Raw genomic sequence first — 72,089 nt, 5'->3', positions numbered from 1 at the left:
AAACAAATCATTAATAGAAAAAAAGGCATATGTCACCCTCGTACTCCACGTTTTATCATAATAATAATATCCACCCTTATCGCTTCATACAATAACAATATCCACCCTTATCGCTCCATACAATAAGAATATCCACCCGTATTGCTTCATACAATAGTAATATCCACACTTATCGTTCCATATAATAACAATATCAACCCTTATCGCTCCATGCCACGATATAATAACAATATCAATCACAATCGCATGGCAAAACCTCGTGCCAATGCCCAATCAATCATCCCAACATGTCCACATGTGCTATAATAATAACAATTCAAGATAACAAGTTATTATCAAGAGGCATATCCTCACAACTCATCAATAAAGTGCCCAAGGAGATGATATTAATAAAATGCGGATAAGTGTTCAACATGTAAAGCATGCCTACGACTAAATCAATTGTAGCAAACAAGTTCATGTAGTCTCAAAGTGATTAAGTATGTTTTATATTAAGCATGCCATAAAAATTAGGCATATTAGAATCCTAAGGTCTAATCCGATCATAAACCATATGTAGCACTCATGAACACGCTCATCACCTCGCGTGCACGTTGCTTTTCACCTAACACAATTATGCATAATAAGGCCAAATCCTAAGAGGTATTTCTCCACACAAGGTTAGACAAGATACCTCAATAAGCCCAAATCAATCCTCTAAAATAGCCTTTCCTTTAAACATCTCCTCCGTCCGGCTCGAATTTAGCCAAAAATAACCCAATAACATCAAACAATGTTATATGAATTAATTCCAAACAATAAAGTCCTGATCTTTACCCAATTTTTAAAAAGTCAACAAAAGCCAACCCTGGCCCCACATGATTACCCGAGTCAAGGGGTAGATCCCAGCTACCCATAACCCTACGAGTCCAAATATGTGATTGTATTCCAAAATCGAGTCCATATTGGCTCTAAAATCCCCAATTATTTTTTTCATTTTTTAAAACATAGTCAAAACCTTCCAAAACTCTTCTTCCAAATTCCATGATTTAGGTGAAAACATTCATGGAAAATCAAGATATAATATTAAAATTCAAGCGAAAATCAAGATATAATATTAAAATTCAAGTGAAAATCACTTACCCACTTTCCTTGTATATAAATCCTCTTAAAAAATCGTCCCTCTCCAAGTCTAGGGTTCAAACTATGAGAAAATGGGTATAGGTTTTGAAATGTCTCTAATAATATTAGCTGCGGATGTCGCATTTGCGATAGGGGTTCACAAATACGAACCTCATAATTGCGAAGAAGGGCTCGCAAAATCGAACAGGGCCCCTAAGCTGCTGCCTTCGCAAATGTGCCCAGGGAGCTCGCAGATGCGACCAAGCATCGCAAATGCAGTTGTCGTAATTGTGACACCGTCTTCGCAAATGCGAAACTGGCCTTCTGAGCCAAACATCACAAATGCGATTAGGAGTCCGCAAATGCGAGCAGACGATCGCAAATGCGAGGTCTTCAACACCAGAAAGTCTAAAACTTCTCCAAAATCATCTCAAACTCATCCAAAACTCACCGAGTCCCTCAGGCCCCACACCAAATACCCACACAAGTATATAAACCCCATACAAACTCGCTTGAAAGCTCAAAACATCAAAATAACTTCCAAAACCATAAATCAACCACCAAAACACATCATGCGAATCTTAAAATTCAAGAACTTCAATATTCACAACCAAGCATCTGATTCCTACCAAACCAACTCGGAATGAGACCAAACTTTTCAGACAAGTTCCAAATGACAAAACAGACATATTCCAAGTCCCAGAACAACTATCCGAATCTGATATCCTCAAAGTCAGCCCATGGTCAAACTTATAAAATTTCTAAACCTTCAAATTGCCAGAAATTAGCAAAAAGAGCCAACACCCCCCGCAAGTCACATAATAACAACTAATCACACGAGAATCATCAAATGGGGAAAATGGCTCAAATACACAAAACAACCGGCCATGTCGTTACATTCTCCCCTATTAAACAAACATTCGTCCTAAAATGAGTTAAGAACCATACCTGAAGTGCATATCATGCTCGGTGTCATAAGTCCCCTCCTCGACTGGTTGACCCCTCCACTACACATTCACCCATACAATATCTTTAAACCTGAGCTTCTAAACCTACCGATCCAAAATGGCCACCGTCTCCTCCTCATAAGCTAGATTTCCATCCAACTACATTGTGCTGAAGTCCAAAACATGGGACTTATCTTTATGATACTTCCAAAGCATAGAAATATAGAATATCGGACGAACTCCCGAAAGACTAGGAGGCAAAGCAAGTATATAAAAACCTCATCAAATCTCTCTAAATCTCAAAATGACTAATAAACCTCGTCTCAACTTTACCTTTTCTCCAAATCTCATCACACCCTTCATGGGCGACACTCTAAGAAGAACCTTCTTGCCTCCATGAAAGCCACGTCACAAACCTTCTGGTCTGCATAACTCTTATGCCTAGACTGAGTATGTGAAACCTCTCCTAAATCAACTTCACCTTCTCCAAAGCATGACAGATTAAGTCTTTTCCCAATAACCTAGCCTCGCTAGGATCGCACATACCAATCGGTGAATGACACCGTCTCCCATATAAGGCCTCATACGAATCCATCTAAATACTCTGCTTGTTGTAGGCAAACTCCGCTAAAGGTAGAAACCGGTCGTACTGGCCTCCGAAATCAATAATGCATGCCCTCAACATATCCTCCAAGATCTGAATGGTCCGCTCGGACTGCCCGTCCATCTAAGGGTGAAATGCAATACTCAACTCAACATACGTTCCCAACTCACGTTGAACCTCCCTCCAAAAGTGCGAAGTAAACTGAGTGTCACGGTCTAAGATGATAGAAATAGGTACACCATGCATGCGAACAATCTCTCTGATATAGATCCTAGCTAACTGCTCCGAAGTGTAGGAAGTCATGATCGGAGTGAAATGCGCCGACTTGGTCAACCGATCCACAATGACCCAAATGGCATCAAACTTCTTCAAGGTCTATGACAACCCTACCACAAAGTCCATGGTGATGTGCTCCCACTTCCACTCCAGTATATCAATCTTTTGAAGCAAACCACCCGAATTTTGATGCTTATTGTCATGGGCGGCTTTCCAGCCATGCCCCATGATCCCTTGGACGCGCCCCGTGGCGTCCTGGCCAGCCTCCCAACGCCCGTCGCCACGGTCGGCCCCGTGGTCTCGGCAGCTCCAAGTGACAAGCGCGCATGTGCCTCTGTCGCCCCACCGATAGCCATCGCCAGCGCCCAGCCACAGGCAAAAGCCAACAGCGCCGCGCGCGCAGACAATGCCGCGCGCGCAGACCCTGATGCTAAAGACAAAGTTGCTGCCAACGGACTTGCTGCTGCTTTGTAGAAGACTAAGTCCTTTTCATTGTAAATATAGAGTAGTTTTGCTGCATTTTCTTTAAGTGTGATTTTTCAGCTTTCATAGGTCTAGCCATGTAACTTTGGTTTATTTTTTTTAAGCATTATTAAGGGGGACCAAGCAATCAAAACTTTCAAGCAAGCAAACAATTCTCTGTACTGGTGTCTCTCCCCCCCGACACCGTCTTGTTTTCTGTAATAGCTTTCATTCAATGCAATCAAGCTTTCTTTCATTCTCAATTCTCTTTTCTGCTCTCTTTCAATTGCTCATGACATTGGTTTTCCCGTACGGCACTGACAATCTAGTCTAGCGTACGGAGGGGACCTCAGTTGGCGGACAGCAACCGTACTGACATCGGTTGCCTAGCCTTACGTCGCCCTTCCAAGGAACTTCAGGAAGGCGCCGCGTAACAGTTGGTATCAGAGCCTAGGCTCGACATCGGACGAGGGATCACATTGCAATTACCACCATTTCTGACCATGGTGAATTATGGGGATCGCATCGCGACCCTTGAGGGAACGGTTGACGCATTACGGCCCATCGTGGAAATGGTGCCCGATCTAAAAACCAGCCTAGTGCAAAGGTTGGACGACCTGGACCGCAGACTCATCCAGGCCGAAGTTGACATAGAAAACATCAGCCGCGACTCTGAAGGAGACCGGCAAACAGCAGCCACAGAGGCAGCTGAAATTTTTGGTAAATTTGAGGTCCTCCAGCAGGAGCGTGCCGAGGATTTAGCCAACAGGGAACAAGAGGCAGACAGGGTGACTGCCATGCAACAAACCATTGACAACTTGACAGGCCAGCTCAATGTTGTCAATGCTGCTTTACAAGGCCTACTTCGAGGAGGCGGAAACCAATTTGGGGGTGGTGTGAACCTCGCCCCCATGGCACAAAAGCTGAAAATTCCTGAGCCAAAGCCATACAGTGGAGCTCGGAATGCCAAAGAAGTGGAAAATTTCATTTTCGACATCGAGCAATACTTCGATGCCGTGGGAAGCCTGGAAGAAGCTAAGAAGGTAGCAACTGCTGCCATGTATCTTCAGGGTGATGCCAAACTCTGGTGGCGGGTGAAGTACGAAGCCATCAAGGCAGGTGAAGATGCCCTCGACACATGGGCGGAACTGAAGGCAGCCATACGCCTACAGTTCTTCCCCGAAAATGTTGAGTACAATGCCAGGAGAAAGTTGCGGGAGCTCCGCCAGACCAAATCAGTGCGAGATTACGTGCGGGAATTCTCCGCGCTCATGCTGAACATCCGTGACATGGGGGACAAAGACAAACTCTTCACCTTCCTGGAAGGGTTGAAACCTTATGCCCGGATGGAGTTGCAGAGACAAAGGGTAGACACGTTGCCTAAGGCAATCCAAGCAGCAGAGTGCCTTGGGGATTACCAAGTGGAAGCCCGGAAGGATAGGCCTCAACAGCCTGTCCGAGGAGGATACAAAGGGGGCCAACCAAACACTAGTGGCCCTAGCAGAAGTGGAGGAGACCGGAGTGCACCCAAATCCAAGACTCCCTCTTCCGGCAGTACTAGTGCTGCATCTAACAACAATGATCGGGGGAGGAAGCCCCCCTCAGGATGTCGCCATTGCGGCGGACCACATTGGAATAATGAATGTCCACATGCACAGATGAATGCCCATCAAGCTTTTGAGGATGGGACGGATGACGACGCCGATGATGCGGACCAGACCGAGCCAGTAGGTGCATTCAATGCAATTGTTGGCTCCATTTCTGAGCCCTTAGCGGGTACCAGTGCCGGTATCCGCAAGAAGAAGGACCCCTGTCCAATTGCCAGGAAAGGAAATAAGAAGGCGAATTTGAGGACTCCTCCTCATCAAGAGAGGACCCTAATGTTCGTTGACATGAAGGTAAATGGCAAGCCCATTCGGGCAATGATAGACACAGGTGCCACCCACAACTACTTAGCCTCGACTCAGGTGGAGCGTCTTGGACTAGTCGTAGGAAAGGGCAAAGGTCGTGTGAAGGCTATCAACTCACCACCTCAACCAGTGGGTGGAATAGCCAAAGAAGTACCAGTGAAGCTTGGCCCTTATGAAGGAAAGTTCAACCTGCGCGTAGTGATCATAGATGACTTTGAGTTAATCGTGGGGTTGGAATTCCTGAGACAGACCAATACCATGCCCGCACCGTATGCAGACATGCTGCTGATGATGGGGGCAAATGGGGCCAAGCCCTGCATTATTCCGTGCATTCCCATGAAGATGGCAGCCGAGAACATCTCGGCCTTGCAGTTGAAGAAGGGGGTAAAAAGACATGAACCCACGTTCCTGGCTACCCTCTGCATGGAAGATATAGAACGCTCCTCGGGTCCCATTCCTGCACCCGTGAAGGAGTTACTTCTGGAATTTGAAGACATCATGCCACAAGACATGCCAAAGCGTCTTCCGCCTAGGCGAACTGTGGACCATGAGATTGAGTTGGTGCCGGGTGCGAAGCCACCTGCCCGGGCGCCATACAGAATGTCACAACCCGAACTCGCCGAGCTTCGGAGACAATTGACGGAAATGCTAGACACAGGGATCATTGTGCCCTCTAAGTCCCCATACGGGTCCCCTGTGCTATTCCAAAAGAAACATGATGGTAGTTTGCGACTCTGCGTGGATTACCGGGCTCTAAACAAAATCACCGTGAAAAACAAGTACCCTATTCCGCTAATGGCAGACTTGTTTGATAGACTGGGTGGTGCGACAGTATTCACTGACCTGAAGACAGGTTATTGGCAAGTTCGGATTGCCGATGGTGATGAGCACAAGACGACCTGTGTGACAAGATATGGGTCGTACGACTTCCTGGTTATGCCCTTTGGCTTGACTAACGCGCCAGCCACATTTTGCACCTTGATGAACCAAGTCTTCCGAGAATACATTGATGAATTCGTTGTGGTTTATTTGGATGACATTGTGGTATATAGCCAGACACTAGAAGAACACCTGGAGCATTTGCGGAAGGTCCTAGCCCGATTGCGGGAGCACGAACTATATGCGAAGCTATCCAAGTGCTCCTTTGCTCAGAAACAAATTGACTTCCTCGGACATGTCATCGAGGAAGGGAGGATCAAGATGGACCAGCAGAAGATTCAGGCCATTACAGAATGGCCGCCTCCTAAGGATATACATGCCTTGAGGTCGTTCCTTGGCCTATGCAACTTCTATCGGCGGTTTGTGAAAAGTTACTCCCTCATTGCAGTGCCGCTGACAGAACTTCTCAAGAAGGCCACCCCGTGGGATTGGGGCCCCAAGCGGGCAAAGGCCTTCGACGCATTGAAGATGGCTATGTCCAGTAGCCCAGTCTTGGCCCTCCCTGACTTGGCCAAGCCATTCGAAGTGCAAACGGATGCCTCCGACTATGCACTTGGTGGAGTATTGCTACAAGAAGGGCATCCCGTAGCGTACGAGAGCCGGAAACTGAAGGATGCAGAGCGACGCTATGCCGCCCATGAGAAAGAATTATTGGCTGTCGTTCATTGCTTACGCCTTTGGAGGCATTATCTACTGGGAGCCCCATTCGTGGTCAAGACAGACAATAGAGCCGTTAGCCATTTCATGACCCAGCCAAAGCTGAATGGACGACAGGCTAGGTGGCAGGAACTCCTAGCGGAATTTCACTTCAACCTGGAGTACCGAAGTGGAAAGACCAATCATGTTGCTGATGCACTCAGTCGGAGAGTTGATCTAGCATCGATGTGTGTACTCGCCGCCCTAAAGGGAAGCGAAGTAACCACCACCATAAAAGACCAGATACAGGATCTACTCATCAAGGATCCTGCTGCACAGTATTTGGTTGATTTGGTAGGACAGGGCAAGACTCGCCAGTTCTACACCGAAGATGGGTTCCTGAAGGTGAAAGGGAACCGACTTTATGTTCCTAAAGGAGGAGATCTGCGACGGACTCTTCTTGCAGAATGCCACGATACTTTGTGGGCCGGTCATCCCGGCGAGGAACGCACCATGGCATTGCTTCGCCGTGCATATTATTGGCCTCAAATGGTCGATGACGTCGCTCAGTATGTGAAGACTTGTCTAGTATGCCAGAAAGATAAGTCAGACCGCTTGACGCAGGCAGGGCTCTTGGAACCACTAGCTGTACCAAAAAGACCTTGGGAAAGCGTTTCCCTGGACTTCATCACCGGATTGCCCAAGGTCGGAGATCTCACAACTATCTTGGTTGTGGTGGATCGGTTTTCCAAGTATGCTACCTTTATAGCAGCCCCACAATATATATCAGCAGAAGATACAGCTCGACTATTCTTCTCTCATGTCGTCAAGTATTGGGGCTTACCTAAAGACATTGTTAGTGATCGCGACTCACGCTTCACTAGCAATTTTTGGACCCAACTCTTTAAGTGCCTCGGGTCAAAATTGAGTCATAGCTCAAGTTTTCATCCGCAATCTGATGGCCAGACGGAGCGATTCAATGGCATGCTAGAGGAATATCTCCGGCACTTTGTGACCGGATCGCAGAAGAATTGGGTGAAGCTTCTGGATGCTGCTCAACTGTGTTTCAATTCACAAAAGAGCTCAAGTACCAACAAAAGCGCTTTTGAAATTGTTACCGGACAGCAACCGCTACTCCCACACACAGTGAACGCACCAAACATGTCAAAATCTCCTCGGGCTGCCAGCTTCTCAAAAGAATGGAAGCAAAATTTGGAGATAGTGCGGAGCTATCTTGTCAAAGCCCAAAAGCGGATGAAGAGGCATGCTGATCAGAATCGCCGCTTTGTGGAATACCAGGTGGGAGACAAAGTGATGGTCAAAATCCCAAAGCGGTACTTGTTTGCAGGGGTCCATGACCCTCGCCTATTGCAAAAATATATTGGACCCTTGTCCATTGAAAGGCGCATTGGGAAAGTTGCATACCGGGTGGATACCCCAGCTTGGTGGAAAATCCATCCTGTTTTCCATGTCAGTCTCCTGAAACCTTTTCGGGAAGATGTGGAGGATCCTTCACGAAGCCAACTCACAATACCAAGTATTCGAGGCCCCAATTCAACCGGAAAAAGGCGTGCTGAAGCTATTCTTGATGATCGAGTGATTCACGCCTCAAGAAAAGATCACCAGGAGTTCTTGGTGAAATGGCAGGGATGTGATGCAGAGGAGAATACTTGGGAGAGGGGAACAAACCTCAAAGCCTACAAGAGCCTGATTGATGATTACCTTGCAAGGAAGGCGCCGAGGACGTCGCCAACTCAGGTGGGGGAGAATGTCATGGGCGGCTTTCCAGCCATGCCCCATGATCCCTTGGACGCGCCCCGTGGCGTCCTGGCCAGCCTCCCAACGCCCGTCGCCACGGTCGGCCCCGTGGTCTCGGCAGCTCCAAGTGACAAGCGCGCATGTGCCTCTGTCGCCCCACCGATAGCCATCGCCAGCGCCCAGCCACAGGCAAAAGCCAACAGCGCCGCGCGCGCAGACAATGCCGCGCGCGCAGACCCTGATGCTAAAGACAAAGTTGCTGCCAACGGACTTGCTGCTGCTTTGTAGAAGACTAAGTCCTTTTCATTGTAAATATAGAGTAGTTTTGCTGCATTTTCTTTAAGTGTGATTTTCCAGCTTTCATAGGTCTAGTCATGTAACTTTGGTTTATTTTTTTAAGCATTATTAAGGGGGACCAAGCAATCAAAACTTTCAAGCAAGCAAACAATTCTCTGTACTGGTGTCTCTCCCCCCCGACACCGTCTTGTTTTCTGTAATAGCTTTCATTCAATGCAATCAAGCTTTCTTTCATTCTCAATTCTCTTTTCTGCTCTCTTTCAATTGCTCATGACATTGGTTTTCCCGTACGGCACTGACAATCTAGTCTAGCGTACGGAGGGGACCTCAGTTGGCGGACAGCAACCGTACTGACATCGGTTGCCTAGCCTTACGTCGCCCTTCCAAGGAACTTCAGGAAGGCGCCGCGTAACAGTAAGTATGAACAAATTCAGACTGTGAAACTGCGAATGGCTCATTAAATCAGTTATAGTTTGTTTGATGGTATCTACTACTCGGATAACCGTAGTAATTCTAGAGCTAATACGTGCAACAAACCCCGACTTCTGGAAGGGATGCATTTATTAGATAAAAGGTCGACGCGGGCTCTGCCCGTTGCTGCGATGATTCATGATAACTCGACGGATCGCACGGCCATCGTGCCGGCGACGCATCATTCAAATTTCTGCCCTATCAACTTTCGATGGTAGGATAGTGGCCTACCATGGACTCTTCTCGGCTCCGAAATATCCAAACTCACCAACCTATTAGCCAACGTATAAACATCCATTGCAAAAGACCTCTCCCCAGCTGGAATAAAAGTTCGGCTTCCCATACTCTCCGCCTTCCTACTCAATGCGTCTGCAGCCACATTGGCCTTTCCCAGATGATAGAGAGTAGTGATATCATATTTATACAGCTCCAACCATCTCTGCTGCCTTAAATTAAAATCTTTCTATTTAAATAGATACTGGAGACTCTGATGGTCTGTATACACCTCATAAGACATGCCGGGTAAGTAATTCTTCCAAATCATGATCGCGAGTACAATAACTGCTAACTCCAAATCATGCACTAGATAGTTATTCTCATGGGGCTTCAACTAACACGAATCATAGGCAATCACCCTACCATCCTACATCAATACACACCCGAGACCAATACGTGAATCATCACATTAAATTGTATATGATCCCAATCCCGAAGGCAAAATCAAAACTGGAGATGTGTCAAGGTAGTCTTGACCTTCTGAAAACTCTCCTCACACTCGTTCGATGACCCGAACGGAGCATCCTTCTTAGTAAAATTAGTCAATAGAGCTGCATTTGGATGAAAACCCTTCCACAAAGCAACGATAATACCCAGCCAAACCTAGAAAACTCCGATCTTCGTGGCTATAGAAGGTCTGGGCCAACGTTGAACTACCTCAATCTTCTTCGGATCCACCTTAATCCCTTCATTGGACACCACATGGCCCAAGATTGCCATCGAATCCAACTAGAACTAACACTTAGAGAAATTGGCATATAACTTCTTCTCCCTCAGAACCTGGAGTGTCGTCCTTAAATGCTGCTTGTCCTTCTCCCTACTATGAGAGTACTCTAGGATATCATCAATGAACGCAATGACAAAAGAGTCAAAAATGTTGGAACACACTGTTCATCAAATGCATGAATGCCGCTTGGGCATTTGTCAAGCCAAATAACATCACAAAAAACTCATAATGCCCATAACGAGTCCTGAAAGCCGTCTTAGGAATGTTCGAAGCCCTGATCTTTAGATGATGGTAACCCAATCTTAAGTCAATCTTGGAGAATACCGTAGCACCCTGTAGATGATCAAACAAATTATCAATACGCGATAGTGGATACTTATTCTTGATGGTAACCTTGTTCAATTGCCTGTAGTCAATGCACATCCTCATGGAACCATCTTTCTTCTTCACAAATAATACTGGTGCACCCCAAGGTGAAACACTCGGCTTGATGAAACCATTATCCAACAATTCCTGCAACTGCTCCTTTAATTCCTTCAACTCTGCTAGAATAATGCGATATTGTGGAATAGATATGGGTTGAGTGCCTGGTTCTAAGTCAATACCAAAATCTATATATATATATATATATATATATATATATATATATATATATATATATATGCATACCCGATAGGTCTACAGGAAACATATTTGGAAACTCTCTCACTACGCGGACTGAATCAACCGTAAAAGCATAAACATTGATATCTATAACAAAGGCCAGGTATGCTAAGCACGCCTTCTCAACCATCCATTGAGCCTTTATAAAAGAGACTACCCTACTAGGAATATGACCCAAGGAACCTCTCCATTCCAACCTCAGCAACCCCAAAATGGCTAACATCACGGTCTTAGCGTGACAATCAAGAATTGCATGGTATAGAGATAACCAATCCATGCCCAAAATCACATCAAAATTTACCATATTAAGTAATAGAAGATCAACCCTAGTCTCATAGACACCAATAGAAACCACACAAGAATAGTAGACACGATTCACCATAATAAAATCCCCAACGAGTGTAGACACATAAACAAGTGTAGCTAAAGAATCATGAGACATATCCAAATATGAAGCAATGTAGGATGACCCATATGAATAAGTAGAATCCAGGTCAAATAAAATTGAAGCATCTCTATGACAGACCAGAACAATACTTGTAATGGCTGCATGTGATGCGAGTGCCTCAGTCCTACCAGGAAAAGCATCACAACGAGCCCGACCTCCCCCTCTAGGATGACCTCTACCCACTTGTTCCCCACCTCTAGTTGGCTGTGTAAAGGCAGTGTAACATCTGGAGTGGGAATCATAGCCTGAGTACCCTGCTGAGGTCCACCCATCTGAAGTCTGGGACAATCTCTCACAATGTGCCTAGCATCAACACACTCAAAATGACCTCTCTGCTGACGTGGCTGCTGGAATTGAGTTTGCCCCGAATGGCTGGAATAACCGCTATAGGAAACCCATGCAGGAGGTGCATTGAAGGATGATTGTCCGATACGAGTGCTTTGAAATCCATGGCTAGCTGGAGCACTATGTGAAACCTGAAGTGTGGACTGAACCGGTCGACTAACAAAGCCTCTACCATGTTGAGCCTCAGTTACAGAGCAAAATCCACTAAATCCTCTAAAACTACGAGGCTTCTTAGCCTTCCTATCATCCCTCTCCTACCCGCGGATACGCTCTAACCTCCTAGCCATCTCCACAACCTGATGGAATACAGTCTTAGTCTCTATCTCCCATTCCATCCCAAATCTAAGGCTATAGGTGTGTCCTTCAACAAATCTAGAGACTCTCTCTCTCTCTCTCTCTCTCTCTCTCTCTCTCTCTATCTCTCTCTCTGTTGAAATCAAAGGAGCTACATGGAAGGATAACTTTGTAAAGCTTAGAGCATACTTACTCACAGTCATACTCTTCTGGCGGAAATGCTCAAACTCACTGCGCAACTCGTCCCAGCGAGTATGTAGGATAAACTCTCCCAAGAAAAGATTTGAGAACTAGGATAATGTAAGTGGTGTTACGCCAGCTAGCCTACTCACCTCGTAAGTCTTCCACCACATGTATTTTGGCACCATCAACTGAAAAGTAGTAAAGTCGACCCCGCTTGACTCCACCAAACCCAAAGTACGCAAAATGCAATGATACTGATCCAAGAAACCCTGTGCATCCTCGGAAGCCCCCACCACTGAACTAGGGAGGACGAAGTCTCTAAAACCTCTCTAACCTTTTCTACTCCTTAACAGACATGACTGGCCCTACCTCAGGCTGAACTGTAGCTACTGGATGCACTAGTAGAACACCCGGTGTCTGGTAAACATGAGCCCTCTACTCTGGTGCATGGGCTGTGGGAGTCTGGACGCCTCCCCCCAACCTGTGAAGTAGCTATTGTAACTGGAATCAACCCTTCCTGGGCCAAACTCCCAAACATACTCACGGAGTAAGCCAGAGTCTCTTGAAGCCCCGGTGTAGCAATAGGCCCTTCAGGTGTCTGAGCGGATCCCACCTGCTCAACATGATCAGGCTCCTGCTTCTCAATTGGATCTACTGATGGCTCCACAACTACTAACCTAGCAGGGGCTCTAGCTGCGACGCGTGCTCTACCATGACCCCGACATCTTGTAGCTCTAACAGGGGGCACTGATGCCTGCTCAGCTGATCCCAAATAACATGTCCTCACCATATGTGAGAGAATAGAAGAGTAAAGATTCAAACTTGGGAGTAAACAAATCCGCATGATAAAGAATGAAAGAAAGTGAAGTTTCCTAATATTTCGATAGCCTCTCGAAGATAAGTACAAGTGTCTTCGTACCGATCCATAAGACTCTAGTAAACTTGCTCATGACTCCTAGAACCTATGAACCTAGGGCTCTGATACCAACTTGTCACGACCCAAATCCCACCTAACGGGTCGTGATGGCATCTAACCTTGAAGAAACTTGTCACGACCCAAATCCCACCAAACGGGTCGTGATGGCATCTAACCTTGAATACTAGGTAAGCCAATCACGTTAACAACATTTAATTCATCAAAACATGATATGATAAGATTGAATTGACATAACAGTGTAAATGATGATAACATAAGCCAAATATAGCAATACACACTACAACTTTCCAAAATGAGGTAGTACAGAGACATGAGCTCTAAATATAATACATAGCAAGACTTAGTAAGTACAATACAATTTGAAAGAAAATACAAATGTATAAAAATAAGAGAAGGGGACTCCAAGGGTCTGCAACGTCCATGCAACACTACCTTGAATCCTCTCAATCCATCACAAGCTCATTCACGAGGTCCGCCACCTCCAGCACCCGGATCTGAAAAAAATATGTAAACGTGTAGTATGAGTACTCCACAATCGGTACCCAGTACATATTTCGACTAACCTCAGTGAAGTAGTGACGAGGTTCAAGTGATGTGATACACACTAGTCAAAGAACCGGTGCAATATATATCAAAAACTGGCAATGAGAATATGTAAGACAGAGTACAATACCAACAATCTCGTTAAAACACGTGATAACAACTCAACGTAAGAAAATCCATTTTTGACAAACAATTATCAAATAGAAATAGAGGCATATGTCACCCTCGTATACCACATTTCGTCACAATAGCAATATCCACCCTTATCGCTCCATACAATAATATCCACCCTTATCGCTCCATACAATAATAATATCCACCTGTATCACTCCATTCAATAACAATATCCATCCTTATCGCTCCATATAATAATAATATCCACCCTTATCACTCCATGCCCCGACACAATAACAATATCAATCATAATCGCATGACAAAACCTCGTGCCAACGCCCAATCAATCTGCCCAACATGTTCACATGTGCCATAATCATTTCAATTCAAGATAACAAGTTATCATCAAGAGGCATATCCACATAACACTATGAATAAAGTCAACAAGGACATGATATTAATAAAATGTGGATAAGTGTTCAACATATAAAACATGGCTACAACTAATTCAATTGTAGCAATCAAGTTAATGTAGTCTCAAAGTGATTAAGCATGTTTCATATTAAATATATCATCAAAATTAGGCATATTACAAGCCTAAGGTCTAATCCAGTCAAAAATAACACATAACACCCATATACACGCTCGTCACCTCGCGTACACGTCGCTTTTCAAATAACACAATTAGGAAAATAAGGCCATATCCTAAGAGGTATTCCCCCACACAAGGTTAGGCAATATAATTACCTCAATAAGCCCAAATCAATCTTTTAAAATAGCTTTTCTTTTAAAAATCACCTCTGTACGGCTCAAACCTAGCAATAAACAACTCAATAACATCAAACAATGCTATATGAATCAATTCCAAATAATAAAGTCCCGATCTTTATCCAATTCCCCAAATGTCAACAAAAGTCAACTCTCGGCCCACACAGTCAAAACCCAAGTCAAGGGGTAGATCCCAACTATCCATAACCCCACGAGTCCAAATATGTGATTGGATTCCAAAATCGAGTCCAAATCGACTCTCAAACCCCTAATAATTTTTATTTTTCAAAACATAGTCAAAACCCCCCAAATATTCTCTTCCAAATTCCATGATTTAGGTGCAAACATCCATAGAAAATCAAGATATAATATCAAAATCAAGTGAAAATCACTTACCCACTTGCCTTGTGTGAAAATCGTCTTCAAATACCGCCCGTCTCCAAGTCTAGGGTTCAAAATATGAGAAAATGAGTCTATGTCCCGAAATGGCTCTAATAATATCAGCTGCGGATGTCGCATTTGTGACTAGGGGTTCGGAAATATGAACCTCACAATTGCGAAGAAGGGCTCGCAAAAGCAAATAGGGCCCCTGAGCTGTTGCCTTCGCAAATACGGCCAAGGAGCTTACAGATGCGACCAAGCCTCGCAAATGCGATGTCCCCTTCGCAAATGCGGATGTTGCAATTGTGACACCAGCTTCGCGAATGCAAAACTGGTCTTCTGAGCCAAACATTGCAAATGCGGACCTTCGCATATGCGTGCAGAGCTTCACAAATGTGAGGTCTGCAGCACCAGAAAATCTGAAACTTCTCTAAAATCATCCCAAACTTATCCGAAACTCACCCCATCCCCTCGATCCCCACACCAAACATCCACACAAGTATACAAAACCCACAAGAACTTGCTCGCAAGATCAAACCATCAAGATAATATCTAAAACCATAAAATCGAATACGAAAATGCATCATGCAAATCTGAAAATTCAAGAACTTCAATATTCACAACCAAGCGTCAGATTCCTACTAAGCCAACTCGGAATGAGACCAAACTTTGCATGTAAGTTCTAAATTACAAAAAGACCTATTCCAAGTCCCGGATCAACAATGCGAACCCGATAACCTCAAAGTCAGCCCATGGTCATACTTATGAAATTTCTAAACCAGCAAATTGTCAGCTTTCATCAAAAAGAGCCAAATAATCCTAGGAACCTCCAAATCTAAATTCGGGTATAATCCGAAGTTAGAAATCATCATACAAACTTATTGGAACCATCAAACAAGAATCCAAAATTGTTAAAACAAAAGTCAAACCTTGGTCAACTCTTATAACTTAAGCTTCCAATAATAGAACTAAGTTCATTCTAAAACCTTCCCGGAACCAAACAGATCATCCCTCAAGTCACAAAACAACTAAACACACAGGAAGCATCAAATGGGGAAATAGAGCTCATAAACACGAAACGACATGCCGAGTTTGTAAAGACCCAGCCGGTCACTTTGCGTATTTTAGCCTCGCCCCCCTATGTTATGTGACTTGCGAGGATGTTTGGTTTGATTTTGAGAAGGTATTGCATTCAATTGGAACACTTAGTTTCAAGATTGGAAGCTTAAGTTATAAGAATTATTGAACGAGGTTTGACTTTTATGTATACGATCCTGGAATGGTATTTTTATGTTTTCACTAGGTTTGTATGGTGGTTTTAGACTTAGTCGTTATCCGAAATTGGATTTGGATGTTCGTAGGTTGTGTTGGCTCTATTTGCGGAAGTTGGAAATTTGAAGGTTTGAAAAGTTTATAAGTTTGATCGGGAGTTGACTTTGAGGTTATTGGATTCGAATTATTTTTTCAGAAGTTGGAATCGATTTGCTATATCATTTTGGACTTATGTGTGAAATTTGAGGTCATTCTGAATTGTTTAGACGAGGTGCGACATGAGTTTTGGAAGTTTGAAAGCTGATTAGTTCATTAGGCTTGAATTGGAATATGATTCATAGTTTGATGTTATCATGTGTGATTTAAGACCTCGAGTAGGTTCGGGTTATGTTCGGGGATTGGTTGGTATGTTTTAGACGTGGTCCCGGGGGGAGGGGAGTCTCGGGAGTGTTTCAGATGAGTTCAGACCATTTTGATCATGTTGCTTATTGCTGGTTTGGCACTGATTTGGTGTCGTCACACCTACAGATGTTTGGTTGCAGGTGGGGAGCCACATAAGCTGGATGTGATGCGCAGAAGCAGAAGTGGTTTAGGCTGGGTTAGTCTGCAGATGCGCGGATGTTGTGCATCTGCGATAGTCACGGATGCGATGTTCGTGCGTAGGTACGCGTCTACAGAAGCGGAACTTAGTTTGCATAAGCGGATGGACGTAATTTTAGTTGAGTATGCATCTGTGTGGTATTTTCTGCAGATGCAGTATTGCAAATGCAATGACTTTTTCCGCAGAAGCGGAAACAGTTGGGCAAAGGTATATTTTCGTAGGATTGTTCATTTTATCACATTTTGAGATTGGGAGCTCGGACTTTGGCAATTTTTGAGGCGATTTTCACCTTTTGGACTGGGATAAGTGTTCTTGACTTGGATTTGATTATTATTCATGATTCCATCCTTAATTTTAGCATTTGATTAGTGATTTTAAGAGAAAAATTTGGGGGTTTTGGCTTTGGTTTTGGAGAGTGAAATTTGGAGATATGGGTGTCGATTTGAGGTCAGATTTGGATGAAAATTATATGGTTGGACTCGTATTCGAATGTGTGTTTGGTATTTGTGAGTTATGTCAGGTTTCAGGGTGCATGCCCAAGTTGAATTTTTGGTTGACTTTGTGTTATTGTATAAAGATCGAAGCTTTATTGTTTGGGGTTGTTTTATATGACATTATTTAATGTTATTGCGTTATTTTTTTCTAGATTCGAGCCGTTTGGAGGTTGATTAACGTGGGAAGGGATTCTTAGAGTATTGATTTGACTTGCTTGAGGAAAGTATCTTGTCTAAACTTAGTTGAGGCACTAGTTGCCCGAGTTATTAGTGTTGGCTACATGCTATGGGTGGCGCACATACGAGGGGTTTAGACCATGTGTGTGCACTAGGATTTTATCCGTGCACTAGGAATGTTATGCCTTAAATCAATTGCTAAGCTTCATGCTATCATTCTTCTTATGTTAATATCCCTTTGTGAGCTAATTGAATCATGTTAGAGTTACATGTAGGTATGTTTATACCCCTTTGTGAGCTAATTGAATCATGTTAGAGTTACATGTAGGTTAATTTCCTGTTAAAACATGAAAATTGCTATTTTTGTGACGTAATCGCCTAATTTGAGATATGGTAGTACGCTTCGCACATGCATACACCTTAGCATGTCACTTATATAAGTCCGTGAGTATATAATTTAATATCCATTATTCATGTATTTCTGTATATGCTTTTTGTGTGACTAGTTTTTCGAAACATGCGTTGCACGTTGTATCCCGTTAATTATTGATATTAAATTTATACACCAAAAATATTTCTCTATGAATTTTACAGACATGAGATACAATCAAATTACACTATTGTGTTTTCATGTCAATCTTATACAAAAATTATGTAACATAACCATAATATCTTTTATGTTACGTTTCCAAATACTTTGGACTTGAGATTAACTAACTATAATAATCTTACTTTGACTATATTTACATTATTAAGAATGCCAACAAATTTGTTTGGCAAATAGTGAAATTGTTCCGAAGCAATTTATGAACTCAGTTGCGGATCATTTTTTCTGTTTTCATTTGTATTGTTTAGAATAGGGCAAAGATCACTTTAGCCCGTGGCCAAATCTATTTACATTCGATAGTCACAAAAGTATATACAATTTATATATTTTTGTATATAACATACTGAATATATATATACACAACAACAACAACCCAGTAAAATTCCACTAATGGGGTCTGGGGAGGGTAGTGTGTACGCAGACCTTACCCCTACCCCAAAGGAGTAGAGAGGATATTTCCAAAAGACCCTCGGCTCAAGAAAACAAAAAGACAAAAGGACAAAAGGAGACAATATTAGTATCACCACAACAATCATAGGAAAAATAGGAACACCATGAAATGCAGAAGAAAAATGCAAAGCAAAAGCGATAGCTAGTAAATATGACATGCACTGAAAAGCGAAGTAGTAAAACACAACATTGTCACTAGCTATCTTAGACAAAAACCCTACTTGGCTAGTCCCACAATGGTACGAAGTAAGTCAAGACTCAACTACATCCTAACCTACAACTCTAATACTCGACCTCCACATCTTCCTATCAAGTGTCATGTCCTCGAAAATCTGGAGCCTCGCCATATCCTGTCTGATCACCTCTCCCCAATACTTCTTAGGCCGCCCTCTACCTCTTCTCGTGCCCTCCACAACTAGCCGCTCACACCTTCGTACCGGAGTATATGGGCTTCTCCTTTGAACATGTCCTCACCATCTAAGCCTTGCTTCCCGCATCTTGTCATCAATGGGAGCCATATGCACCTTCTCCCGAATAACATCATTCCTAACCTTATCAATTCTAGTGTGCCCGCACATCCACCTCAACATCCTCATTTCTGCTACTTTCATCTTCTGGATATGTGAGTTCTTAACGGGCCAACACTCAGCCCCATACAACATGGCCGGTCTAACCACCGCTTTATAGAACTTACTTTTGAGTATTGGTGGCACTCTCTTGTCACACAGGACTCCAGATGCTAACCTCCACTTCATCCATCCTACCCTAATACGGTGTGTGACATCCTCGTCGATCTCCCATCCCCCTGGATAACCGAACCAAGGTACTTCAAGCTGCCTCTACTCGGGATTACCTGTGATTCAAGCCTTATATATATATATATATATATATATATATATATATATATATATATATATATATATTTCGGCTATTATTTTGGGAACGACTATACAATGTCATTTTCCCTTTAAAATAAGTTTATTAGTAGTGTAAAGAAAAGTAATAGAGTAAGGACTCATATCTACAAAATATCAAAGGAAAATATAATAATTTGATTTTATTCATACTAAATCATTTGAAATACAATGTCATTTTTCCTTTAAAATAAGTATATTAGTAGTGTAAAGAAAAGTAATAGAGTAAGGACTCATATCTACAAAATATCAGTAGAAAATATAATAATTTGATTTTATTCGTACTGTCGAGCAATGTCGACAACCTCATCAAAGGTAGCACCAGATACCCTCTCTCTGGTCATAAGAACCTGTAGCTGAAAAGTGAGGCCATCAATAAACCTCATGATCCTCTCCCTGTCTGTGGGAATCAACCAGATTGCATGACGGGCCAACTCGGAGAACCGCATCTCATACTGTGTCACAGATATATCACCCTGGTGAAGCCGCTCAAACTGTCTGCGCAGCTCCTTTCTGCGGGACCGAGGCACGAATGTCACGACCCAAAATCTAACCGTGGTCGTGATGGCGCCTATCGTGTTACAAGGCAAGCATATTTCCCAAGATATTACTATTAAATAGATTATAAGAATTTAATAAAATATTTCCAATATTTGAATTTTTTATAAACTAAATAAACTCTAAATATAATTATAGAAAATACGGAAACGAGCCCCAAACATCGGGGTGTGACTAAGTCATGAGCTTCTAAAATTATAAACTAAGATATATAAACTGTCCAACTGTACAAAATAAGAAATGACAAAAGGAGTAACAAGGTCCGGCAGACGCTAGCAGCTACCTTGCAATCTCCATAGATAGTCGGCCTAAACTCAACAATCGCTGCGCTCTAACTCACCTGGATATGCACATAAAGTGCAGGGTATAGTATGAGTACAACCACCTCAGCAAGTAACAGAAATAACTAATGAACTGAGGAATAGTGGCGAGCTAAGTAAAACAGTCCAATTATTTATTTTTCACAATTTAAAATATAAATAGAAATAAACAGGTAAATTCCATAACTCAAAAATTCCACAAAGAAGTTTAATAAATAACTGCAGCAACAACACAAATAAATACAAAATCACGGCAATGTCACTCCATCACTCATCACTCGCACTCAGAACTCAATTCTCAAAACACTCAACACTCTGCGCTCACTGGGGGTGTGTACAGACTCCAGAGGGGCTCCCAAAGCCCAAGCGCTAAGCACAGACAACTCACGTGCCATCATATCAATACCCGGATCCGCACAGTCAACTCACGTGCTACACGGACAACTCACGCGCTATGGTATCAGTACCTGGACCCGTACGGTTAACTCACGTGCTACGCGGATAACTCACATGCTATGGTATTAATATCCTCACAACCAGTCCCTCGGCCTCACTCAATCATATACCTCACTAGCCTCACCATCATCAACAATAAAGGAATACAACCCATATCAAGTATCACCGCATATTAGCAATTAATAGAGACTGAGGTAAACATGTACAATAATTTCTATGACTGAGTATAAATAATGTGAGCATGAATAAAGCCTAAGCATGATCTCTAGCATGAAGGCAAACAAGTTCAACAACAATTAAACACATAACCACAGATAATAGCCATTAGGCCTTACAGCCTCACGGGATGGACCAAGTCTCAATCCCTCACGGTGCACACCCACACGCTCGTCACCTAGCATGGGTATCACTTCCAAACAATCACGTGATGTCAAAAATCCGGGTTTATACCCTCAAAGCCAGAGTTAAAACTGCTACTTACCTTAACAGCGTAAAAATCCTACTCCGAGATGCCCTCATCTCTGGACTCGGTCTCCAAAATCTCCATATCTAACCATAATCAGATTAATACCATCAACATAGGCTAACAAATCGAATTCCACAATAAAAACTACAAAATATGCCAAAAATCTGAAATCGGCCAAAACTCGGCCCCCGGACCCACGTCTCAAAATTTGTAAAAATGACAGAATAACAAACCTCGTCCTCTCCCGAGTCTAACCATATAAAATTTGTCAAAATCGGACTCCGTTTGGTCCCTCAAATCCTTAAATTAAACTCTTAAAAATTCCAAGCCCTAATCCCTCATTTTTACTAATTACAATGATTAAACAACAGAGAATCACCATATATACAAGTATTAGGGCTCAAGTAACTTACCTCAACGAAACCCCCTTGGTTCCCTCTTCAAATCTCTCCCAAAAGCTCCAAAACCGAATAGAAATGGTGAAGAATGCACCAAAATTCGCGAAGTGTGCAATATGTACCCTCTGCCCAGGCTTCTCGCACCTGCGGACACCTTTCTCGCACCTGCGGTTGCCCCTTCGCACCTGCGAGCTCGCAGGTGCGATCCTTTCTTTCGCACCTACGCTCAATGCCAGGCCTCCATTTCCCGCATCTGTGACATGCCATCCGCATCTGCGATCATCACACCTGCGGCTCACCATCCGCAGGTGCGGCCACACCAGTAGCCTTACACCAACAGCTTCCAGCTGCATTTCTTAACTTCGACAAATCCGTTAACCACCCGGAATCACCCCGAGGCCCTCGGTACCTCAACCAAAAATTCCAACAAGTCATATATCAACATACCAACTTAGTCAAATCTTCGAATCACTCAAAACAATATCAAATCATCAAATTACCCTCAGATTTAAGCCTAAGAACTTCTAAATTTCCAAATTCGGCAACCAATGCCGAAACCAACCAAACCACGTCCGAATGACCTTAAATTTTGCACACACATCACAAATGACACTACGAACCTAATCCAACTTCCGAAATTGCATTCTGACCCCGATATCAGATTTTTCCATTGCCGACCGAAATTGCCAAATTTTTAATTTCGCCAATTCAAGCCTAATTCTACCACGGACCTCCAAATCACATTCCGGATGCACTCCTAAGTCCAAAATCACCTAACGGAGCTAACAGAACCATCAGAATTCAAATCCGAGATCTTTTATACATAGTTCAACATCCGGTTTACTTTTCCAACTTAAGTTTCTACTTAAGAGACTAAGTATCTCAATTCACCATGAAACCACTCCGGTCCCGAACCAACTAACCCGATATAACATAATATAGCTGAATAACACAAAAATAAGTAGAAATGGGGAAAATGGGGCTATAACTCTTGAAACGACCGGCCGGGTCATTACATCCTCCTCCTCTTAAACATACGTTCGTCCTCGAATAAGTCTAACAGAAGAACATACCTGAAATCACAGCATCTGAAGCAATAACATCTGGCCTGGCTGGGAGGGCATAAAAACGGGCCTGACCACCCCCTGATCTGCCTCCCTCTCTCGGGCAACCCATAGCTGACTGGGCTCTGCCCCTAGCTGGCTGAACTCCACCCCTAGCTGGCTGGGCGAGTGGTGGAGGAACTGGTGTTGGTACCGTTGGCCGAGTACTCTGCTACAGGGTCCCACCCAACATCCTAGGGTAATATCTCACAATGTGACCAAAATCCCCGCACTCGAAACAACCCCTCCTCTGATGAAACTGCTGCTCCTGATGCCTAAAAGAATTATCCGATGATACTTGAGCGGGCGGGGCATAATGAGAACCCTGTGCTGGAAATGCACTGAATGATAACTGACTCTGCTGAAACTAGTCCTGCTGAAACTGACCTCCCTGATAAGCACCACTGAAACCACCCTGACCACAAGGCCTCTTAGCCTCCCTCTTAGTCCTCTCCTGACCTCGAACCATCTCAATCTGTCGAGCAATGTTGACAACCTCATCAAAGGTAACCCCAGATACTCTCTCCCTGGTCATAAGGAATCGAAGCTAAAAATCGAGGCCATCTATAAACTTCCTGATCCTCTCTCGGTCTGTGGGAACCAATCAGACCGCATGACGAGCTAACTCAGAGAATTGCATCTCATACTGTGTAACAAATTTCTCACCCTGACGAAGCTGCTCAAACTGCCTACGCAGCTCCTCTCTGCGGGACTCAGGTACAAACTTCTCTAGAAAAAGAACGGAGAACTGCTGCCAAGTAAGAGATACTGCGCCAACAGGCCTACACCTCTCATAAGTCTCCAACCATCTGAGTGCAGCCCCAGAAAACAGAAAGGTAGTGAATGAGACCCCACAAGTCTCCAGAATACCAGCAGTACGGAGTATCCTCTGACACCTGTCCAAAAAGTAGTGAGCATCCTCTCTCTCTATGCCACTAAAAGGTGGTGGCTGTAGTCTTCCAAACCTCTCCAACCTATGTTGATCATCCTCAGGCATAGCATGAACCACATAATCCTGAGCAACTGCAACCGGTTGGGCTGGTGGTGCCTCCGGTGTTTGAAGTCCCTGAATAACCTGCTCGGGTGTGCGAGCGACGGGAGTCTGAGTGCCTCCCCCAGTCTGAGAAGTGGATGCGACCATCGAAATAGAGACCGCCTGAGCAAGGCAGGTACACGCTGTCAGAATCTGAGCTAGGGCCTCGTGAAGGACTGGAATCACAATAGGTACAGGTGGTGCCTGAGGTGGTGCATCAACAACTGGAACCTGGTCCTGATCTGGGACAACAGGTTGATCTGCAGGTACTGCCCCAGCTGTTGTACGGGCTGCACCTCTGTCCCTACCACGGCCTCTACCGCGGCCTCGGCCTCTCGCAGCCCGAACTGGTGACTGACCCTATTGACTGGTAGCACGAGTCCTCACCATCTGTGAGAGAATGAAATACAGATATTTAGTTACTAGAATACACAGAACGCACGATAAGAATCCAAGAATGTGAAATTTTCCTAAAGGTTCTGCAGCCTCTCGAAGATAAGTACATACGTCTTCGTACCGATCCGCAAGACTCTACTAAACCCGCTCATGACTCGTGAGACCTATGTAACCTAGGCTCTGATACCAACTTGTCACGACCCAAAATCTAACCATGGTCGTGATGGCGCCTATCGTGTTACAAGGCAAGCCTATTTCCCAAGATATTACTACTAAATCGATTATAAGAATTTAATAAAGAATTTTCAACATTGAATTTTTCATAAACTAAAACAACTCTAAATATAATTATAGAAAATACGGAAACGAGCCCCAAACATCGGGGTGTCACTAAGTCATGAGCGTCTAAAATTATAAACTAAGATATATAAACTGTCCAAATGAAAAAATGACAAAAGGAGTAACAAGGTCGTGTGGACGCTAGCAGCTACCTTGTAATCTCCACAGATAGCCGGCCTGAACTCAACGATCGCTGCGCTCTAACTCACCTGGATCTGCACATAAAGTGCAGGGTGTAGTATGAGTACAACCACCTCAGCAAGTAATAGAAATAACTAAGGAACTGAACAATAGTGACGAGATAAGTAAAACAGTCCAATTATTTATTTTTCACATTTTAAAATATAAACAGAAATAAACAGGTAAATTCCATAACTCAAAAATGCCACAATGAAGTTTAATAAACAACTGTAGCAATAACACAAATAAATATAACCTCACAGCAGTGTCACTCCATCACTCATCACTCGCACTCAGCACTCAATACTCAAAACACTCAACACTCTGCGCTCACTGGGGATGTGTACAGACTTCGGAGGGGCTCTCAAAGCCCAAGCCCTAAGCACGGACAACTCACGTGCCATCATATCAATACCTGGATCGGCACGGTCAACTCACGTGCTACGCGAACAACTCACGCGCTATGGTATCAGTACCTGGACCCGCACGATCAACTCACGTGCTACGCGGATAACTCACGCGCTATGGTATTAATATCCTCACAACCAGGCCCTCGGCCTCACTCAATCATGTACCTCACTAGCCTCACCATCATCAACAATAAGGGAACACAGCCCACATCAAGTATCACCGCATATTAACAATTAATAGAGACTGAGGTAAACATGTACAATAATTTCTATGACTGAGTACAAATAATGTGAGCATGAATAAAGCCTAAGCATAATCTCTAGCATGACGGCAAACAAGTTCAACAACAATTAAACACATAACCACAGATAATAGCCATTAGGCCTCACAGCCTCACGGGACGGACCAAGTCTTAATCCCTCGCGGTGCACACCCATACACTCGTCACCTAGCGTGGGTATCACTTCCAAACAATCACGTGATGTCAAAAATCCGGGTTTATACCCTCAAAGCCAGAGTTAAAACTGTTACTTACCTTAACAACATAAAAATCCTACTCCGGGATGCCCTCGTCTCTGGACTCGGTCTCCAAAAGCTCCAAATCTAACTATAATCAGATTAATACTATCAACATAGGCTAACGAATCAAATTCCACAATAAAAACTATAAAATATGCCAAAAATCCAAAATCGGCCAAAACCCGGCCCCCAGGCCCACATCTCGAAATCCGTAAAAAAAATGGCAGAATAATAAACCTCGTCCTCTCCCGAGTCTAACCATATAAAATTTGTCAAAATCAGACTCCGTTTGATCCCTCAAATCCTTAAATTAAACTCTTAAAAATTCCAAGCCCTAACCCCTCATTTTCACTAATTACAATGATTAAACAACAGAGAATCACCATATATACAAGTATTAGGGCTCAAGTAACTTACCTTAACGAAACCCCCTTGGTTCCCTCTTCAAATCTTTCCAAAAGCTCCAAAACTGAATAGAAATGGTGAAGAATGCACCAAAATTCGTGAAGTGTACAATATGTACCCTCTGCCCAGGCTTCTCGCACCTACGGACACCTTTCTCGCACCTGCGGACTCGCACCTGCGGTCCCAGGTGCGCATCTGTGAAAGTCACTTAGATGCCAAGCTTCGCACCTGCGGCTGCCCCTTCGCACCTGCGGGCTCGCAGGTGTGATCCTTTCTTCCATACCTGCGCTCAATGCCAGGCCTCCATTTCCCGCATCTGCGACATGCCATCCGCACCTGCGATCATCGCACCTGCGGCTCACCATCCGCAGGTGCGGCCACTCCAGTAGCCTTACACCAGCAGTTTCCGGCTGCATTTCTCAATTTCGACAAAACCGTTAACCACCCGAAATCATACCGAGGCCCTCGAGACCTCAACCAAAAATATCAACAAGTCATATATCAACATACCAACTTAGTCGAACCTTCGAATCTCTCAAAACAACATTAAATCATCAAATTACTCTCGGATTCAAGCCTAAGAACTTCTAAATTTCCAAATTCGGCAACCGATGCCGAAACCAATCAAACCACGTCCGAATGACCTTAAATTTTGCACACACATCACAAATGACACTACGAACCTACTCCAACTTTCGAAATTATATTCCGACCCCGATATCAGATTTTTCCACTGCCGACCGAAATCACCAAATTTCTAATTTCGCCAATTCAAGCCTAATTCTACCACGAACTTCCAAATCACATTCCGGACGCACTCCTAAGTCCAAAATCACCTAACGGAGCTAACGGAACCATCAAAATTCAAATCCGAGATCTTTTACACATAGGTCAATATCCGGTTGACTTTTCCAACTTAAGTTTCTACTTAAGAGACTAAGTGTCTCAATTCACCCTGAAACCACTCCGGTCCCGAACCAACTAACCCGATATAATATAATATAGATGAATAACATAAAAATAAGTAGAAATGGGGAAAACGAGGCTATAACTCTCGAAACGACCGGTCGGGTCGTTACAACGAACTTCTCCAAAAAGACCACGGAGAACTGCTTCCAAGTAAGGGGTGCTGCGCCAACAGGCCTATGCCTCTCGTAAGTCTCCCACCATCTGAGTGCAGCCCCAGAAAATTAAAAAGTAGTGAATGAGACTCCACAAGTCTTCAAAATACCAGCAGTACAGAGTATTCTCTGACACATGTCCAAGAAGTCGTGAGAATCCTCTCTCTCTGTGCCACTGAAAGGTGGTGGCTGGAGTCTCCCAAACCTCTCCAACCTACGCTAAGAGATAAATAAAAATCATTATGAAAGTATCCATTAGTACCATAATTAAATTAAAGAAGGTGAATACTTCGTGCATCTCAAATTGAAGATTGATTTTCAAATTAAAAGAATAATAAAATAAAAAAGTTGAGTCAGAAAAATGAATATGATTTTTGTTTTCACATCAAGTTCTTCCAATCTCTCTAAGTGATTGTGTGACTAAGCAGATTTCTTGGCAAAATAGTGTGAAAGAAGCAATGAGGGGATTTCTTCTATCGATTAATTCCCTGCTTTCTATTCACCATTCTTGTTATTGTTTGTTATTTAAAATTGTTGTACTTAAGCATTTCAAATAGTGGTTAATGGTAATTTCTCAGCAATTTGTTGATGGAAGATCATAAATCATACTATGTATTCAGCCAATGGAAACACAACCTTGATTTGCTTCAAATTCTGTTTGAACTATTACTACCTCCATTTATTTTGTAGGCTTTAGGGGCTAAGTGTTGATATGAATGGAGCAAGCCATTTGGCTTCAAACATTTTTTTATTTTATCTTTTCACGTAGCGATGGCTTGACAAAATTGACTTATTCCATTGGAAGTTCTCAGTGGACACTTACAAGGAAATGTCTTCGAAGCCTTTTGCAAACGGTGCTTGCTTTGTTTTGTATCAGACATTTCTCTCTATCATGATTACTCTATATGGTGGCTTTTCGAAAATTGGCTCTTTAAATTGTAACATAATTATTTATCTATTATTAAATATAAATATACATATTAAAGGGGTAATTTAGTCTTTTAACTTTTTAATTTAAGGCTTTTCACTTTTATAATAATATTAATTTCTCATCCCGTGCGTTGCACGTGTATGTCGAATCATGTATTACATAATTTTGCAAAATAATATTAGTATTACTCAAACAAAATTTTGAGTAAATAAGTATTCATGAAAGAATAAAATATAATTTTTTATGGATGAACAATATTGATCATTGTAGTATGACTTGTTTGTCGTATAAAAAGATGATTAGATATTATCTAAATCTACGAAGAGGGACAATCAAAATCTAATTCGATACATGTAATCTTTATATTTATTTTAATTTTATGAGATACAAATACACAATTATTTTGATTTTATGAGATACAAACATGCATGTAATGACGTGTATCCCACTTAATACTTCTTCAAGATAAGAGTATTCAAAGTCAATTGAAAAATTGATCTAAACAAAAAATCTATCCAAACCACTTCAATAATCCATCATATATTTTTGACTTGTTTTGGTTTTTAATTTTGAAAAGCTACCACTATTTGATTTGGTTTGATTCAACAAAATTTAACTAAAATGAACCAAATCGACAAATTATATAGAGTAACAAATTTTATAATTATTTATATAACAGTATGTAAAATTTTTATAATATTTTTAAATACTTTTATATATTTTTCAGTTTTTGCCATAATTTCATCGTAATAATGGCAATTGCTCTCTTTATATGCTTTTTTCTTCAAAAGATTTCTTCGCTGTTTTTTTGTTTGACTTGTTTCGGTAGCTATCTTCTGGATTTAATTAAAATTAGCCTACATTACTTCATTTTCTTGGTAATAATATGTGAGCATAGTATACTTTATATTGCCCAATACCATGGCAGTTTGTTCATTTTGCTTCTTCAAACAATACAATAAGTTGGTGGACTTATTGTATTTTGCTTCTTCAAACAATACAATTGAGAAGCCTACTAAATACAGCTCTTGGAAGACTTAATTAATATCATGTTTAGTGCAGTCTATGAACTTGGTGGACTCGGGTAGTTAAGGATGTCATTAGTAGTATTTTTGCTTCACATCTTTGGATGAAATCCAGGTGCAGTTGTATGTACAGAATGTTACTTGGTAATAAAAATTTTATTGACCATAAAAAGAAAAAGTTCTTATAAATTGAATTATTTAACATAAGAAAGTTGCATTCCGCTTTGATTGAACTCATAATTCTCATAGTGCCTCTGGCAGAGAAACTCCACCGTGCATTTTGAAAATTTAGAATTTTATCAACACTTTTGTTAACCCTTCTAACGGTTACACAAATTTGAAGGAATACGTTTGAAAAGTTACTTACTAATATGAAAGAACACACCCTTTCAAATCAACTTCCTCTATTTTTCTTCTGATTAAATAATTATTTGATATATTACTATTATATATATATATATATATATATATATATATATATATATTGAATAAAAAATCGACAATGGACACTACTGGATATTTAATTTGTAACTAAAGGCAGCTAATAATCATGCTTGAACCTTTAGAATTAATATGAATATAAAAAAATTCACATTATACATGACTTATTATTATGCAATGACGGTGCTTTTGATATACTTTCGACAAGCACTTTAGGGTTCACCATTAAATTCATTGAAAACGACCCCGCTTTTACACTTGCAGAGTAAAGAACTAATTAAACAACAATCAAGACCCTTTTGACATACTTTCTTTTAATAAATAATGAGTAGAAAGATTATCGGTGACACAATTTCATGGTGTGAATATGTATCATATGAATTTGAGTTTAAGTATATCTGTGTTTTGGTTATAAACAAGACCCAAATAGAGCTTATTAACTATTTCGTTCATTCTTGTCCCTCTTATTCTACGTTATTCGAAATAAAAAATTTAGACATTTTAAATATTCATTCTCCCTTTTTGTTTAATTTTTTAATATTAGTGTAATTGGTGGATAATAAATTAATAAATGATTCTTTCTTAAATCAATACTAATTTATTAGTCCATATCATCAGTTATAAAAATTACATTCAATAAATATATATAATAATTTATTTAATGAGAAAAGAGTTGTGTCTTTTACTGTGTTTTTCTCCGCCTAACTCTTCTACCCGAGTAAGTGCAGAATGGAGTTAAAAGCAAACATAATTTTCTTTTTTAAAAAAATTCTATTTTCCTTCAAGATATGGAGTTGCTTAGTGAATATCTAGTACTTTTTCTCAACAAAGAGGGTTCCTCGTCGATATGCGAATGATCATCAATTGTGATGTATAATCTTAAAACTTAAAATAACATTGTTCCTCAAGGAAACTTAAATTAAGAGGAGGAGATGAATAGAAATAAAAATTATCTATTGAATAAACAGAAGGTCTATGGACATATCTACTTGGTTTACCTTTGGAAAGCATGCTTGACTTGATCATTCCAGAATTATGTTTATATAAGCATAGTATGCTTGCTGATCAATGTGTCTTGACATAGTTATATCATCGTATGCTGCTTAACTGATGAGTGATACAATAACTCTTGGACGGGGAAGAAGTTCCCTACCTTTGATTATTGAAACGAAAATGCAGAGACAATGTTAGCCTCTCATAGCACATGAACAAACATTTCTTTCCACTTTAAATCAGTTTTCCAAATCAGTTCGTAGCCTTTACTGCCAAATAATTGTTAAATAGTAGTTACTAATGAAAGGACACAACTATTTAGAGGAGACGCAATATAAATAATTACATTTTAATTTTTTATTTAATTATTATTATTAAATGTTAGTATATTATTAGAAGGGTAATTTGGTAATTCAACTTTCTAGTTTAGAGCTTCTTACTTTTAATATAGTATAGATAGATGTAAAATGGATTGATAGCACGTGAGTGGTCCGTGCGAGTTTGAGATATGATATCACGTGAGTGGTCCATGCAGTTGTTATATATGGCACGCGAGTTGTCCGTGCAGAGTGTGGATAAGGATCCACCCCCTTAGGGTCACCCTCTCATTTTTCTCTCTTGATGGTGTACACACGGTATGAGGGAATTGATCAGTGTTTGGTTATTGCATCACTTCTCTATTTGCAAATACCTTAGATGTATACATGTTTTATTCGCATATCTTCTCTATATGCTAGATCTGGAATGCACATGCCTCGTTGTGCATATCTTCTCTATATGCTATTTGGTTTTATTAGTGAGAGCACGATACATATCCTCTCCATATGTTTACCTGTGCACACGAGACTTGATCATATATATGCATATCTTCTATATATGCTGGGTTGTTAACTAATACACAACTTGGCACATTATCTCTTTGTACACCGAGGTGATTTTATCTGTGTTTTATGATTAGATGGTACCACTACTGTGTACTTGTGAAATTCATGAACTGAGCAGGTTATTAGCGAGTATCATTGATAATTCTTGCCACTATTACCTCGCTGAAGTTAGTTATGATACTTGTTGAGTACATGGGGTCGGCTGTAATCTTACTATACTCTGTACTTAATTGTGTAGATCCAGGTGTTGGACCCAACTGAGAGTCGTTGTGATTGCTGTGAGTTGCTAAGAGATTAGGTAGAGTTGCATTTCGACCGTAGTCCTTGGCATTTCTTTCATTTTTGTTGTTGTTGTTATTTTCAGACAGTATTTGTATTTTGTATTTTCGGACTTGTACTTCTAATGTAGAGCTCATAACTCTGTATTACCAGTTCTAGGGGATTTTATGTATTGACGCAGTGTATTTATGACATTTTGCTTTGGATTCGTACTATTTTCATTAATTTTGATATGTTGTTCCGTTATTTTTATGTTTTGCTTGCCTAGCAAGTGAGTTGGGCGCCATCATGACCGGATGGTGGTTTTGGGTCGTGATAGGGTCGTTACATCGTGGCCCATACTAAACATCCACACAAGGATATAAACCTCATACGAACTCGCTCGTAGGCTCAAAATAAAAATAACATCCATAACCAAGAATCAAACACCAAAACACATCATAGAAGCCTCTAAGTTCAAAAACTTAAAATATTAACAACCAAGCGTCTAATTCATTTCAAACCAACTCGGAATAAAACCAAAATTTGCGCACAAGTCCCAAATAATAAAATGGACCTATTCCAAGTCCCGAAACAACAATTCAAACCCGATATTCTCAAATCCAACTCATGGTCAAACTTTTAAACTTTTCAAAATTTTAAATTGCCAACTTTCAGCAAATATATCTAAATCATTCTATTAACCTCTAAATACAAATTTGCACGTATGTCTAAGTCCATATGAACTTATTGGAACCATCCAAATACAAATCCGAGGTTGTTTAGACAAAGGTCAAAACGTGGTCAACTCTTACAACTTAAGCTTCCAACAACGGAACTAAATGTTTCAATTCACTACGGAACCTTCCCGAAACCAAACTAACCATCCCGCAAGTCACAAAACAAAAATCAAACACACGAAAAGTATCAAATGGGGAATTTGGGCTCTTAAACAAACGTTCGTCCTCAAACGAGTTTAGTATCATACTTGGGATGTAAAATAGATGAGGATATCTGCTCTGCATATCATGCTCGATCCCCTAAGTCGCCTCCTTGTTTAGCTGACATCTTCACTGATGCAATATCTTTAGACCTCAACTTTCAAACCTATCAATCCAAAATGGCTACTGACTCCTCCTCATAAGCCAGATTCTCATCCCACTGCACTGACTTAAAACCCAATACGTGTGACTAGTCCTCATAATACTTACGAAGCATGGAAACATGAAACACCGGGTGAACTCCCGACAAGATGTGTGGCAAGGAAAGTCAGTAGGCCACCTCACCAACTTCCAATACCTCGAGTTGACCAATATACCGAGGGCTCAACTTGCCCTTCTTCCCAAATCTCATCCCCCTCTTCATAGGCAAAACTCGGAGAAGAACTTTCCCCCCTCCATGAAAGCTACATCAGAACCTTCCTATCAACATAACTCTATTGCTTGGACTGCGCTGCACAAAGCTGCTCCTGAATAATTTCACATTCTCTAAACATCACGAACCAAGTCTGTACCCAATAATCTGGACTCACCAGACTCAAACCAACCAACCAGAGAACGACAATGAATTTTCAACTTTCGAAAACTCGTACCTAACCATATCAAATCAACTCGGAATGATCCCAAATTTTTCTTACAACTCCCAAATGATACAACAGACCTACACTAACTCCCGAAACCAAAATTCGAAGCCGATATCTATAAATTAAACTCCCGATCAAACCTATCAACCTTCCAAACCTTCAACTTTCCAACTTTCCCCAATTCAAGCCGAAACGACCTAGGAACCTCCAAACCCATATTCGTATATACGCCTATGTCCAAAATTACCCTACAAAGATATTGGGACCCTTAATACACCATTCCAGAGTCGTCTACATAAAATTTAAACTCCGGTCAACTCTTATAACTTAAGCATCTAACCTTGGGACTAAGTATCCCAATTCACTTCGAAACTTCTCTGAAACTAAATCAACTACCTCGGCAAGTCTCATAATCAGAAATGCACATATGTAAATCATCAAATAGGAAAAATGGAGCTAAAATACTCAAAATAATCGGTTGAGTCATTACAGTAGTACCTCTCATATGGATAGAGCAAGGTTCATTCCACGAGTTAATATAGATTGGATGTCATCACTTCCCACCCTAGTTTCAGGGCATGACAGAAAATGGTCAAGAAATCGCGGTGGGACACATTTTAAAAGTTAACAGATTATGCGTGAGACTTGGATAAATTAGGAGCATGTGAGACACGAATTGAGTAAGAGGAATTAGTTGAATAGAGAAGGATAGGAAAAATTAGATAGGTTTTATGGCAGATGATGTTCATAAATTGTGGTTCATCTTAACCGTATTTTTTACCAAAATATAAAATATGGGGGGAAACCTCTAAAATCGTAATAAATATAATGTTCTAAAACGCATAATTTAAAAATATAATAAGTTCAATGATAAGAACCTTAAAGACTTGAACCATCAAATTCACATACTAAATCCGCATGTGGCTATTATATTAGAACTTTCTATTATCTGGCTTCCTTCCCACTTTCTGTGTTTCTACGAATGATAACGATTTTCTTTCTATGGATTTCATGAAATGTTAGGAAGTAGAATGTTTGATTCACAACTAATTTCTAAAAGACTTTGAGAAGATAGAAAGCAACAAGAAATAATGAATATAAGTTTAGCAACATCATCTTTACCTTTGTTCTTTGAAGAACTAGGGTTTCTGAAAGAAGAAGCCATTGTTATCATAAGGGAGAAAAGGGTTTTCTCTGAAGAAGAAGATTAGAGAAAGTTGAAGACAAGTACAAGTTGAGTAAAGAGAGTTTGAGAAAGTTTGAAAAATTATAAAGTGTAAATAAAGAAGTTTGATGCGTATAATTAAAGGAATAGGCGGCTAAATTGTGGATATAATTACCTCAATAACCGACAAAAGTGGTACTGAATCGTGGGATGATGCGTGTTTGGGGCATTAAATATGGAAAAATGTGTGTCTAATCAACCGTCAGAAACTTTTCAGAGGAGGTCAGAGACTTTTCCGCTAAAAAATGGTATCTCTACCAACTTTCTAGTGACACAAATTTATGCCACCGAAAAGTAGGGGGACTATCTGTATGGGGTAAAATATGTTCATATTTAATGATCGCATGAGAAAGTGACACGTGGAGCCGGAGATAGAAGACAGTCAGGCCCGAACGCAATAATCTCGCTTGTTATCAGAGAGAATTTTATATTAATAAAAGCTAAAATAAATTCCTGCCACCCAGTAGCATTCAATGAAGAATATTCTATAGCATTAAGTATATGGTCTGTTACTGAGAATATAATATTCACTGCTTATCGTTACACATTCTTCAATGGTCCTCATAATTGTCATTAAAGATGGGCTTGATCCTAGAACCTCATTCCCTAGACACCACTATAAATAGTGATCCCCAAAACCATTATAAAGGACATGAATTTTCTGACTAGCATACACTATACTTTGTTCAAAGCTCAATAACATTTTACTTTTTTGCTTATTTACATTGCTCTTACTACCTCCGGAAGCTCTATTCCTAGGCTCAAGATCTCTATCGTTTTATATCGATTTTAACGCTAAGTCTTACATTTATGTCTAATTCATTTATCATTTTAGGATCAAATTGATTCACTTATTTATAAATCACGTATAAATTCAATTGTATCATTTCATGAGTAAATAATCTTCATACTGAAAATGCATATTTTGATAATCTATACCTAAATTTATCAATAAAAGCAAGTAGATTCTATCAATAAGTGTAGTAAGAAGATAGAGAGACAAAGTTTCAAATTTTAAATTGGTCAATAAAACTGTTGTGAACCAACATGACTCCATAAAGGCCTATGGGTTAGAAAAGGAGAATGAGACTCATAGCATGTTTGGTCAAGTTTCTCAAAAGCCCAAAAGTGCTTTTTTTTTTCTTTTTTCCAAAAGTGCTTTTTTCCTAACTTGAGGTGTTTGACCAAGTTTTTTTTTGGGGAAAACAAATACTTTTGGAAAGAAGCAGAAGCAGAAACAGTTTTGACTTTTCTTCTTACCAAGAATACCCTTAACAAAATATAGTATATACCAAAATAATCGTTAAACCTAATACTTAGGATATTAATGTATACATATTTCTTATTAGTTTTAGGATAACTTTCTAATATATAGTGACTTTAGGGGTGAATGCTTTTATATTTGTTGAATGATTTTTAATATATTTAACTTATATTAAAAGAATTAAGTACTTTTAAATTTTATTTTCATATTTTACTTAAATAAAATGAAAAGATTTAATTATTTCTTGTAATAATAAATTTTTGAGATTATTTATTTACTTATAATATTAACTATTAAGTAAATATATTCATATCATTATTCGTAATTTGATACTTAAAAACACTTTCTGAAAAGCTTGGCCAAATATAAATTATTGCTCAAAAATATTTTTTAGAGTGATTAGCCAAACACAAACTGATTCTGTCTAAAAGTATTTTTTTCAAAAATAAATGTTAAAATAAGCTGATTTGTATGGCTCTGCAGGGCCGACTACAATGCTGGAGAGGTTTTTTTTTGGGATCTACGCCCATTTAGGAAATAGTTAAAAAGGACCACTGGCTAGAAAGAAGGTGGGGATTCATACGATATTACGAATTGTGTTGTTCAGCGTTATCTCTCTCATCTCAGCTCTGTATCTCTGATTTCCTCATCTCTTTCTGTATCAATCTCTGTTTCTCACCTCCTTCTTCTTATTAGTTCTTTTATGTCATTTCAGTTGCTATTTCCCTGTTATTTCGTTTAGTGAATGCAACACTACAAGTCAATTTCCTTGTGTGTGAATTGGTTAATGCGAGTTTGTTTCATTAGTGCTTTTATCCAGATGTCTTGAATGGAGGACCGAATTTGTCGAGCTAATGAAGATTCAATTAAGGTCATGATTGCTTAAATTCGTTCATTGTTACATGAGTTGGTGGGAAATGTTAAAACGAGTAAGATTACTCGGCTAGAATTTTGACGATTCTATGGCAAGAATCCAGAATTATGGATTTCTCAGGTTGCACGATACTTTAAATTCTATGAAATTTCAGAAAACAACAAGTTAGTTCTCTCAATTGTCAGAAATCCTCGATCATGTGGCCATGAGTGCCATGATACTTACACATCAAGTTAGGATCTCTTTGAGTAGTGTCAGACTGCAATGGTCGGGGCCATTTGGTTTCCTTTATGTGCCCGATGGCTGATATGATACTGGCTACATCAATGTTGAAGTTGTATTCTGACATCTTGGGGCTTCTCAACCCCCGAGCGGCCTGTCGAAACCATTTTTGCTCATCAGGCCTCGGCTACTAGGCCCTCGATCGCCTCTCTTTTCGTTCCTTGTGGGCTGACGCCCGGATCCATTTCCCCTTCGGTCCGCGCTGTATGGTTGGTACCAATCCCAGACCGATCTTGGTTCATGATCGACGACTCTCTTAGACCCATTGTCGGCCCTGATGGGGTAGACAAATCCAGAAGGGGCTCCGAGTTGATCATCCTCAACTCTGATCTTCGATTGGTATCTGTTGTGGACGTCGGCCCAAGTTATCGCCGGGTACTCTACCAAGTTTTATTTTATTTGCTATGAAGCCAAGGAGCTTCGGGGGTTAACTCATTGGTAAAAACCTGAAAGGCCCAATCATCTACGACCGGAGGCATGTCCATTCGTTTCATCTGGAACCTCGATACAAATTCCCTGAGCATCTCGTTGTCTCTTTGTTTAACCTTGAAAAGGTCCGACTTTCTGGTCTCGACCTTGATGGCCCCGGCATGGGCCTTCAGGAAAGCATCTGCAAGCATAGCAAACAAGTCAATGGAATTTGGGGGTAAGTTGTGATACTATATCATTTCTCCTTTGGACAAAGTTTCCCCGAACTTCTTCAGCAACACCGACTTGATTTCATCATCTTTCAAGTTGTTCCCTTTTATTGTGCATGTATAGGAGTTCACATGCTCATTCGGATCCGTGGTTCCGTTATATTTCGGAATGTCAGGCATACAAAACCTTTTAGGGACCAGTTTCGGTGCCGCGCTCGGAGGAAAAGGCTTCTGGATAAACTTCTTGGAATCCGTCCCCTTCAATACCGGGGGTGCCCCCAGGATTGGATCGACCCTGGAATTGTATGTTTCCACCTTCTTGTCATTAGCCTCAATTTTCTTTTCACCTAATTCCACCCGTTTCGTTAATGCTTCAAGCATTTTTATTACTTCGGGATTGACCTCGGACTTAGATTCTCCTGGTCTCTCGGTGGTCTGCTCATTCCTTCGGATATTCTCCCAGGACGGTTCGGGCTCAACTATGCTGGGGGCACGATTTTAATTTTGCAGCTGCGTTTCATGCTCTCCTTTTGTAATTATTTCCAATGTGTTTTGAGCTATTATATACTTATGAGATGAAACTATAATTTCCCAATATTTTAAAATGTCTTTAACACTTTATGATGATTCAAGACAAGTAAAAAGGAATGAAAGTATGTAATATAAAATGCGGCTATTGTGCCAAGAATGAAGGATATCATGTATGGCCAAGAGTGCTGAAGAAATGAAAGATTTTATGAAAGGCTAGGAGGTGAATATAATTTTTTTATATGATAAATATTTTTGGGAGTATCGTTAGGTCACTGAGGAAGGATGGGTTATAAACGCCCAAGCCCGAATCTACACGTGTTGTTGTAGGAATCGATTGAGGGATGAACCCCTGTTATATTATAATTAGATGATTCCCCTTGTTTGGAATGAGTTGATAGTTAGCAAAGACCATATCGATCCACACGGCATTGTGGTGAGATAGCCTAGCCGATCTGGCAGAGATCGGATACCATGTTACGCACATGGTGGTGATTTCATGCTACTATATCAACCCCCATACATTGGGTTGAGACGGCTTAGCCAATCGGGCGGAGATCGGACTCCATGCCATGCACATGGTGGTGTATTGGTAGAAAGGATCTCCCAGCCTATAATATTAATTCTTACTTGAATGTTTACTTTGTTTTAACTTGGCAATTAAATATTATTGACTTTATTACTGCTTTCATATTTCTCTCCTTTTATGTTGGAATTCCATTCCATGAAAGAGTATTTACCTTTACATACTAGTACTATTCCATATGTACTAATGTCCCTTTTGCTAGGGCTGCTGCATCTTTAATAGATGCAGATGGTTCCTCAGCAGACGGCACTGATCATTGATGGCAACATACTCTCTTCTCGGCTGATTTGGTGAGCACTACTCCATATCGGGGCCTTGTGTTATTTTGATTCTTATACATTGTACTTTGAGGTATAGCTGGGGCCTTGTCACTGGTAGTTCTATACTGTACTCATATTCTCTTAAAGGATCCGTACACATACTGTGGGTTGTGTTTTGATTGATTTGGGAAACATGCTAAAAATGTTGTAGTTGACGGTCAAGATATTGACGGTTATCGAAATCAAAATGTTAGCAAGGGTCGAGGTCGAGATTGACTATTGATAATAAGACTTGCAACGGTTAATTTGTTAAGATAGGGTACTAAAAGGGAATATTCCCTGCATTTGCACTATTAGGGTTTTCTAAGAAAAATGCCTCATATATATAGAAAGAAGAGACAATGATATGGGCATGTAATATTGACTCTGATAAGAACACTTTTGAGAAGAGGACTCTCTCTTTGGTAAAAACACAAAAGTTACCTTTACAAATATTCTTGGTGATATATTATTCCCCACCTTTCCATCAGATCCGAGGATTGTTCATGCGAATCCTGGATCTATCTATCATTCATCATTGTCAGGCAAAATATTCGTCTCACTCATCCATTATTAGGCGAATCATTCTCTTTATTTACTTAAATATAATTTATTGACATTTATTGTTATCTATAATACCCTTAGCGTCCTTGCTTTAAGAGTATTTTGCATTTATTGTCACCAACCATATACGGAATCTGTCCTATCTACTATACGTTTTTGTGCTTAATATCTAGAGTTATTATCCTTAGTCAGAATTAACCCGAAGTTTTTTCTTTGATAACGGACATTGTAACTCGTGAACCAAGGCAATACAAATTTATTTTTCTGCTTTCTAGCTATTGCAAAGTTCTTACTTTATTGTTGTTCTTCATTCATAATTGGTTTCGAACCAAGGGTCCATTTGAGGGTAAAACTACTGTCCAACCTAAGTTCGAGCCCGGCCGCAAGATTACAGTTGGTTTGATTATTCATTTTATCTTTAATTTGTTTACCTAATATTCTTGACTATTTGTGTTGAATCAATCCACATATCCTTAAAACCGCTTACAAATTAAATTGTTATACGTTTTAAGGGTAAACAGTTTGGTGCCCACCGTGAGGCTAAGGATAGTAGTGGTGATTTGATACAAATCTCCATAACACACTTTATTTTACGCTTGTTCTTTAAAGCCTTAATTTCAAGTCAGTTTAAAAATGTCAAATTCTCAGTGTGCCCACTTGAACGTTGACGTTGAGTCTAGCCATCATGGCGAAAACAACAATCAGGTGCCCAACAATAAGGTGCCTCCTACTGAGCTAAGGTCTTTTCTGAGTGGAGGGGCTCTTGAGCTAAGTGAGTTATACCAAGCTTTAACTTTCACAATGGTACTATGGGTTAATGAAACTGTTATTAATAGATATGAACCTTTATAGGTGTTGGTGCAATTACAAAAGAAGCCTCCATTAGGGATTAATTCTACATACTCTATTCCCTGTGACATGGCTATGTTTAATATTCACAAAGTTTTAGATGATCGTTGGAATCAATCATTTGTTGGACACTCCGGTAAAGTCTACCCTCAGCATAGACTCGAGCTTGCTCAACACTTGGAGAAGATGCCTTGTATTCTTTCCGCTTGCAATTATGCCATGTTTATAAGTAGAGGTCTTGGTAGTGGTGTGAATAGTTTGGTTACACAACGATATTAGGGGGTTTGCTGCTGTATTTTGTTTGGATGATGCTCTTGTAGTATGGCTCTATGTTTATGGATCACGTGCCAATTCTTTTGGCTTCTCAACAAGTGATGCTGCTATTGGCCTTGCAATTGAGGATGCAAATACTGCTTTTGCCACAGAATTTGCTCTTGATGCAGGAGAGTATGTTCCATTTCCTAACGGAGAGGTTCACAAAAATAAGAGGATAGTCCAGGGTGTTACATTGCCTGGCCTTGATGTTGCAACTGCAATGTCACAAGGAGGACAAGATATACTGTCCCTTATGTGTCTACTGATTACGCCTAGGGAAACTAAGATTGCTGGCAAGTTGTGGCTAGAGATAAACAAGATTGTTACTCGTTATGCCGATGAAGGTGTTGCCAAGAAATACATCATTGATCAATTTAGGCATTTTCGAAGTGGACGGGCGCTTAGTATGTTATATCATGATATGTAATCTAAGCAGGTGATTTGGGTTAATGCTCTTGTGACTACTGCTCTTAATAAGTCTGTCGCGAAGGGTCAAATCAGCTGTGCCAGGATGCTATTTGCTAAGATTGTACAGGATGATGAGACTATTGCCTTTCATACTATATTATGTATATGGTTGAGAATTTATCAGAGGCAAAAAGGAGTTACTCTGACTCTTGTCCAGCTTATTTCTCTAAAGGACTCCGTTGTGAAATTGTTAGTGAGAATGAGTCACCTGACTCATCTTTATTGACTGAAAATCTTTGGAAAAGGAGATTTATCCATGCACCTTCTCTTTGGAGCAGATATATGTCAGCTATGCACCTGGTTACTCTGGTTCTAGCAGGGACTATGTATAACAATGATCTGTTGGGGGGAAACTATGATCTACATATTTTTTCAATGACACTACAAGATAGTTTCTTGTCCACCAATCAGTATTTGATGATGATGGAAAACTCTATAGTCCTTTGTGCACAAAGAATTCTGTTAAAGAACAAGACTATCCTGCTTGCTTGGGCTATCAATGTTCTTGCTGCTAGTTTAGAGAACATTTTCCAGGAAGCTCACGTCAAGTGTGACCCTTTCCACGGCAAGTACCTGTTTTGTTGCCCTATGTTCTGTGGTGAACAAGACTATTCTGTTTCATCATGTCACATTGATGAAGTTCAGATAATCACCTAAGCGCGCGCAACTAACAATTCTCTTGACCCGAACCTTGAGGACGAGGTTCTTTTGGAGGGCGGGAGTATTGTTGTGAACCAAGCTGACTCCATAAAAGGCCTATGGATTAGAATAGGAGAATGAGACCGAGTCAGTTGAAATTAATGGGATGAGTAAAATATTAGTGAATTTTATTTGGGATCCATGCTCATTTAGGAAATAGTTAAAAAGGACTAGGAGCTAAAAAGAAGGGGGATTCATACGAATTGTGTTGTTCAGTGTAATCTCTCTCATCTCGGCTCTGTATCTCTGAATTCCTTATCTCTTTCTGTATCAATCTCTGTTTCTCACCTCCTTCTTATTAGTTCTTTTGTGTCATTTCAGTTGCTATTTCCCTGTAATTTCGTTTAGTGATTGCAATACTACAAGTCAGTTTCCTTGTGTGTGAATTGGTTAATTCTGTGTGTGTTTCAAAAACATATACTATATAGACTATTCGGTAAATGTCCCAGCCTCAAGTAAAAATATTAAGCTAAATTGAAACGCAAGATAAAATATCGAAGAATAGACATTGATAATCGGATTGGACAGAACGAAATTTCCAAACAGTATAGTGTATCATTTTAATGGAATATATGTTGGTTGGATTTTATTTTGTGATACAATTTCTTAAATTGGTGACATAAGATACACATGGAAAACACGTGCCCGATGACTGATAGTTAAAAAAATGCATGAAAGAGAATGCAAAAATAACACGAAAGAAACGTTTGCTACGACAACGAAAACACTTAGGGTGTGGTCGTTTAAATGGAAATATTTTTTAATTTTTTTATGTTTAGTTGGGTTAAACATTTTAGAAAATCATGAACTAATTTTCTCCGATTGGAGGATGAGTTCCCTACTAAAATAAGTGAAAACATGTTCCAAAATCTTTTTTCAACCTTTCCCACCATACTTCCTACCCTACCCTACCTCAATCTCCATTCCCCATCCCCCACCCCCACCCCCACCATCATAATTCTCAACCCACCCTCGCCCCTCCCCGAACATCGCCACCCTCACTTCGGACCCTAGACCCCTATCGACCACCCTCCCTGCCTTAATCTAACTATTTTATCTCATATAATGTTTGCCTAAATTATATTTTAAAAATATTTTCTGCCAAACACCGGAAAATAAATAAGAAACCTAATTATTTTTCAGGAAATTCCAAGAAAAATATTTTTCTTCACGCTAACGCACCCTCAATTTTAAAAACTGAAAGAATAATATATACTTAATTATCTACTAGCACTACAACAAATGTGAAATTTAGCTACGAAATTATTAGTTACGATATAAAATTTGTCACTAATTGTTCATTGTTCGTGACAAAAATAATAATTTATCTTTAAATATATGAACCACATACTTTTAGTGACGAAACATAAAAATTCATAGCAAAGTTTCGTCCATTAAAGTTTCCCACCAAAAAATGAGTTGGCGCCATTTATTGAGTAATATTAGCCACAAATTTAAAGTTATTGATGACAAATTATTTTGTTACTGATGATGTACTCAATTAGTGACGAACCATTATTTGTCTTAGAACTATTTAACTTTTGGACACGAAAAATTTTCGTCACAAAATATATATTGTTGTAATAGTGACGAATTAGAATTTGTAGTTAAACATTGTAAACTTCAGCGATAAAATTTTATATTTAATTGTGACCTTAATTTTTGTCACTAATAGTGCAAGCAATTAGTGACAATTATTTTATTGTCTCTATTTAATTTACAATTCAGTCACAATAAAATTTTGTCACAAAATATGTAATTTTAAATGGCTACGACTTAACTTTGTAGTTGAATCATGCAATAATTGGCTACAAAAAAAATGTGTAGTTCAAAATCAAAAACTCATACTTCGTATTTAACTATAAATCTGAAGTTTATGCATGCATGATACATATACTTACTTCTTTACGACTAATTTCACTTGTGATTGAAATAACCATCTTATAAAAATTATCAAGTTCGAGAAACTCAAACCCCCTTTGTCACGATCCAAAATTTCCATCTTCGGAATCGTGATGGCGCCTAACATTTCACTTGCTAGGCAAGCCAATAGAATATAATTAGCCATTTTAACAAAATTTTAAATTAATTAATACCAAAGAAATAAATGCGGAAGTAAGGTCTGAAATGTAGTGAATAATCCATATTAATAGCAATGTTTAAATACCATCCTAGAACTGGAGTCACAAGTGTACGAGTTTCTAGAATAATACAAATAAAGGTCTGAATAAAATTCAAGTTGTTTGAAATATAATACACATCTGAGACAATATAGAAGGGGACTTCAGAACTACGAATGTTGTGCAGTTATACTTCAAGTCTCCACTGGTAGCTGTATCCGGACAAATCTACGGTACGCCGCTGGGACCAACTCCGAAATCTGCACAAGAAGTGTAGAGTGCAGTATCAGTACAATCGACCCATGTACTGGTAAGTATCGAGCATAACCTCGACGAAGTAGTGACGAGGCTATGACAAGATACGTATATAAATAATTTGTACAATTATATACAAATACGAAGTAACAATAATACAATAAATAACAATTTATAAATTGGGCGGGAACATGCGAAAGGAAAGGATATAATAATTTCAGCAGGAGAAGTGTCACTTAGCAGCCAATTAATGTATCAACAATAAAATGAGCAATTGATAATATAAAAATGGCACGACACCACCATTCGTGCTTTTACTCTCATTTGGCACGGCATCACCCTTCGTACTTTTACTCTCATTTGGCACGGCATCACCCTTCGTGCTTTTACACTCATAATTGGCACGGCAACAACCTTCGTACTATTATACTCACAAATGGCACGGCAACACCCTTCGTGCTTTACACTCTTCCTTACCATGAAAATAGTAATATAAATTCGAAAGAGTATTTAAGTGCGGGGATATACACTTATCAATAAATTCAATACCAAAATACCGGCTTCACCTTCCAAAATATTCATCAATAATTAAATGAATAATAATTTAACGAATAATGATCAAATAAGCATGTGACAATTATTACAGGAATTCAAGAATTAATATTTGACAAGGAACATGAGTGAAACAATTAATATATTAATTAATTCATGATTTAAAACGATTTATGATTTTCAAGTAATTATGCAAATAATTAATTTGACGACGTATAGACACTGCTCACCTTGCCTATACGTCATACACATGCATCTCACATAACAAATAATTTAAGGGTTCTATTCCCTCAAGTCAAGGTTAACCACGACACTTACCTCGCTTGCAACCAAATTCAAAAATTCAATAAACCTTTCCCTCGCGAATTTGTGTCTGAAATCCTCAAATCTAGTCATAAACAATTCAATATACTCAATACAAATTGTAGGAATTAATTCCATATGAATTTGCTAATTTTTCGGATTATAATTCGAAATTCATCTCAAAAATCAACGGTGGGGCCCACGTCTCGAATCTCGAAAAAACTTACGAAATCCGAAAACCCGTTCCGAGACGAGTTCAACCATATAAACATTACCAAATTCTGACATCGGATTGGCTTTCAAATCCTCATTTTACATTTTTGGAAGATTTTACAAAAATTCCAATTTCTTACATCTAAATCCGAAATAAGTGATGAATATAGACATGGATTTATGAAATATAAATACTTTTGGTTATAGAACACTTACACACTTTAAAGTTGTGAAAATCCCCTTTGAAATCGCCCAAATCCGAGACTTAAAACTAAAAAATGAGTAAAAATGGCGACTTCCGAATTTATGGGCTCTGCACAGTCATTTTCGCATCTGCGGATAAAAGTTCCGCATTTGCGGACTCGCATTTACGATGCCAGGCTGTCGGGTGAAGTTTCGCATCGCGGACATTCCTCTCGCACATGCAACATCAGCTTGCGCAATATTGCCGCACCTGCGAAGACCCCAGGCCAGCGCAGTCCCGTATCTGCGCAATTCCGCCGCACCTGTGGCATCGCACCTGCGGCCAAGACCCTCGCAGGTGCGATTACATCAGAGGCAACAAAATTTCAGAATTTGCTTAAATTCACAATTTGATCTGATTTCGATCCAAATCACACTTGGGGTACTCAGAACCCCGTCCGAATATACCAACAAGTCCCGTAACATAATACGAACTTACTCAGGGTCCCATATCACGTCATATAATGCTGAAATTATAATTCACACCTCGATTCGAACTTTTGAGTTTTAAACTTTTTAATTTGCAAATCTCGTGCCAAAACATATTAAATGAATCTGGAATGACTTCAAATTTGGTACACAAGTCATAACTGACATAACTGAGCTATTCCAATTTTCAAAATCGGATTCCGGCTCCGATATCAAAAAGTCAACTCTGTGGTCAAACTTAAAAATCTTAAGCCTTTAAATTACTAGTTTTCATTAAATGGTCATAACTTGAGCTAGGGACCTCCAAATTAAATTTCGGGCATACGCCCAAGTCCCAAATCACGATACGGACCTACCGGAACTGTCATGTCACGACCCAAAATCTATTAAGGCCGTGATAGCGCCATACACCATTGTCAAGCAAGCCAAGCATAATCAATTAACTTAATTACCCATTTTAGTATTTTTGAAATCAAAATTTCTTCAATTAAACAATAAAGATAGAACTCATAGAGTAAATGATAAATATTTTAGCAACTAGATAAATATCTGGTAAGGCCTCGGAGATCATTACTAGATAATCGAGCACGGCTAATAAAAGACTGTGATATCCGTGACCAGCCGGATGCCAGGGCGTGAATCTCGGCACGTATTGGCAGAGAACCGACGATTAGTTAAACATGAGATTTTTACCTTTTATGTAATTGTATGTAGGGTAAAACTCCCATATTATATAAAGAGAGTATGATTATTCATTAGAGACATAGTAACACGCACATCAAGACAATAACCGACGATTAGTTAAACATGAGATTTTTACCTTTTATGTAATTGTATGTAGGGTAAAACTCCCATATTATATAAAAAGAGTATGATTATTCATTAGAGACATAGTAACACGCACATCAAGACAATACTCTTATTTTCTTTGTTATTCATAGTTCTTACTTTTGTTCATCAAATCATCAGTAACGTGAGACCGGGATCGAAGGCAGGCATTTCATTAAGCTGTTACTAAGTTTGGGATCACTCATCTTGATTGGTTTGACAATTTATTACGTCCTTTATCTGTTTAATCTAACGCAATTTATCGTTTGTATTGAATTAACCCATGTATCCTTAAAACCACTAACAAATTTAATTGTTATCCGTCTTTTAGGGTAAACAAAAGCGAATGTAAGTTTTTCTTTTTCTTTTTTGAAAAAATAAAGTGGTATATATTTGTCTTTCATTATTTTTACCGATTTAAAAATAATGTGTTAGATTGGACAAAATTATAACTTCGTTCAATATGTTCTTTTTATATTTACATTAGAGATTGTTAGGACTAGGGTGAATTCAGGATTTCAAGAAGATTGATACACTATTATGAAGATATATTTCTTAGATATAATTTCATGGCTTCAAACTTTAAATTCTTGCCATTGAATCCATTATTATTATTTTTTTAAAATTATAGGTTCAAAATTAATTTGTTTAGATAATAAATTTTTACGATTTACATATATCTATACTTTATGCCGAAAAAGTTAGGATGAGTCAAAATTCATTGACTATATGCTACATCCTCTGTTGTTACTAGTTTTATATACACATTTAATTTAATTATATAAAATTTTACGGTGACAGAATAAGAAAAGTAATTTTAATATGACCTTGAAAATTTTGAAAGAATAAATCAATGAAAAAGAAAGAAAGAAAAATAAAAGAGTACTTAATAAAAATGCAAGAAGGGATACTAGACAAGACACTTGAGAGATCAAGCTCACGCTTAAGAACTAAGAATAAATTAAGATTCAAGGAATGCGAATGTAAATTATTTGTTCACTGAATTCAAGATTATCATTCGTAACAACCATATAGATTCAAGATCAAATTCAAAGGTCTCTAAAATTATTTTATATCCTTGAAAAGAAGAATCGGAGGAATTATAGAGACTGTAATATTTATAACATTTAAATAAAATACTATACTTGTTACAATATCTGCCGTCTTGATTATTTCTTGACGTAAATTTATCGGCCACATCTAATTTATTAAAATTATGAGGGAAAATTCGTCGCTAATCCCTTGCAATAAATAAAATATTTATCTTGTAAAAAGCTATTACAACAAAATTTTGTCGTAGTTCTGTTGTATAACTTTGAATTATTTTTTCAGAATAATTGGCCATAATTCCATCATTATATTTGGTAAGAATTAACGCGAAAAATAATTTATCTCAATATTTAAGGAAGTCATAATTATGGGAATTTTACATGAAAATATTGTAGGAAAGATAAAATAACAAAATTTAACTTTCAATTATTTTATCTTCCCTCCAATATTTTCGTGTAAAATTCCCTCTCTCATCCATTCCCGCCCTATAAACCACGAACAATCTCCTACTTAGATAAGTTTGAGGTATCCAACTCTAATACAACTACATAGACTCCAATAAGAAGGAGAAATTCGTACCATTTATTTTCTACTTCTTCTTCCTTTTCTCCCAATTGCTTTCTGTTATCCCAACTAATGGCCATCCACATCCAACTATCGCAGGTGCCATCATCCCCGACCTCTATAACCAGGTAAACCAACTCCTCTCTTTGGTTTTGACTTTCTTAATTTCTCTACCTAATAAAATTTTCTAACAATATTTACCAATGTTTTATTTTTTAGTTTATATGCAGGAGTTGAATAACACAAGGAGCAACTCCACAATCCTTTGCTGAGAAAATCGTCTTTTGTTATAATTTAGGGCCTTAATTTATGGCTTAAGGAAGGAATTCTTGATATTCTTTTGATGAGGAGGTAAATTTCTATTGATATAGGGTTTTTTTCTAAAATACTTTTTTTGTTCTTCAAATTTTTTGATGTAGGGTATATTGTATAGTTAACGATTTTGTATAGAAGTTACTATCTCTTTCTTATTTTATTATTATTGATTCACTAATTAAAGTTAGTTTTATGACTTCTGTTTGAAGATATATTTTATTTAAAATAATGAAATCAAAAGTATTTATAATTTTTTTTCTTTACACACAGGTATATGAAGGTCTAAAAAGTGTCTGGAAAGTTTGTAGATAAGGGACGCTGCATTGGCACATGAGGAAGCAACATGCTTGTCTTTTTTAGTTTACCATTGTTCATGTATTTCAATTAGACTTTTTATGCTTTAGTTATTTCACTTTATTTACTCAATGAATTTGTAGTCACATGTTTTTCTTAGAATAATTATAGATGTATTAGTATCTGATTTTGTATGAATTTTTGGTATTACGTTTTCTATTTTATTTTTGTGATGTTTTAAATTTGCATAAGCTAATTTTAAAAAACTGAATAGACATGAAACTAATAACAAACTATTTAACTACAGTGTTGAATAGTGCGATTACAAAGCGATAAATATATGTGCAATTTCTCGCAAAAAAATATTTAGTAACAAAAAATTATTTCTCCAGAAATGGCCTTCATATTAATAATATAAATATATTTTAACTACAAATTAGCTTAATATTTAATGACAATTGAAATTGTCACTAATTAAGACAATATATAATGACAAATTAGCCTTATCACTAATAGTATCATTTGTCGAGACACAAAAATAGTTTTCAACTACGAAATTGTTTCCTTCTCGGACAAACAAATTTGTCACTAATTTATCTATTTAGAGACGAAACTTTTCTTTTGTACATAAAGCATAACCATTTAGTGACAAAATCACATTCTTTCAACTACAAATTATGCATAGCTTTAAAGACAATCGACATCGTCACCAATTAAAATGATAATTAGTGACAAAATAGATTCGTTAGTATTAAAGATCTTTTTAGCGACGACACAATGCTTTTAACTATAAATTTTTTACACTTTTTATGACAAACAAGTTCATCATAAATACTATGTATTTGGAGACAAAAACAGATTTTGTAGTTAATATAACTTTATTTAGTGACGAAACATAAAGTTGTCGTTGCATACTATTAGTGACGGTGTTTTAGAGACGAAAGTTTGACAAAAAAAAATTCGTCACAAAAAGTATTTTGTGACGAAATATGAATTTTAGGTGACAGAATAATTAATCACTGATAATGAAATTTGTTGTAGTGTAGGAAAAAAAACGAACATAGACAGTGGAAGTCCACACTTTATTATGTCCTTATTAATTCTAAAACAGTAAGCGAAAAAAAGCGGTGACAAATCATGGTTGGTGCAACAGTGACTAAATCTATGTCGAAATTTCATCCTCGAGCATGTTAACCCATGCTTCTATTCCCTCCCCACATTTTGTACCCACAAAGATGACCGTATTCTCATAAGGAAAAGTGGCAGTACATACCCATACTGGCTTTCCCCATCCAAAATCCACTTCATACACAGGAAATCTACACCAACTGCTAAAATTATAAAACTCAACTTCCTCCTTTGAGAATAGCTCTGCTAACTTACTCATATGTTTCAAAAACTCTTGCCCGTTTTGTAATATCTCAATATAGTCACTGTTAATGTTTCTTATTGCACATCTCAAGTGGTGTAACAAATCACCAATTTCGATTTCTTCACTTTCTGGACTTAAGAATGCTAGTGCAGTTGTCCAAAGGTTCCCAAAGGAGTGGTCCGGTAGGGTTGGATTCATTCGCGATCTTATATTCACTGCATGAACCGCGGCAAACATCTTCGTAGAGTCTCTGTTCAACTTTGAAACTTCCATTAAATGCTTCCATACAAAGGCGGAAAGAGCTTCCACGCGAGTGGGATCCTTCACTTGTGATCCTGAAGCCGATTTCTTGATTGCGTCAAGCTTTTCCTTATCAAAAACAAATCTTCTTGTCATAAGTTTATCGTTCTTTATCCCGATAGATGGTTTGAAACTTGAGTTAGACAAGTCTAGTGGCGGAAAAATACTTGACAGGTTAAAATTAGGTTGGACAATTCCAGTGTCTCCCCGAGCAATGGCTGACCATGCATTGATGAACGTTACTATGGACGAACCGTCACCAACTTTGTGAGACATGCATATACCAATGGCAATTCCTCCACAATCAAATAAATTAACTTGGACTGCTAGAAGAACATCATTATTCTCTACCACACATGCTTCTCTTGGGAGAAATTCTCTTAGGTCTTCCATTTTTGGAGTTTCTATAACTTGTGAAAGGTAACCATGAACTTGAGCTTCAATAAACTCGGCTCCAGCATCATTGCAATCAATAAAATTGTTATCATTGAACCTTCCGGCCAATGGGTAGAATCGCATTAAAGCATCGGATAGAGATTTCTTCAAGAGCTGTAATTTTCTTGAACGATTGATATTGCCAAGTTCATCTTGGTAGAAGAAAATTAGAGGGATGAAAACTGGGGGTGAAATTTGATCGACAAGTGATAGTTTGTGGGTTCTAAGGGTTGAAGTTGTTGGGGATGATGGTTTGATCATTTCTTTGGATATGATCTCCACTTTGGCTACCATCTCTTATGCTTTTATGATTCTTTCAACAATAGTTAGTTCTACTTGGAAATGCAGGCTACCACACAAATGAAGAGTGTTTTCATAGTGATATAGTATATAGGAAGATATTGTGGGTGGTAGTTTGATGTCAACATATCCAACTTTACCAAACAAATTTGACTAAGTTGAATATTAACTAATGGAAATAAAGCACAGATAAGCTTTTCTTTGAATTATTCCAGCTTTAATGTTAATGTCAAAATAAGAATAATCTTGACACTGTTTGACATTGATTTCACTATCAATTGAAGGTGGAAGACATCAAAATCATTTATCATATGTCCATGATTACGGATTAGGCCTTTCATCACTAGCTGCATTTACAATAGTTGATTCGATAAATACATGCATGATGATAGAAGCTACACTTGTCATGTTTACAAGATCTCAGTAATACTACTACAACTACAACAATAACAATTATGCTCGGTCCCAAGTAAGTTGGGGTCGGAAATATGAATCCTCATTTTTTTCATTTACCACAACCCATCATCATCATTACCAAAAGCACAATATATATATATATATATATATATATATATATATATATATATATATATATATATATATATATACACACACTTAATAATAATAATAATAATAATAATAATAATAATAATAATAATAATAATAATAATAATAATAATAGAAGTTTTCTACCATATCTAAAACCTATTACCAACTAGTCGGTATCACCTATATGGATTTTCTCTTCCGTCGTGTCTTATCTTTAGCTAAATGTACAGTGCTCCCAATAGATCTTTCGAGATAACTTGTGATTTAGGTCTATCCCATCCCCTTTTCGCACTTTTCCCCACTATGGTTTCACACTTACAAACTGGTATATCTGTAGGTCGATGCAGGACATGATTAAGCCATCTGAAGCAACCTTCTCTTATACAAAAAATTCAGTAATAAAGTATTTAAGAAAGAAAAAAAAGGGGTCCTCATTGCAGCCTTATAAATTAGCCCAAAAATAAATAATTAATATTGAGATTTTCTTTTAGCAGTCTATCGAGTTACCGAAATAAATCATTTCAAATTAATGGCAATGAAAATAATAGGTATTGTAATCCAAATATGGTACTAGAAGTTAATTTAACAAAGGAAGATATGAACAAGCACTAACGTAGTGCCGTTTTGCTTCTGGCTGGAATTTATCAATCCAAACTTCGTTCTAATCCAAATCAGACGTTCTTCTTCTTCTTCAAATAATTCACGTAGCAGTTCGCACTTTCTTGTGACGAACTGATGATTCCACATACAGGCTTGGGGGCGTAATTAGTTAAAGGCAACAAGAATGAGATTAATTTTACGACACACATGCACATTTTTCCTTTCTTTTTCTTTTAACAATACTTCTGCTCTTAGTTAGTATTGTAATTCCTTCTTTTCATTTAACGACTCTCTCTATGAGGATGGGGTTCATCAGTTCATGTTCCTTAACATGTCGAGCCAATGATCACTGTTATTAATGGATAGGCTATTTATACCTACCTGTAACCAGAAAATTAATTGCTGCATCACAATTGTTGAAGTTTTTTTTTGATTTCTTCCTTCGATTTCCTACAAATAGTGATTTATATTTATATCAATTTGATTTAGATATAATCCCTGGTAAGCTTATCGTTTTAGCCTTGCCAGAGGAAGAATCTGATTTTATTGGGCATTCTAAGTTACCAAATTCACTTAACATCTCTATTGCTAGGTACAGACTGCTCAATTAAGCTGTATACAAATCAAGTGGAAAAGAAGTCGTTACTACTACCACTCGAGCATGGAACTTAGCTATTGCTTTTGATATATCTTTAGGCAGATCCACGGATAAAGTGTTTAGGTTCCACTTATTCTCCTTCCAAAGATCTTTAAGGCAAATATTTTCCTCCCTATTAATTCTAGAGAGGGCCTTCTATGGTATCTCTAATAGGGATTGATTGGGCATCCAGTTATAATTCCCAAATTTAATAATTGGCCAAATACATAGACAGCCCGGTTCAACTTGGCATCATTTTTTTATTTTGACACTCTATCTCAACCTTGTTCCATTTTGGCCCTCCAACCCTATTTCTTATATTTTACTTTAACACAAAAGGTGACTAGTCACATAGTGTGAGTTGCCTCACCTGGTAGGCGTGTGAGGCAGAATTATTTTTTGGCAAAATTTCTTCTAATTACTATTGGCCCCATATTTAATCCCCCAACTTCCTTCCCCATTATTTCATCTTCATTATTTCCTTCCCCATTTACTATTGCCCCATCGTCATTCTCAAAGTTCCAAAGATTTAATCTGCCGATTTCATACCTGGCCATCCAGAAAGCTTCAAACTTTTACAATTTTGTTGTTCGTTTATTTAATCTGATTAATTTTTTTGTGGGTTTATTTCATAGGACTGCTACGTAGTAAATTGCAGAAGAATGAACTTTTTAAGCTTCTAATGGACATGCCTCAAACAATAACAAATACAAAAAGTTTCAGATTGTTAAAAAGGTCTCAAACACCAGATGCCAAAGTTTCATTCTTTACACAAAATCAACTCTTGCAAGAGTTGAATAAAGTTCAAATAAAGCACAAATTAGCTGCCAAACAACATAACACTTCAGCTGTCAGATGCCAAAGTTTTATTCTTCACACAAAACCAACTCGTTCAAAATACACAACTTAAACTTGCAACTTTCAGAAGTAACAAAGCTACCCAAAACCAACAACAATCAAAACTACTCTTCAAATTAGTCTCAAATGTTGATGAATATGAAGAAATAGGTGATGAATATGAAGAAATAGTTGATGAAATGTGATTCTCATCTTCAAATGATGAAGAAACCCTCGATAATCGATGGGTTCATCATGTGCGATTATGAATTTGGGAAGGAGCTTAGGGTACTATTAGTCGGGTAGGGATTTATGACAGAGAGAAAATAAGAAGCGGCCTTAATTTTATCCAAATACGATCGGGTTCAGGTATTTTAGTATTGACCCGTTTGACATGGATGAAAAAAACTGGTGGGAAGATTTAATTGAATATTTATTACATCTTAGATTTGTGTATACACACGCGCTATATTGTTTGCACTGATTTCAGCTTTTGTGTTAAAGTAAAACATAAGAAATAGAGTTGAAGGGCCAAAATGGAACAAGATTGAAATAGAGTGCCAAAATAAAAAATGGTGTCAAGTTGAATGAGCTGGAAAATCTATGCTCTAAGAATGGTGTTCTTGGAAATGGTTCCACATAACGTTGTATATAGGATGATATTTTGGGCACATGATTAATTTACACGTTCAGATCTACGAAACATATTTGACTAAATATAGTATGAGATGACTACCATACAAATTAAGGGAGCTATTGTCACGATTCAAAATCCCAATCATGGGGTCGCGATGGCGCACGACGCATCTGCTTGCTAGGCAAACCAATATTAATGCAAGTAATTAAAGCACTTTAACAATAAAAGAGGCATTTATAATAATAAAAGTGTGAAATAACATAAGCGGGTAATAAATATACTACTATCGTTGTCTAAAAACTATTCCCAGAAACTAGTGTCAAAAATACATGAACTACTAGAATACTAGATATAAAGTCTAAAATGAATTACAAAACAAACCGTCTGATACAAATTAAACAACAATAAAGATAGGAAGGGGTCTCCAGGCATCTACGAATATCGTGCAGCACTACCTCAAGTCTCCAGGAAGGAAGGATCCAAGCAATCACCGCCGAACGCCGTTGGGACCAACACCGAGATCTGCACAAGAAGTGAAGAAGTGTCGTATGAGTACAACCGACCATATGTACGCCGTAAGTGCCGAACCTAACCTCGGCGAAATAGTGACGAGGATATGACAAGACACTCACTATAACCTGTACGAGTCCAAATAGACAAGCAATAATGAAATAGAGAAACGAATAACAACATGATAAATGGAACAAGGAAGTAAATGACAGAGGGACCCAGAATGTCATCACTTCACAATCTTACAACACAACACGATAGCAGAATCTAATAACCAAGAATAACCACAATACATCATCTCCGTTGCCGCCGCAACTTGATCCACATATTAATACCAATACTGTTGTGACGTGCAACTCGATATATATATATATATATATATATATATATATATACACGTACGTACGTACGTACTGTTACGGCGTGCAACCCGTTCCAAATATATAATAATATTATTGCACCGTGTAATCCTATCCACATATATAATAATACTATTGCGGCATACAACCCGATCCTATATATCAGTAACAACCAAATACGACGAATCTCACAACATAACATAAAAAGGGAACTAAATCACATAATTCTCTAAGGCAATCTAATATAACATAGTAGTGAAACAAAAAATAAGTAAAGGCAATAAGGCAAGTAAAGGCATAAAATAGTTGAAGCATCTATCTAAAAACACGTGAGAGCATATAACAAGTAAATGCGAACAATAAGTAAAGGTATGAATAAGTGAAAGCCTATAACAATCTTAGAAAACACTTTGGCACTCTAAAGCTAGTCAATTATATCATCAATCTTAGGCAATGAATACTTGTTCTTGATCGTAACTTTGTTCAACTGCCGATAGTCAATGCATATCATCATCGCTCCATCCTTTTTCTTAACAAAAACGACCGGCACACCCCAAGGTGAAACACTCATTCTAATGAATCCTTTGTCAAGAAAATCCTGCAACTGATCTTTTAATTTTTTTCAACTCAGCTAGAGCCATACGGTATGGTAGAATAAAAATAGAATGAGTGCACCGAACCAAATCAATGCAAAAGTCAGTATCCCTATCGAGTGGTATACCCGTCAAATTTGTAGGAAACAACTCCAGAAACTCCTTCACAATCGGTACTGAATCCATAGAAGGAACCTCCGTACTAGAATCTCTGATATAATCCATATACACTAAACACCCCTTCTCAATCATACACGGAGCCTTAAAGTAAGAAACCGCCCTACTAGTGGAGTGACTGAGAGTCCCTTTCCACTCTAACCTAGGCCACCCCGGCATGATAAAAGTCATAGTCTTGGCATGACAATCCAAGATAGCGTGATACAGGGACAACAAATCCATGCCAAGAATGACCTCAAAATCCACGATATTTAGCAACAAATGATCAACTTTGGTATCATAACCATTAATGGTAACAACACAAGACCGGTACACCCGATCAACTACTATAGAATCTCCAACTCGTGACATAGAAATAGGAACCTCAAGAGAATCAAGAGGCATACTCAAATGCGAAGTATGAAGACACATAAGAATATGTTGAACCCAGATCAAACAACATGGAAGCATCTCTACGATAGACTGAGATAATGCATGTGATAACTACATCAGATGACTCGGCCTCGGGTCTAGCTAGGAATGCATAACAAAAGAGCTGAGTCCCACCAACCTGTCATCCACCACTGGAACAACCTCTCACTGACTGGTCTCCACCTATAACTGACTAGCCTCCACCTCAGGCTACCCGGCCCCTTCTTTAATTGGTTGAGCGGGTGGTGAAGCAACCGGTCCTGGAATCATGGCATGAGTACCTTGAACCTGGGAAAATAGTTCCTGATATGACCGCATCCCTGCACTCAAAGCATCCTCTCAGCTGACGTGGCTGCTGAATCTGAGACTGACCCTGACGACCCGAATAACCACTGTAATAGCTCTGAATCGGTGGTGCACTAATGGGAGATGAAGGTGCATTGAATGCTAGTTGCTCGGACCGAGATCCATAAGCACTACAACTTCCTGAAGTACCATGTATGACCAGTAGGATTGATTGAACTAGCCTGATAGGATGGCCTCTACCAAAGGAACCCCTGACTCTAGACGATGCACCACTGAATCCTCCAAAATAATGGGGCCTCTTGTCAGAGATCGCCTCTCTCGCCTGGCCTCTAATGCGCTCAATCCTCCCGACGATCTCCACTACCTGAGTGAAAATAATCTCAGACTCAGTTTCTCTAGACATCTTAAGTCTGATGCCATATGTTAGACTCTCGATGAACCTCTGCACCTTCTCCCTCTCAGTAGGGATCGTGATAGCTATATGGCATGAAAAATCCACAAAATCTAGTCTCATACTAAGTGACTGTCATGCTACCCTACTGAAGGCGCTTGAACTGACTGCACAACTCCTCTCTCTCTTTAAGTGAAAGGAATAAATTTCCCCAAGAACAACTGCAAAAATTGAGCCCATATGATTGGAGGTGATCCTACTGGCTTGCCCTGCTCATACACCTGCCATCACCTCTTGGCTGAACCATGCATATGAAAGACGGTGAAATCAACTACGTTGGACTCCACTATCCCCATGTAGTGCAAAATCTTATGAAAACGTCCAAGAAGTCATCGAAATCCTCGGAAGGTGCACAACTAAAGTGAGGGGGATACAACTTGGTGAACCTGTCCATCATCTTCAGCTCATCAGCCGACATAGCATGTATCTCCCCGGGCTATGTAGCAATAATAGATCGAACTGCCCCAACTTGTAGAACTGCTAGGGTCTGATAACCAGGTGCCATCTGCTCTGGAGTATGAGTAGAAGGAGTCTGAGCTCCTCCTCCGGCCTAAGAAATAGTAGGTGCCATAGGAAACACATCGGCCTAAGCCATAATCTCCATGAGGCCATCCTGAACCACTAGGGTAACAATGAACCCCTCTAGGACCTCAGTTGGTCCTACCAGATCTATCAAAATTGGGATCTCCTCATCCTGCTCTATCTGAGGCTCGACAACGGGTATCGTTGCGCGTGCTCTAGGCTCAGCTATTCCTCTACCTCTGGCTATTCCCTAGCACCTACCCCTGGTAGTGGCTGCAATCTGGGGTTCTGGCTCCTGATCCGCTGTGGAAGACGTACGTGTCCTCACCATCTGTGAGAGAATAAGAGAAGAATGATACTTAATGATAGAACAAAGTCGCACGATAGAGAAAGAAAGTGAAGTTTAAAGCCCTATTGTCTCTAGAAGATAAGTACACACGTCTCTATACCTATCCTCAAGACTCTACTAAGCTTGCCCATGGCTCGTGAGACCTAAACAACCTAGGGCTCTGATACCAAATTATCACGACCCAAAATCCTAACCATTGGGTCATGATGGGGCCTAACATCTACTTGCTTGGCAAGCCAACAGTAGTAAAAGTAATTATAACAGTTTAACAATAAAATAGACATTCATAATAATAAAAGTGTGAAATATCATAAACGGGTAATTAATATACGACTATCGCTGTCTTAAACTATACCTAGAAATTGGTATCACAAGTACATGAGCTGCTAGAATAGTACATAGAAAAGTCAGAGATGAAATATAAAAAAAATTGTCTGATATAAAGCAAACAACAATAAAGATAGGAAGGGGATTTCAGGGTCTGCGAACGCCATGCAACACTACCTTAAGTCTCCTTGAAGGAAGGATCTGAGCAATCACCGTTAAACGCTACTGGGACCAATACCGGGATCTGCCCAAAAAATGCAAAAATATAGTATGAGTACAATCGACCCCATATACTCCGTAAGTGCCGAGCCTAACCTCGACGAAGCAATGACGAGACTATGACAAGACACTCACTATAACCTCTACGAGTCTAAACAGAGACATAATAATGTGATAAAGAAACGAATAACAACATGATAAACAGAATAAGGAAGTAAATGACTGAGGGCCTCCGAATATCATCACTTCACAATCTTACAACACAACATGGTAGCGGAATCTAACAACCAAGAATAACCACAATACATCATCTCTGTTGCGGCACACAACCCGATCCACATATCAATACCAATACCATTGCAGTATGCAACCCGACCCCCCTCCACACACACACACACACACACACACACATATATATATATATATATATATATATATATATACACACACACACTATTGTGGTAGTGCAACACGATCCACAAATAATAATATTATTGCAGCGTACAACACCATCCACATATATAATAATAGTATTGCAGTGTTCAATCTGATCCCACATATCAGTAACAACCAAATACAGTGAATCACACAACATAACATAAAAAGGGAACTAAAATGCGTAATTCTCAAAGGCAATCTGATATAATATAGTAGAGTGAAACATAAAACAAGTAAAGGCAATAAGGCAAGTAAAGACGTAAAATAGTAGAAGCATCTATCTAACAACAGGTGATAACATATAACAAGTAACGACGGACAATAAATAAAGGTATGAAATAAGTGGAAGTATAGAACAACTAAAGACATGTAACATGTGAAGGCATGTATTTAACAAGTAAAGAAATATAGCAAGTAAAATACATAACAAATAAAAATATGAAATAAATAAAGACATAGTATAATTAAAGACATGCAATGAAGTAGTACACCCCACATGCTTGAATCCATGACAATGCATATACACTCGTTACCTTGCATATACGCCGTCCTCACACATATATCACATGGCAAATAGACCAATCAAGTTCTAATTCCCTCAAATCAAGATTAACCACGACACTTATCTCTTTTCAGAACAAAATCAACAATTCAAAACTGCTTTTCCTTTGGAATAAGCCTCCAAACTACTCTAATCTAGTTAATTATTGTTCAAACAAGTCAAAACAAGCTTTCAAAATTACCCACGTACGATAAAGGTTCAATCTTTAACACAATTAAAAAGTCAACAAAAAGTCAACCCGGGCTCACATGGTCAAAGTCCGAAATTAAGACCGAATTTCGATTACTCCTTCACCTCCGAGCTCGAATATGTGATTTATTTCGAAACCTGACTTCAATTTGAGGTCTAAATCTTAATTTTATAAAATCTCTAAATTCTACCCAAAACTCTCAATTTCTACTCTAAAATCCTAGATTTGATAGTGGAAATTCATGAAAAAGTAATGAAAGTTGAAGGAAACCTGTTAAAGTTACTAACCTATGAAGTTGGGAAGAAATTGCTCTACAAAAATGCCTTTATGGAGTCTAGGGTTAAAAAATGGTGTAAAATGAGCTACCCCGAAATCTCCATATTTTACCCACCTGCAGATATCGCAATATTCGCAAAAGCGGACCATTATTTGTAAAAGCGAATAGTGTCTGAGCCTTTTTGATGTCGCGAATGCCACTATGCCTTCGCGTTTGCGAAGGTCCAACCCATCGCGAAAGCGAACAGAGTCCGCATATGCCAAGTTGTTCCCCTACTGCCCAGTGGCACAAATGCGACGTATAGATTGCAAAAGCGATGCACACCCGCTTGCAAAAGTGACCACTGCTTCGCAATTGTGAAGCTTACCTGCCCCTACCTAACATCGCAAATGTGAGCAATCCCTCGTAAAAGCGAAGCTTGCATTTGCGAACATGTCCTCGCAAATGCAAGACATGCAGTTCAGCAACACCAACAATACAACAACCATGCCAGATCACTCTACAAACTATCTGAAACTCACCCGAACCACTCGGCTCCAATCCGAACATTCACACAAGTGTAATAACATCATACGAACCTATTGGAATCGTCAAAATATAGATCCGAAATCGTTTATCAGGAACGTTGACCGTGGTCAACTCTAGCCACATTTAAAGTCAAAAATCACATTTCTTCAAAATTTCACATATAAACTTTACGGAAAATGACACAGACCACACACACAAGTTATGAATCATCAAATTAAGCTATGAAAAGTGTCAAAACATAAACAAAATGGAGCTAGTACTTAAAATGACCTATCGGGTCGTTACAAGTGGCTTATATTAAGGTGGTAAATTCTTAGGTACTTAACTTCAAAATTCAAAGTCTGGTCAATATTATCATATTTTTCCGGAAAAAGATTTTTTTTTTTTTAAATCGGATATTTGATATTTGTTTTAGGGCTCGACTATATGTGAGGTACCAATTTGAAGGTAAATCGCTCCATAACCAAGACGGCATTCTCAACACGTACGAGTAAAACATAATACCACTGAAATCTTGAAATGAATTAACTGACGAAGTTAGTAGACAAAATTAGACTAAATTGTACTTAAGTATCAAATAGCACGCTTACCCAACTGCAAAGTATAATAAAGTATGTAATTATCGATTTGGGTTTTCCCCTAGAAACAAAAAATCCATACAAGAACGTATCTGACTCTCCAAGTTAAAAGCAGTAACCAATTATGAAAAGGATGCACCCAAAAAGACAATACAGCAAAATAAAGTTATGGAAAAATAATGGATTTTAGCCATTAATGTGTGTCGAACTGTTGGCTCCCAAAGATTAAAAACAACACGACTAAGAAGAGGAAGAAGGCGCACTGGCAATTTATACAATTTAAGATCTGCAGTGAGTACTAATTGAATTGGGACTCTGTAATGCTGGTATTAGTATTAGTTGACTTCAAAATTCTGTATATTAGGTCAAGCCTTAAATAATACTGTACTATAATTTATCCAACAAAAAGAGTTATATTATATTAAGGCTATTTTTGTCAGTCAACATTATATTCATGTTTTTATAATAATAATAATAATAATATATATATATATATATATATATATATATATATATATATATATATATATAAGTAATCTATTTATCTATATTTTATTATAAAAGCATGAATATAATGTTGGTTAACCAAAATAGCCTTAAAACATTGATCAATAAATAATTCAATATTGGATAAAATTATAATTTTTAGATTTTCCCTAATATTAGTCGAACTTTGAATTGAACTAGAATTATGTCTACGTAGAATTTGGGTAAATAAACGGTGGATTGATTTCATTATTCAAATTAAGTATGGTAAGACTTTTACCAGGAATACATCACTCTTACATTAACCATATTTGTTGACAAGGTAATAAACAATTTTTCTACTTCTCTGTAGACAATTTGGTAAAAATAACATACAAAGAAGAGAGTTCTATGTGCCTAGCTATTAAGCATGAGCTTTTTTCACTTTTAGCCCGCGGCATAAACTATTTACATTTGGTAGACGAAAAAATGTATAAAATTTATATAATTTTTGTATATAACATACAGAATGTATATATATATATATAAAAAATATATATATTTCGACTATTATTTTAATAACGGCTATATAATGTCATTTTTCCATTAAGCAGTGCGGCCTCTGAATGCTGATTTGGTGCCCAACAAACAATTACAACTAAATGCTCAATAAAGCTTTTCCTATTTATAGAATGAAAATAATAAAATTAATTAATTTGGCATTATTTTTTACTAAGCTAAGTAAATAACTATGCTAATGACCTTTCTTTTGAAAAAATGGTGCACATTACGCCACTGCCGGCTGTATGGTAAAGCAAGTAAGGCACTTGCTTTAGGCCCAAATTTGGGGCCCTATTTTTTAGCAATAATATATTTATATATTTTTTAAAATAGACTACTTTTAGTAGAAAAGTAGATTTTTTTCATATAAAGAAAAAGATAATTTTATTAAATTTGTGAATAAATCATCAATATCAGAATAATTATTATGGCATGTATGAATACTTATAAATTTTTACACTCTCTTTCTTATTTTTTCCAAGTCACAATATTTCGTTCCCTTCTCACACAAGATTATATACTTTCTCTTTTATTTTTTTCTTAATTTCTATCTCCAAGAATATAAGGGGTCGTTTGGTAGGAGGTATTAGAAAAAATAATGCAAGTATTAGCTTTGTGCATTACTAATACCTTGTTTGGTATATTTTTTCAACCTATGCATAACTAATACTTGCATTAATTATACATCATACTTGGTATTAGCCTATGTATAAGTAATGCATAGAAAACCATGACATTAGTAATACCAAGGCTATTAAAGCAATGCATTAGTATGGTTAAAGATAAAATTGTCCTTAAAGTCCCTTAAAGCTAGAGAATATGGAGGGCATTTTTGTAAGCAACTATTTTTCTTAAAAATTATGCAATGCATTATAATTTTTAATACACCACACCAAACAGTTTATAAGAAATAATATATGCATAACTAATGCTTGCATTACTAACACATGCATTACTAATCCCTGCATTACTAATACACTGTATTCTGCACTATTCTTATACACCCTACCAAACGGCCCCTAAAAGTTCAACAGCTCAAAAGTTTTAGTGGTAAAAATTTGAGATCAGTAGATGACGAGAACTTAAAAACATATTGTCTTAACCTTGAATGTTCCTTAAAATTTATTGATGGTTTAGACTTATTTTTTTAAATTAAAAGTATTTAAAAAATAATACAAGTAGAAATAATACTCTAATCGACACATTCAATCAAATAAAAAGATTTGATTCTTTTTTAAATAAATTTATTTTTTATAAAATAAATTAACAGTTCATGTAACAGTTGTCTCAATAGAAATACGTTTTCAAAAGATTAAATGAATTGACTATATTGTCATTCGAAAAAGAATAATTAGAAGAAATCGATAATAAATTTTTTTTCACAACTTCATATCTCAAAAAGCTAGAACAATATTTTCTTTTGGAGGAAAAATATATTTTACTTTTTAAATTTAAGGCCTCCAAATAACTTTTGGCTTTAGGCCACTAAAATGCTTGAGCCGCCCCTGCATTACGTAGGAAGCCATCAGGCTGAGATGATTTATGTTTGGCAGACTAGCGGTAACAGTTTGAAAGGTTTTATAAATTTTACTATATGCAATATAATTACATGACCTATTAGTGCTCTAATGAATTGCACGATCAGATCATATTGAGCAAGATATCATGATATTGACTGTAATGATCCGACTTGTCGTTTTAAGAATTTACGCTCCGTTTAGTGGCTTAAGGTCTCGAGCAGCCTCGCAATATGTATTATGACCCGCGGGTGTGGTCGAGTTTGATTTACGGATGATTCAGAGTGATTTGGGATACCTAGTCCCTAAAACGGAAGTTTAAGTCTTAGGATTTTGACTGTAGTCGGAACTGTATGAAGACGACTCCGGAATGGAGTTCTGTCGGTTCCGTTAGCTCCGTTGGGTGATTTTGGACTTAGGAGCGTGTCCGGACTGTGAATTTGAAGTCTGTAGCTGATTTAGGCTTGAAATGGCAAAAGTCGAATTTTTGGAGATTTGGACCGGAAGTGGACTTTTTGATATCGAGGTCGGAATCCGATTCCGGAAGTTGGAGTAGGTCCGTAATGTCAATTATTACTTGGTAAAATTTGAGGACAATCGGACGTGATTTGATAGGTTTCGGCATCAATTATAGAAGTTGAAGTTTCAAAATTCATTAAGTTTGAATTGGAGTGCGATTCATGATCTCGATGTTATTTGATAAGATTTGAGACCTCGAGCGAGTCCGTATTAGGTTATAAAACTTGTGGGTATGTTTAGACGGGGTCCCGGGTGCCTCAGGTATGTTTCTGATGGGCTACGAACCATTTTCTTCTATTATTGAAATGTTGGTTCTGGTGTCTGATATCCTTCTTCGCGATCGCGATGATCCTTCCGCGTCCACGAAGTGTCTCTGTTGATTGCCTCAATTTCCTTTTTCGCGTTCGCATAATACGCCTCGCGATCGCGTAGCTCTGCATATTTCCTTCATCGCATTCGCGTCCCCCTGTTCGCGTTCGCGTAGTGTTATTTTGGAAGGGGAATTATTTGTCCTTCGCGTTCGCGAGCTTACTTCCGCGATCGCGTACTTCTGCTTTTCCCTTCTTCGCGTTCGCAACTCTCTATTCGCATTCGCATAGAAGAAATTAGGAGTTGGGGGCCGTTGGCAATTTCTTCTTCGCGTTCGCATCAATTGCCCAGCGTTCACGTAAGCTCCTGCCCATTGTTCATCGCGTTCGCGCCCTTTACTCTCGATCGCGAAGGGTCTTTCTTGGCAGCCTCAATTCTCTTCTCCGCGATCGCGACCCAATCTCCGGATCGTGATACATAGTCAACTGGGCAGAAATAAAAGTCTAAAAAATGGGGGTTTGAGTTCATAACACAAAATTAAATTGGGAGCTCGGTAGAAGGCGATTTTTGGAGAGATTCTCGCGTGGGTATTTGGGTAAGTGATTCTTATCCAGTTTTGATTAATTTCCATTATTATGCCTTTGAATCCATCATTTAATTCGAATTTTAAAGGAGGAAAATCAAGATTTTTATTAAATTTTCCAAAAACAAAAATTTAAGATTTGGAGGTCGAGTTGTTATTGGAATTCGATAAAATTAGTATGGTTGAACTCGTATCGGAATGGGTGTTCGAATTTCATAAAAATTATGTCGGGTTCCGAGGGGCGAGCCCCGCGGTGACTTTTGTTGACTTTTTAGAATAAAATTTTAAGTCGACGAATTATTATCCGGAATTATTTCCGATAAAATTTAATAAAGTTGTACAATTAATTTGGATAGATTTGAGCTGTCGAGAGATCAATTTAAGCAAGAGGGCTATTTTGTAATATTGGCCTAACTTCAAAAAGGTAAGTGTCTTGCTTAACCGCGAGTGGGGGAATTACCCCTTAGGCATCGAGTCTTATGTGCCATTTGTGAAATGTGAAAAGCCGAGTACGCGAGGTGACGAGTACGTACTCTGGTTTATATGTGCAAAATTTATTGAGTTAAAGTCTTGGGAATATTGTGTAGTAAATTGAATAATTGTTGGCATATATTTAATTATCTAGTTGCCATGCCTCAAATCACATTTATTGAATTTATTTTTATATGATAATTTGATAAAATTATTACTTGTATATCTATGCGAATTTCGTGAGTTTGATGGTTGATATTCTTGGAATTTAATTTTCATTATGATTTTTTCCAATGCAAATAATTAATTAAGCAAACTTAAGAAGATGTGCTAACATAATTACCTGAATTTGGATTATTGAAGGCTTTGCTTTATGCTGAATAATTTCTATCTCTGTTGGTTATTTTTGTGGTGTTATACACATTGTGTGGAGCATTCAGCCATTTGTTGTGAGATTAATTGATTTGGTTGTATCTTTGGAATTTGGTTGTGATCATTGGGAAAATTGTGATATGAATTAATTTTGTTATGTTGCCGTGATAATTTTCCGTATAAATTATTGTGTTGTGTGAGTTATTATTTTGAGGATATAAGAGTGGCATTTCACCGTTGCTATTATGTGGGTATAAGGGTGGCATTTCACTGTTGTTGTGTTTGTCGGAATATTGTCTGGGCGGAGTGATAAGGGTGGCTATAGGAGAGATAAGGGTGACTATTGATATTGTATGGACGGAGCGATAAGGGTGGCTATATGAGCGATAAATGTGGCAATAGGAGCGATAAGGGTAGCTATTGTCAGGGACGATATGTGATGATGTGGGGTTATGGTGTTGATGAATTTCATGTGATATTATGATTTTCTTGTGTTTATTTTTATACCTTGTGCAATTTGTCTTGTTGTTGGTAAATTGATAACAATCTGATTTATGTTGAAATCGAGAGCCTGTGGCTATTGCCAGGTGGATTATAAAATGAAATATGGGCACGAGGTGTCGTGAGTAAATAATGAGGATATTTGGCACGTGAATTGTCTGTACAATTGTGATATGAAATGTGGGCACGAGATGCTGTGATGAAATGATAATGATATTTGGCACGTGAATTGTCCGTACAGTTGTGAATTGTCCGTACAGGTGGATTATAAAATGAAATATGGGCACGAGGTGTCGTAAGTAAATAATGAGGATATTTGGCACGTGAATTGTCTGTACAATTGTGATATGAAATGTGGGCACGAGATGCTGTGATGAAATGATAATGATATTTGGCACGTGAATTGTCCGTACAGTTGTGATATGAAATGAGGGCACGAGGTGCCGGGGAAATATGATGATTTAATTATGGGCACAAGGTGCCGTGAAAATATGAAAAATGGGTAGAGACCCGTGTTTACGAAAAATATGAAAATGAGCTGAGACCCGTATTTTTATGATTTTGAAATGAGGTGTCACATGGTGATTCTTTAATCAAAAGAATTATATTCAAAATATTTAATTAAAATAATTTTTATTCAAGAAGAATTATATGAAAGATATTTATTCGACGAAATTATATTTGAAAAAGAGTTTTATTCGTAAAAATTATATGTGAAAGATATTTAATTGAAGGACTTGATTTAACTGGGTGTAATTGTATTTATTAATTGTTGGGCGATATTAAATGGTGATTTTATTGTCTTACTGTGCATATCATTGGTTATTTTATGTTGCCTTGATGTTATTTGTTTCCTATTATTTTGTATATTATATTGCACATGTTATTAGACTAGTGAGTGTCTTGACTGTACCTCGTCTCTACTCCATTGAGGTTAGTCTTGATACTTACTGGGTACCGACTATGGTGTACTCATACTACACTTCTGCACATTTTTGTGCAGAGCCAGGTATTGGAGATATCGGGCTTGAGCAGAGTTAAAGCGGGATCGTAAGGATTCAAGGTAGAGCTGCTTGGTCGTCGCAGTTCCTTAGAGTCTTTTCATTTCATTGTACTGTTAATTTTTAATCAAACAGTATTGTATATTCGGTCCTCGTGATCATTCCATGAATTCAGTTAGAGTTCGTAACTCAATACTACCAGTCTTGAGAAGGTTGTATATTTATATTTGTTTCGCTGTTAGTTTTGATTACATATAAAAAACAATGGCTTCAAAATGTAATTAAAATCGGCTTACCTAGTCATAGAGACTTGGTGCCATCACGGCGCTTGTGGTGGGATTTTAGATCGTGACAAGTTGGTATCAGAGCTCTAGGTTCATAGGTTCTACGAGTCAGGAACGAGTCTAGTAGAGTCTTGCAGATCGATAAGGAGACGTCTGTACTTATCTTCGAGAGGCTACAGAACTATTAAGAAATTTTCACTTCTTTCATTCCTGTCGTGCGGAATTTTTTGAATTTGGAATTTGAGCCTTTGTATCTCTATTCTCTCACAGATGGTGAGGACACGTGCTACCGGGTTAGCTGAGCAGGCATCCGCACATACTGCTAGGGCTGCAAGAGGCCGGGGCCGAGGTAGAGGTCGAGGAAGGGCACGTGCTGCGACTAGAGCACCTGTTAGAACAACAGTTGAGGAGCCACCAGTAGCTCTAGTTGGGGGACAGGTATCAGAAACACCTGTTGTTACCCCCGGACTTCAGGAGACTTTAGCACAGTTCCTGAGTATGTTTGGTACATTAACTCAGGCGGGATTGATCTTTGTTGCACCAAATATTTCGCAGTTTGGGGGAGTAGCTCAGGCTCCTACCACAACTCCAGAGCAGCAGGTTCATGTTGGTCAAGTTTTAGGTGCAATACCGGTACAACATGTTATTCCGGTTCGGCCTGAGGTCAGGCCAGAGGCATCAGAAGAAGAACAAAAGAGGCTTGAAAGGTTTAAGAGGTATAGTCCACCTACTTTCAGTGGCACAGCTACAAAGGATGCCCAAGGATTTCTAGAAAATTGTCACCGTATTTTCCGCACCATGGGTATTGTGGAAGTGTGCGGAGTTGCCTTTACTACATTTTAACTGTCAGGCGCAGCATATCGGTGGTGGCAAATCTATGAAGAAGGTATACCATCCGATGCAACACCACCAACTTGGGCTCAATTTTCGGAAATGTTCTTGAAGGAATTTGTTCCCCAGACTCTCCGAGATGCGTGGCGCACAGAGTTTGAATGGTTGCATCAGGGCACCATGGCAGTGTCAGAATATGCTATCAGGTTCAGTGAGTTAGCCCGTCATGCATCTATCTTGGTTCCTACAATCAGAGAGCGGGTCCGCATATTCATTGAGGGGCTCGATTATGATATTAAAATATGCATGGCTCGAGAATTGCAAACTGATACTCCATTTCAACAAGTAGTGGAGATTGCAAGAAAGATTGAGGGTGTTTTAGGCGAGAAAAGGGAGTCTAAGGAGGCCAAAAGGTCTCGAAGATCTGGAGGGTTTAGTGGATTTTACTCTTCAGCTAGGACCCATTATAGCGGAGGCTCGAGCAGTCGGTCAGCTCAGTCCGCACATAAGATTACTCGGGGTGCTCCAGTTTATAGTGCACCATTGGCACGAGATTCTTACAGTGGTTATTCCAGTTATCCGGCACAGACTTAGTACGAGTTTTTATGAGTATGGTGATACTAGGCACATCATGAGAGATTGTCCCAGACTTGGGAAGGGCGGATTTCATCAGAACACTCCAGCTACAAGCTTTACTCTAGTTGATACTCCACGTGCACAATCAACTAGAGGTGGAGGACAGAAGGGTCCGCTTAAGAGGTGGAGACCCGACCCGGTAATATAATCGCTATGATTTGGCGGAAGCCAATACACCAGATGGTGACGTTGTAGGTACGATCCTGATTTTGTTATAAAAGGATATTTTTTTTCTTCTTAATTTGATTCGGTTTTGAATATTGAGGTGAGTCCTACTATTATGCTCCTCTTATGGGTGAGCTTCATAAGTTTTTGTGACCCACTTATATGTTTATCTCTGTTGGGAGATTTGAAGATGTGAGCCCGTGTCTGTCATTTTATTTTTGTACACCATTGAGGGCTATAAGTCCAAAAGTAATTTTTTATTATTCATTACAGTGGCTTTAATGTGTTTTGGAATAATTGATTCCAATTTTTATGAATTATATGCCTTATCGGTATGAGGGTTCATTATGTGTTGTGAAAACTGTTTATGAAACATATTGAAAAGGAGAAAGAAAGGAAATTGAAATTTCAGTTGGCACAATGTGAAAAATACTTGTGATTCGGAGTTGAGGACGAAATCCTCGCATTTTTATACAAAATGAAATATTTAAACCAGGCTACAAGCCGCAGTGGAAGTTATACAAGGACGAAGTCCTTGTGGTGAAATATTTATGAGTTTAAAATCCTCCCTGTGTGAAGTTTAATTTTGTAACGACTCGGCCGGTCATTTTGAGTATTACAGCCCCGTTCCCCCATTTACTGTTCAGTTTATGCCTTACAGTTGATTTATGACTTATCGGGGTAGTTGGTTCGAGTCCGGAAAGAATTCGGAGTGAAATAAGACACTGTCTCATTATTGAAAATTTTAAGTTAGAAAAGTGTCCGAATGCGGACTTATGTGTAAACGACCTCGGATTTGAATTTTGATGATTCCAATAGCTCTGTATGGTGATTTTGGACTTAGGAGCGTGTCCGAAAAATTATTTGGAGGTCCGTAGTGGAATTTGGCTTGAATTGCCGAAAGTTGAATTTTTGGAAAGTTTGACCGGGGGTTTGACGTTTTGATATCAAGGTCAGAATCCGATTCTGGAAATTAGAATAGGTCCGTAATGTGAAATGTGACTTGTGCGCAAAAGTTGAATTCATTCCGGATTGATTTGATGTGTTTCAGCACAAGATGTAGAATTTGAAAGTTCAAAGTTCGTTGATTTTGAATTGAGGAGTAATTCGTCGTTTCGATGTTGTTAGGTGTGATTTGAGGCCTCGAGTAGGTCCGTGTTATGTTATGGGACTTGTTGATATAATTGGTTGAGGTCCCGGTCGCCTCGGGTGAGTTTCGGATGGTTAACGGATCAAATTTGGACTTAAGGAAATGCTGGGGCTGCTGCCTACTGGTGTGATCGCACCTGCGAAGCTTTTGATCGCATGTGCGAAGCAGCATGTGCGCGAGATCAGTCGCAGAAGTGACCAAGTGTGGAACTGGGCAGTGCTCGCAGGTGCGAGGAATTTTCCGCATCTGCGAGGTCGCAGGTGTGTAGGTGTTGGCGCAGATGCGGACTGGGGCTGGCGTGAGGCGACCACAGGTGCGAAGGGGAATGCGCATCTGCGAAGCCCGCAGATGCGAGAATAGCACCGCAGTTGCGAGATTTTAGAGGGACGGCTGTTTGCGCAAGCGCGCATTTTTGTCCGCAAAAGCGGATGCGCAGGTGCGTGCCCAGGCACCGCTAGTGCGGAAATGCCTGGGCAGTGTTTAAAACGAGGGTTCCAAGATTTTTCTCATTTTGGACATTTTGGAGCTCGGTTTGGGCGATTTTGGAGAGGAAATTTTCCAAATAACTTGGGATAAGTGTTCTTAACTCCCTTGTGATTATATTCCATGAATTAAGCTTCGTTTTTTGCGTTAGATTATTGATTTTTCAAGAGAAATCGGAGGAATTTCTACAATTTCATAAAAATAAATTTTTGAGATTTGAACACCGATTCGGAGTTGGATTTGAGTGAAATTAGTATGGTTGAACTTGTACTTGGATGGGTTGTCGGATTTTGTGAGTTTCGTCGGATTCCGAGACATGGGCCCCACAAGCGATTTTTGAGCTAAATTTTGGATTTTTAATGAAAAATTAGCATTTTCTTATGGAATTAATTCCAATAAATTTTATTTAATATATCGAATTAATTGTGGCTAGATTCGAGGCGTTTGGAGGAAAATTCACGAGGCAAAGGCATACCGGAGTAAAGAATTACACGGTTTGAGGTAAGTAACACTTCTAGACTTGGTTTTGAGGGTATGAATCCCCGAATTTGGCATGATATGAATTGTTTGGAGGTGACACACACGATAGGTGACGAACATGTAGAC

General features: G+C 38.7%; 1 protein-coding gene and 1 long non-coding RNA gene across 2 annotated transcripts; one reads left to right on the top strand and one right to left on the bottom strand.

Annotated features, from left to right (window-relative positions):
- The first annotated feature begins 48,538 nt into the window (after nt 1-48,538).
- LOC138900665 (uncharacterized) lies at nt 48,539-49,413 on the top strand. The gene is made up of 3 exons (XR_011411784.1): nt 48,539-48,690; nt 48,782-48,913; nt 49,148-49,413. It is a non-coding gene; the product is annotated as an uncharacterized lncRNA (long non-coding RNA).
- Nucleotides 49,414-50,182: 769 nt separating this feature from the next.
- Nucleotides 50,183-51,659, bottom strand: LOC104097590 (stemmadenine O-acetyltransferase-like). The gene has a single exon (XM_009604175.4). It carries the CDS (start codon nt 51,570-51,572, stop codon nt 50,334-50,336), a length of 1,239 nt encoding a protein of 412 aa, XP_009602470.1. The 5' UTR covers nt 51,573-51,659; the 3' UTR covers nt 50,183-50,333.
- Nucleotides 51,660-72,089: the final 20,430 nt, after the last annotated feature.

The sequence above is a fragment of the Nicotiana tomentosiformis genome, chromosome 10, assembly GCF_000390325.3.
Source record: "Nicotiana tomentosiformis chromosome 10, ASM39032v3, whole genome shotgun sequence".
Lineage (NCBI taxonomy): Eukaryota > Viridiplantae > Streptophyta > Magnoliopsida > Solanales > Solanaceae > Nicotiana > Nicotiana tomentosiformis.
This window is presented reverse-complemented; position numbering and strand designations above follow the sequence as displayed.

Coding starts and splice junctions, on each gene's coding strand:
- LOC104097590 (XM_009604175.4), bottom strand. CDS start 51,572: ATGGTAGCCAAAGTGGAGATCATATCCAAAGAAATGATCAAACCATCA.